Here is a 60,649-nt window from a genome sequence, read left to right as displayed (position 1 = left end):
GGGGATGGTTCCATTTTTAATAAGAGTGAAAATACAGTACTTACACTGACCCATGGATAAGTCGACTCAGGTTTTTGGTCAATTTTTTAACTCAAATTTCTAGACTTATAAATGAGGATATACAGTCAGTGGAAAGTAGAAATAAAGTTGGGTTTCACCAGAATAGTGGCGACATGTGGCCCAAAAATTCCCTTTGGACCACCTCATGGCTTCATGTAGAAGATGAATAACATGTCTAAGAAACAGAGCCCTAAGAGACTTCAGAGGCCAATGGCCAAGAAGTTGAACAGAAATCCCTCAGCACCACCTTCTGGGCTCACCCTTCCATATATATTCTATTTCAATAGCTAGTGTGGTGTAGTGGTTGGACTAGGACTCTGGGAGATCAGAGTTTGAATCCCCGCTTGGCCTCTGGGTGATCCTGAGCAAGCCACTCTTTTGGCCTCAGAGGAACCCATGCCCAATCCCCTTGGAAGAAATTTTTCCATGAAAATCCCATGAAAGAATCACCTTAGGGTTGCCTTGAATGTATTGTTGCTGTTGTTGTGTACCTTCATTTCCTACTTATGGCGACACTCAGAGGAGGTTTACCATTGCCTTCCCCTTAGGCTGAAAGCATGGCACTTGCCCAAGATCACCCAGTGGGTTTCATGGTCAAGATGTGAATCAAACCCTGGTCTCTAGAGTCGTAATCCAACACTCAAACCACTATGCCACGTGTATAATTTTTACTCCTCTCTAAGACTGAAAGGGGTAGTTCCTTTCAGTCTAAAAGGATCTAAAAGGATATGACACAAAAGGAAAAGGAGATGGGAAGGATACTCTTAAGGCTATGAGGCATCTCAGCCTGTACCCCAGTGATGTTCCCTATTTATTTAAGAGGTTCACACACATACACATACACACCCACACAGAGAGACACATCAAAAGAGTTTCTTCTTTTCTAGAGAAAATAACCCAAATCTTTGTTGTTGTTGTTGTTGTTATTGTGCACCTTCAAGTCATTTCCAACTCATGGCGACCCAAAGATGAGCCTATCATAGGTTTTTTTTTGGCAAGATTTGTTGAGCGGAGGTTTGCACTACTTTACAATGCTTTAATATGTTCACCCTCAAATGGTACTTCTGAGAGTGAATGAGTCTGGAAAATCGTGCTCTGAGCAGTGGAGAAATCCAAGGGATGTTGACACGCGTGGTCAAGCATCATCAAAGTGCGGCCAAGATGACAAAGATTATTAGTAAGGAAGAACGCTGAAACTGGGAAAGGCTGCAGCACTTTGCTTTTGCTTGAGCCTACTGGGAACTTCACATTTTCACCCCTTCCTCTTCCCCCTTCTCTGTTGAATGAATTGACTGCAAACATCTTTGGCCTTTTGAATTCAGTTTGTGACAACTGAAGTAAGCGAAGTACAGAGGGGGAAGTGGGAGGAGGAGAAAGAAACTGAGATGACAGAGGATTAATTGGGACCAATTAATTGCCAAATCAGGATAGTTGGAGATTATGTGTGCATCAAGGAAATTCTGTATATAAATGGAGCGAAATGGTTTAATTTTATCCTGTTGTCGGTGGGCCATAAATTGTATGAGAGTTTTATAAAGATTATTTATATTTATTTATTTATTTACTGGATTTATACTCCGTTCTTCAGCCAGAAAGGCTCTCAAAGCAGCTTACAGATAGTTAATTAGACACTTCCATGCCTTCAGGTTTACAATCTAAAAAGACATGGCACAAAGGGAGAAGAAGAGAATGGCAGTGGGAAGGGGAATAAGTCCTTCTCTCTCACTGAGGATTTGTTGCAAGTCTTGCATTTCCAGGAGAGGGCAGTAATGTCAGGCTTTTCCTCAGTTACATCTCTCTCTGTCTCTCTGTGTTTGTGCCTCATTCACACACACCTCCTTCGCACACCCACACTCTCTTCAGAGCATTAAAAATCCCTGATAGATACAAACAGACCACCGCCTGTCTTGTGTGATCAGTGACCAGACCACAACACCATCAGTCCCAAGTATCATCTCTCTCCTTGCTTCTCCAGCCCAGCACAGGCAATGATCGGGCTTCTATTTCACACAAAGGTGTGCATGTCAGCCTTGTCCAACCTTATGGCCCTCCACATTAGTTGTACTCCAACTCCTGCCATCCCTAGCCACCAGCATCTTTCATGGAATCTGTAGCCCAATATATCTGGGAATGTCACTTTCTTCCTTTTCACTGATGTTCTCTCCCTGTTCTGGAGGAGCAGGGGACTTGTGGATTTTCCTGACATAATTTGGTTTTTATGCCCATCATCCCTACTCAGTACGACCTGTTCTTGAGGAATATGGGAGTTGTAGTCCAAAAATATGGGCGTTGTAGTCCAGACCCTGTGATAGTTAAATTAACCTTAGGGTTGCCGTTTGTCGGTAATGACTTGAAAGCACATAACAAGTCCAACAGGTCCTAGACAACCACATGTTTCCTACTGGTCCTTGGGGAATATGAGAGTTGTAGTTCAATAGGTCCTGGAGAGCCTCCTATTTCCTCTCTCTGCTCTAATCTAGGGTTAGCAATTATTAGAGAAAGAAAGAGCAAAAGATAATCACAGGTGTCTGTGCTATAGAATGATGCTGAGATTTATTACCTAGGGGAAGGTCATATGAAAGCACTGTTGTGGGTGTGGTTGTTGTTGTTGTTGTTGTTGTTGTTGTTGTGTGCCTTCAAGTCATTTCTGACTTATGGCACCCCTAAGGTGAACCTATCATAAGGTTTTCTTGGCATGTTTCTTCAGAAGGGGATTGCCATGTATAGTGTCTAGAATAGATCAAGGGAAGTAATAGTGCCACTGTATTCTGCTTTGGTCAGGCCTCATCTGGACTCCACAGTTCAGAAAGGATGTTGAGAAGCTGGAGCATGTCCAAAGGAGGGCAACCAAAATGGTGAAAGATCTGCCTTATGACAAGTGATTTAGGCAGCTGGGTAACTTGAAGAAGAGAAGGTTAAGAGGTGATATGATAACCATGTTTAAATATTTGAAGGGATGTCATATTTGGGGTGAACCAAGCTTGTTTTGTGCTGCTCCAGAGACTAGGAAAGGGAACAATGGATCCAAACTCCAGGAAAAGAGACTCCACCTTAACATTAAGAAGAACTTCCTGATAGTAAGAGCTGGTGAACCGTAGAATACACAGCTTTGGATGGTAGTGGAGTCTCATTCTTAGGAGGTTTTTCAAGAGATTCTGGATGAGCATCTATTGGGGGTGCTTTGACTGTGTATTGCTGTATGGCAGGGGGTTGGACTGGATGACCCTTGGGGTCTCTTTCAGCTCTATGATTCTATTAGGAAGAACTTTCTGATGGAAAGAGCTGTTCGAGAGTGGAACATGCTGCCTCTGAGTGTGATGGAGTCCCCTCTTTTGGAGCTTTTTCAACAGATTCTGGATAGGGGTGCCTTGATTGTGAGTTCCTGCATGGCAGGGGGGTTGGACTGGAAGACCCTTGGGAGGATCTCTTCCAGCTCTATGATTCTGTGGAGAAGGGCTGTGTCTTTCTTTGGCACTCACACCTCGCACAAAGCAACACACTCACACCCCCAAACCCAGAGCCAGTGGCTGCTTGCCTTTCTGGTGCCTGTCTCTCCCCAGCTCCCCCTCGCCTGCCCCTCCTCTCCGCCAGCCACCATTCAGCACCAGGGAGCGCGGACAGCTCCTCCGGCCCAGGCTCCGCACGAGGGGCCCACGCCCACCAGCCCCGCCCGGCGCTGGCTCCAGCTCCCTCCTTCTCTCCTCGGTCCTCTTGCCTCCTGCATCTTGCATCCCTTCCCTGGCTCCGGAGCCCTCCTCCTCCTCTCGCAAACAGCAGCCCTTCTGGGAAGCGGAGGGAAGGGAGGGAGGAAGGAATTAAAGAAGGAAAGAGGAAAAGAAAAAGAAGACAAGGGTAAGGGGCGCCCCGTGGGGACTTCGGATTCTCTAGGAATACAGGGAGAAGGGTCTGGCCAGAAGGAGAGCTGGGGCTTTGTTTGGCAAAAGAGATGAGCAAGTTCTCCTTTCCTTTCCTTTCCTTTTCCTTCCTTCCTTCTTCTGCTACTCCTCCTCCTTCAATTTTTTTGAGGGAAGCTGGGGCTCTGTTTGGTAACAAAGATGCGGAGTTGCGCTTTCTCTCCTTCCTTCCTTCCTTCCTTCCTTCCTTCCTTCCTTCCTTCCTTTCAGTCATTTTCTACTCCCCCTCTTTCAGTTTTTTAAAAGGAAACCTGGGGCTTTGTTTGGCAAAAAAGATGAAGAGTTGTTCTCTATCTCTCTCCTTCCTTCCTTCCTTCCTTCCTTCCTTCCTTCCTTCGTTCATTCATTCATCCTTCTATTCCCCCTCCTTAATTTTTTTTTTTTTTTGAGTGAAGCTGGGCCTTTGTTTGGCAAAAGACATGAGTTGCTCCCTCGCACTTCCTTCCTTCCTTCCTTCCTTCCTTCCTTCCTTCCTTCCTTCTTCTGCTACTCCCTTTTCTCCCTCAATCTTTTCCCTTGCCTAACCACAAGCAATTTTCACACACCCTTAAAGCAGCCCCCGATGGACAGAATGAAAGAATGGGGCGCGGGAGGAAGAGAGAGAGAGAGAGAGAGAGAGAGAGAGAGAGAATTTTTGGGAGGAGGGTTGGGTCCACTGCTTCCTCTAGAGATAGGGAGGAAGTGGGGCAGAACTGGATCCTTTTTCCCCCTCGTGGAGTGTGCTAGGAGGAAGACATTTCTGGCACCTCTCCACTACAGCTCCCATCATCCCCAGCCCCATTCTGGTATATAGATGGATCTCTATGTGTGTTTCCCCTTGTATGCTGAGGGGGATGGGGTGGGATTGGCTTTGACACTTTTCTCTGCCCCGCAACAGCTCCCACCATCCCCAGCCCCCTCCTGAGATATAGAAGGAGATAGATAGATAGATAGATAGATAGATAGATAGATAGATAGATAGATAGATAATCTCCTTTCCTTGAGTGTGCTAGGAGGGGAAAATAATTGAGGCTGGCTTTGAGACTTTCCCCTACCTCCCAGAGGCGTTGGACGACAGCCCCCATCATCCCTGGCCCCTCCTGGGATACAGGTTATTTCCCCCCATCTATAGGAGTAATTACCATCTACAGAAGTATGCTCCATGTTGAGAAGCAGGCTACGAAAGGGGAAAAAAAGAACTGGGGTTGGCTTTGACACTCCCCCCCCCCAAGTGTTGAATGACACCTCCCATCATCCCCAGCCTGCTCCTGGGGGCCAAGGATGATAGGAGCTGTAGTCCAGCAACTCTAGAAGGCAGCTGGGCTGGGAAACAGTATGGTATACAGCATGAGAGGGGGCTCTTTTATCCCACTCAGCCAGTCAGCCCAGCAATGGCAGGTTGGAAGTGAAGCAAGCACTCTTAGGGACTGGCATGGAGTAGTGGAAAGAGATATGATCCACATCCAGAAAGGGACTTGTGCCAATGTGGTTGACTGGGATGCTTACAACTGATTGCCAAGGATCTGGGTATTAGTGCCCCCGCCATTCCATTGCTGTTCAATAGGGCAGGACTAATGATGCCCCCTTGTACAGCAACTTTGACCACCACCATCCCCTTTAAATTCTGCAAAAATCAATATAATCCGTCTAAGACTGAACTAAGAAAGGAAGTGAGCAAGCTGCAGAGAGAGGTGGCCATGGAGGATAAGACTCCTCTGGCTGTGTGTTTGTGTATGTACACATATACATTGTATGTACACTGAATATATGTACAACGTGCAGTATGCACTGAATGTATACATATATAGACACACAGACAGATCTCCCTTCCTCCGCCTGCACAGGGGGGAAGGGGGGAAGTATATTCCTCTTACCATTATTGTACCACAATGTTATATCTGTTGCTGCTACATGCCTTCAAGTCGCTTCCGATTCTAACGTTATTCATTATTAATATGATTTGTATTCTATTACATTTTCATTTTCTAGGCATCTCTCTCTATTTGTTCAGAGCAAGAGATGGGTTTTACTTTTTCTCGTAGGATGCATTGTGGGAGAGGGGTGGAGTTTATGTTTTATATAAAAACAACCAGCTAAAGTGAAAAGAACCATAAAAATCCCCTTCTGGAGAAGGGTCATGGTTAGGAAAGGTGGCTCACTTGTGCCCTTGTCGTGGAAGGGGCAAGGTTGGTTCATTGGGAGCTTTCTTTTGCCACGCTGGAGCTGATGGGAGTTGCTGTATGTGACCCATCAATAATTCAAGGCAAAGCAAGCTGTTGGCTCTTGTGGGTGGGGCAGAACTATATTTTTGTAAAGCACTCAGCAAGGAAGCCTTAGCATACCATCTTTTAGCTTGATCTGTGTTTGGTGGAGGTGGACTTCATTCCCTTCTTAAAATGCTAGAGCTTAGCTTTGCAGTGTAACAATATAATCCTATGTGCCTTGAATGTGCCTTCAAGTCTTTTCCGACTTATGGCAACCCTAAGGCGACCCTGTCCTGGAGTTTTCTTGGCAAGGTTTATTCAGAAGAGGTTTGCCATTGCTTTCCTCTGAGGCTGAGAGCATGTGGCTTGCCCAAGGTCACAGAGTCAGTCTCATGGCTGCACTGGGAATCGAACCCTGATCTCCAGAGTTGTAGTCTGGTACTCAAACCACTATGTAATGCTGCCTCTAACCCTAAAAGTACTTCTGATATTTAAAGGTGCATCCTTCCATGTGGCTTTTGTTTCCTTGAAGGAGGGAGGTACTATTTTTTTAAAAAAATCACACACTTCTTATGTAATTGTACACTCACTACTTTTCATTTGATGTCTGCAACAGCCCTGTGGGGTTGCACAGTTTGAGAGGGAAATTGTGTGAGTGGCTAAAGGGCATCTCCAATGTGTTTCATGGCTGCATGGGGATTTGAATCCAGGTCTTTGGGTCCTCATCTGACACTCTACCCACTACACCATATTGTTCTGGTGCTGTTTCAGCCAACCAACACTACCTATGTGTGCGTAGGATGTTTGTTGTTGCTGTGTGCCTTCAAGTCATTTCCACTTTATGGCAACCCTGAGGTAAACCTATCATATTAGAGTTTTCTTGGCAAGATTTGTTCAGAGAAGGGTTGCCATTGCCCTCCCTTGAGGCTGAGAGTGTGTGCCTTGCCCTAGGACACCCAGTGCATTACATGGCTGAGCTGGGAATCGAACCCTGGTCTCCAGAGTCATAGTCCAACACTCAAACCACTACACCGCACTGGGTTAGCATACAGGGATTCAGAATTCCCAGGCTGGACTAAACCCTTGATATTTCGCTTTCTAGAATCTAAAGCCAAGGCAAAGAAGGTGTGGCCAGAATCAAGTTCTCATCACTCCCAGCAACCCCAGCAGCATGGCCAAGGGTGAGGAATTATGGGAATTGTAGTCCAACAACTCTCGTGCTCTGCAGCCCCAGCAGCATAGCCAATGGTGAGAAATGATGAGGGTTGGAGTCAAACAACAACTGGAGGGGTGCAGATTCCTCCAGGATTAAGTGTGAATATCTCCTTAATTTTCATATACTCACACAAACACACAAGCACACACACAGTCTCTTTCCTCCTCTACTGTCATGAGGGGTAGCAGGAAAAAGGAAGAGAAGGGAGGGAAGTCAGATTCCTAGTCACAATCTGTTATCCTGTAAAGGATGATTAACACGGATTAGTTTAAACTGAGGTGCTCCAGAATTAATTTTCAACTCAATGTTAGAATAATTGTGAATGGTACCCTCAATCCTTGGGATGGGAAGAAGGATGATACTAAGAATGCTGAACAAGATGTCCAGAGTTGTCCTCCTTGGTCACCCTTGTTCTTGCCAAAGCTCCATCATCCCCCTCTGCTGCCTTGGCTGACCTGGGGCTGATGGGGGTTGCAGTCCAACAACACTGGAGCCCACATTTTCTTTAACCTGTCTATAATCTGTAAGAATTCAGCTGGTGAAGCTTTCCCCAACATTATCTCCGGTTGCTAGGGAAAACTTGAGTCTGTGTTGAAGACACAGCTGGCCCAAAACACACTGCAAAAATAATCCAGTTTGAGACCGCTTTAACTACCCGGGTTCAATGCTAGGGAATTCTGGGAATTTCTGGTGCCACAACAAACTACAATTCCAAGGATTCCCTAGCACTGAGCCAGGGCAGTTAAAGCGGTGTCAAACTTGATTATTTCTGCAGTGTATTTTGGACCAGCTGTTTAAAAGTGCAAGTGCAAAGTGCAAAGGAACCCTTTTGTAGAAATTCAACAGGTGAAGCTTCCCCCATGCTTGCCGCCTTTTGCCAGATGTTGTGTGGCTGGTACAACTGGGGTGTGTGACTGGCACCCTAAAACCTAATATCTAATCTAATACCAAAGTAAAGGATAATAACATTACCACAACAAAACTGAAATCAATTAGGATTGTTATTTTCCCCCAAAGTGTATCTGTTTCCTTTGGCTTTGCATCGTGGCATTAAGCAGGGGGAGCTTGTGGAGGCATGTAGAGAAAATGGTGGGGCAAAATCCACCAGAAGATCAACATTTCCCTCTCTTCATTTGTTGTCAGAAAATCTTTCGCAGGCAGCAGAAATCTAACCTGCCCAAATTATTGTGCGATGTGTAAGCTTTTGGAGACAGTGTGATGTAGTGGTTTGAGATTGGACTATGACTCTGGAGACCAGGGTTCAAATCCCTGCTTGGCCATGTAAACGCAATGGATAACCTTGGCAGAGTCACATTCTCTCAGCTTCAGAGGATGGCAGTGGCAACCCACTCTGAAGAAAGCCTGTGACCTTAGTGTCACCATAAGTCAGAAACAACAACAAGTTATGGTAAGGGACTTATGTTCTGGATGTGAATTCCCAGAAGTGACACAGCCAACTATTGGGGGAAGCTGATGTTTGAGTCTTTGCTATGCCAAAGACTTACTCTATGGCCTTAGGCAAGTCACTTAGTCCCTCTTCCTTATCTACAAATGGAAATACTAAACACTAAGCCTTCAGTCCCTGCCCTGAAAGATCAAATTGACCCTATGGCACTGATTATTATTGTTGTTGGTTGGTATCATGTGCCTTCAAGTCTATCATGCTGTTTCCTTGGGCTGAGAGTGTGTGACTCACGCAAGGTCACCCAATGGGTTTACATTGCTGAGCTGAGAATCAAACCCTGGTCCCGAGAGTTGTTGTAATCCCATGTTCAAACCACCATACCATGTTGGCTATGATGCTACTGAAATACATCATATTAAGCCAGTGAAATTGCCTCTAGGATTGGAAAACCAGGGCTACTCTTGGGTTTTGCAAGGTATGTGGCTTCTGATGACTCTTGCATCTGTGCTTGTTGCAACCTCTGCAAAGAAGACAGAGGGAGGAAGGGATGTTTCAAAGCTTGCTTTTGGAAAGGGCCACTTGAAGCACGCTTGGGGTGTGTTGTGTGTGTACGTGTGGATTTCTTCCTCTCGCAAAGCAGCAGCAAGACTAGGCTTGCGTTGGTTGCCATGGTTTTCCTAAGGAGAAGGGCAGAGTTGGTGTGAATGCTGCTACGTCACCAAGCCATCCACCCCAATCCTCATCCAGGCATTTACGCTGCATGTGTGTGTGCATGCGCACATTGCGTGTGTGTGTGTGTGGTCAAGGGGAGGGAGGCAAAATAGCATCTTTGCCACATGACTGTCCTACCCCTCCCTTCCCTGGTCTGCCTGGAGCTTGGGTTGTCAACATCTCTCCACTGTGGCCCTCTCTGCTATTTTTGCCCTGGCATTCAGAGCTGACAGAAAAAAGCCAAAGGGAGCAAAATCTGGGAGCAGCTTCAAGAAGCCTTGTATGAATCAGAGGTGGTTAAACTAAGGGAGGAGAGCTGGGCCCATTCCTCCAGAAGAGAGGGCAAGATCTGACTGGTTTTACTGGGCTTACTTTTTGTTCAGGTTTCTTAACACCACCTATCTTTTACGGCAAACAGGCTTGAATCTGAGCTGAGCATTGCTTATATAGAGCAGGGCTGGGGAATGTATGTCCTTTCAGATGTTCTTGTTGTTCAACTCCCATCGTCCCCCAGCACTGGCTGTGCTGGTGAAGACTGATGTGACTTGTGATCCATCTTCATTGGGAGGGCCATGCATTTCTTCACCAGTGGATGGCTTTCAATGACTAATTGTAAGGCTAGGTTTGGAACAAAGGTTATATCCAGAGCCTCTATGCATGGGCAACAAGTCCTGTTTTTCCATTGTCTCCCCACTAAAAACAAAAATGAAATACAGTCCATGTTGGATGAATGAAAGGAATGGCATTGAGGACAGCCAGTGGGACACATAGAATCATAGAAAAGTTGGAAGGGACCCCAAGGGTCATCCAGTCAAACCCCCTGCAGAATCATCAAAGCACTACAGACAGATGGCCTCTGTTGTCAGCCCTGCATCAGGCAAAAGGAGGCAGGCAGTTCAGGCAACAGATTGGGGTGTCATAGAAAGGGCAGAAAATTGTTTGTTGTTTCAATTCTAATTAGGGTGTTTGAATTTTTATTTTTATTTTGTATTGTCATGGATGGGGAGAAGACTTTCTGTCTTTAGGTGGCCCAAATAATTAACCTGGTTTTAGGTTCTTTGTCCCTTGCCATAAGCAGCAGTGTTTTTGTGGGTTCTTACATTTGTGTTGTGGTGAATCCATTCCGGATTTTAATCAGGACTTGAAAGAAACTATGCATGGTGCCAAATCTGTTTCAAGGGTAGGGCCTTTAAAATGTAGACCCTTGTTTTTTAGAAATTAACCATGGAAGTTGACTGAAGTTGTGCATGTCTACTCAGAAGAAAGATCCTTCAGATCCAGTGGTATTTGGGATGTATCCACACTACAGAAATAAAACATTTTGACACCACTTTAAATGCCACGACTCTATCCTACAGAATCCAGGGATTTGTAGTTTGGGGAGGCACCAGGGCTGTCTGATAGACTAAGCTGAATATGTCACCAAACTACAAATCCCAGGATTCCACAGGATGGAGTCATGGAAGTTAAAGTGGTGCCAAACTGCTTTATTTCTGCAGTGTGGAAGAGCTGTTAGTTCCATAGAAGTGTGCCCAGAAAGACAGCATGGTGCAGAGCTTTGAGTGTTGGACTAGGACACCGGAAGATCAGGGTTCAAATTCCCGCTCACCTGTGGAAACCCACTGGGTGACCTTGGGCAAGTTAAACTCACTCAGCCTCTGAGGAAGGCAATGGCAAACCAACTTTGAAGAAATCTTTCCAAGAAAATCCCATGATAGAGTTGCCATAAGCTGGAGTTGACTTGAAGGCACAACATAACAGCAACAAATGTGACTGTTGCCTAAGGGTTTTGCAGGAAGGCTGTAAGAGAGATCTCTTGTAAGGATTTTTTTAAAATGCAATGGGGAGAAGGGTGGGGACAAGCTTCCTGAGTCTTTTCCAAGGGACAGAGTGGATTAGAGCTGGAGGGGGGGGCAGTTAACGTCAGATAGAGCTCCACTTTTGTCTTCTGAAGCAGAAAATGGTAAGTTGGGGGTTGACAGGAAGGACTTAGCTATAGGCAATGCTGTTATTCTCAAGCTGGGCATCTTTGGGGATTACATATTTAATCATGTTCCCAACCTAATCATATGTATGTGAGGCATATTATGTATAGGAGTTTAAACAGACATTCCTCCCTTCCTCCCTCCCTCTCTACTTCTTTCTCTCTCTCTCTTATACATCACAGATACATGCCAAACCCAGACTCCTGAAAAACAATGCATCAGCAGCAGTGGTAAATTTTGGTAGTGTCCACAACCATACCTGTAAAGGAGGATCCAAAATTGGAGGCAGCTATGTTGAGGCACATCGATGAACCAATTCATCTGTGCCAGGAGCAGATCTTTTGTAATGGTAACAGGTCTTACTATCCCCTTTTAGACTATGCCACTTCCCAGTACCTGCATTACAGTGCGGACAGCTCACATTGCCAGGGATATGGATTTCTTCACCCCAACCTACAGGATAGCAACCAAACTTTCAAAGGAGACAGGAAAGCATGAGGAAGGGGTGACAGATGGCCTCATTGCCCCTTTCTCATCAAAAAGTCCTGAGGCTTCAACCTTGGCTCCACAATGCAATATGTCTTGTGCCACCATGAGGGAAGGGTTAGCAAGAAGTAGATCAGGACCTGCCAGTAGTTAGCAATGGAATGGCAAGAGCTTTTTAACTCCCAATTATCCAACAACTGAAGCAACTATTTTTGTTGTTGTTGTTGTTGTTGTTAACCACCTTCAAGTTGATGGTTGTTAACCATCTTGTTGTTGTTAACCACCTTCAAGTTGATGGCAACTCTGTGGATGAGACATCTCCAAGATTCTCTGTCCTCCACTGCTCTGCTTAGTTCCTGCAAACTCATATCTGTGACCTCCTTAACAGAGTCCATCCATTTAGCATGCAGTCTTCCTCTCTTCCTGCTTCGTTCCACCTTTCCTAGCATTATTGATTTTCCTCTGAGTTGTGTCTTCTCATGATGCATCCAAAGTACGACAGCCTCAGTTTTGCCATCTTGGCTTCCAGGGAGAGTTCCGGCTTGATCTCTTCTAGGACCCATTTCTGTCTCTTCTTGGCTCTCCGTGGAATTCTCATGTATCTATTAATTAAAATAATTATAGCCTACCAAAGTCTACAGATCTCAAACCATTAAACAATTTGAACAATTATAAAATGATTCCAGACAAAACAGTTTGAAGCAAAGCAACAAGATCATGCAATGGACAGGAATCTACACCCAGTATAGTTCAGAAACCAAGCCCTGGTCACTCCACTCCAAAACTTGGGTGTGTTTTAACTGGGAGCCAAACTGAGGCCACTGTCAGTGGCAAGAATAAAGAGCAGGGATATAAAGGGAAACATGGTACCTTAGGTGTTGTGTCTCCATCCTGTGTGGACTTTAAATGACATCACTGGCACTTTGAACGCAGAGTGGAAGTATATTGGGAAAGGGAGCTGTGTGGGGAGCAGTAGTGTCATTCCCCTTCGGGTGTCACCTGGTGTGGTCCACACTCCCCGCATTCCTTAGTGATACCCCTGAATGAAACAAAAATTCCAAAATGGATGGGTGCTCACACTTTGGTCCCCCTAGACTTCATTTTCCAGGTCTAATCTGCAGTGCAGAATTAATCAGTTTGACACTGCTTTAACTGCCATAGCTCATAGAGTTCTGGGATTAGTAGTTTTGTGAGGTATTTAGCCTTCTCTGTCAGAGAGTGCTGGTACCACAACAAACTACAAATCCCAAACTCCCATAGGATTGAACCATGGCCATTAAAGCAGATGCAGCATCACAAGCTGTAAATAGCTAGGCCAAGGGTCAGGGGTCGGGCAAATGAAGTCTAAAACTTTTGTTTGGGTTGGGCTGGATGGCCCTTGTGGTCTCTAAGTTCCAACTATGATTCTAAATGCCTGGAGGATAAAAAGCAGAAATCTGATGAACCAGACCACTGTAGGAAATGGCAGGAAGCCATGATGGAATTTGGGAAGCTTTCATAAAACCCATTTGCACTGTTTGCATTTTTGCATATCCAGTTTGGGCTGGCAACTGTTTGAAACAGCAAGCCCCATTATCCCTTACATTGGCCATACTGCCAAGGCCTGGTGCAGTCCTTAACACCTGTTGCTTCATTGAAGTTGGTTTTATCATTTCAATTGTGGGGGTTTTCTCCACCAACTCTAGCACACTATAACTTGGCAGAAACCCTGACCCTCATTCTCATTCACTTTCTACATTGCCAAAAAGCACTTTGGGATGCCTTTTGGGCAGCCAGCCCAAAATGTTGTCTGTGTTCATCAGTATGAACAGAACAGGCAATGATCTTGTGGTCGAGACAAGTTTTATGGCATGCCATTTGCTCTTCCCACCTGTGTGCTGATGATGTAGAGGCTGGAGAGGGCACACCACTTACTCCTAATTACTTGACTTTACTACTTCCTTGGCAATGTAGATCTTCTGAGCAGGGTTTGGGGGAAGTGCTTTTTGAACTACAGTTCTCAGAATTTCCTAATCAGCACAGGGACTGCGCAGGTTGCCTGGGAGATTCTTGGAGTTGTAGTCCAAAAATATAACTTTCCCCATCACACCCTTCCTTGTTAGTGTTGCTGAGCATTGCTGTGCAGAGCCTATGGACACAGCAGACAGGCAAACCTGTCACAGGGTTTTGTTCAGAGAGGTTTGCTATTGCTTTCCCCTGAGGCTGAGAGTGTGAGACTTGCTGAAGGTCACCCGATGGGATTCATGGCCGATCCAGGATTTGAACCCTGTATCCAGAATCGTAGCCCAACACTCAAGCCACTAAGCCACACGGGCTCTGTACAAACTGTCCAAAATTGTGTCCTACCTGCATAGGATCTTTGGCTCTTCATGTATGCTGAGCCTCACTTCCCCATAGTCTCTTACTGTTGGCCATGCTGGCTGGGACTGATGGAAATAAGAAGCCAAAGTTTCCATGTTGGAAGAAAGGTGAGATATAAAATCAATCAGTCAATCAATCAGTAAAAAGGTTCTCCATCCTAGCTGCCGCTGCTGCTATTGTGTACCTTCAAGTCATTTCAGACTCATGGCGACCCTAAAGCTATCATGAGGTCTTGCTTATGGTGACCCTAAGGCTTTCTTGACAAGCTTTGTTCAGAGGAAATTTGCCACTGCCTTCCCTTGAGGCTGAGAGCATGTGACAATCAGTAAAAAGGTTCTCTACCCTAGTAGTTGTTGTTGTTGTTGTTGTTGTTGTGTGCTTTCTGGTCATTTCAGTCTTATGGTAAGCTATCAAGTCGTTTGGGACTTATGGAAACCCTAAGGCTATCATGGGATTTGCTTGTCAAGATTTGTTCATAGGAAGTTTGCCACTGCCTTCCCTTCAGGCTGAGAGTATGTGACTTGCCCAAGGTCACCTAGTGGGTTTCATGGCTGGGCTCCAGAGTAATAGTCCAACACTCAAACCTAACTTACTGTGAAATATCAGCTTATGAAATTCATTACCATAGTGTTGTGGCAAAGATTCCTGGTTTAGGTTGCCTTATTAAAAGTTAAAAAAAAATAATAATAGAAAGATTAGAAAATTATCAGCAGCTGCTTTTAACCTTGAAAGCTAACTAGAACCTCCATGTTCAGCTGTAGTATAGCTGCAAGAATTGGATGTTTGGTAACCAAACAGTGAAGAGATATTATGTCCTCCATACCTCAACTGTGGACTTCCTGGAAGAATCTGTAACACTGAATGTTGAATAACTTGGAGCTGAGTAGATGTTGATTAATTCATTACAGCTGCTTAAATATGTATAAGCAGAGTTACAGTTTTTTGTTGCTCTTTATCATGGTACATTTTTAGATGCCCTTTTCTACAAAAAGCTCAAGGTATTTTAAAATTAAAATTATGCAGATGTATTTTACACAGCATTAAATAATACCTTCTGTAGCAGAGAAGCAGCCACCTTAGATGGAAGGAATAGGAGTAACTCTTATAAGGTGATGCCTGCCACACAATGATGTCACTGGAGTTGGCATCACCTGGTGCGGTAACTCATGGTGTCAAAAATGTAAATTTCCAAAAGCAAACGTTGATTTTGCCATTTTATATAAGGGACACTATTTCACTATGCCATTGTATTTAAGGGGACTTGAGCACCCACAGATATTGGTATCCACAGGGGTCCTGGAACCAAAACCCAGCAGATATCAAGGGCCCACTGTATTGACATGTACATAGTTTCATAAAGTGAAAATTTGGTAGGATGTGATTTTTAAAAGAAATTACACACACACACACACACACACACACCCTGGGGCCTTTCCTTTTAATTCCCACTGAGTCTCACCCCACATACACCATCTCTTCAACATCTTAAAGGTATGCTGGCAAACACCACAGTTGTTTCTGTCTAAAGGCAGATGTTTGGGGACCTGTAGTATCACCCACTTAGGGTCTCCCCTGGTGCAGCCTGCTTCCTTAGTGACACTTCTACTGCTACTAGCATTTTTAAAAAGTGCTTGTATTGAATCTTCTTAAAAGTGCTTGTATTCAACTTTTTAAAAAGTGCTCCCATTAAAGGTGAATATCTTTTTAGTTAATCCAAAGTAGTCTGTCTAAAGCAGAAGTAGGAATCATGTGGCCCTCTCGCTGTTGATGGACTACAAGTCATAACCTTTAGCCATGATAGTCACTGTTAATGAATGCTGGAAGTTGCAGTTCAACACAATGGTGGCTCCCAAGTCAGTGGGGCAATGGGTTCACACCAGGTTTTAACTCAGGCTTTAAAGCAGATGACTTAATCTCAAAAATAACTTCAGGACCTTGGACAGCTGCGTCCCAAATCTGGAATGGATTCAGTGCCCCTCTAACATGGGGCAGTCACTAGGTGCCACTGGTCCAACAACATGTGAGTGGAGTTGCATAATTCCAAATCTGGTGTAAGGCCTGAATCCTCTGACTAAATCCATTGCATTCAATGAAATGTACGTACATGTTGACTCACAATTTCATCATTAATTCATTGGGTCTAGTTGGGACTAACTACAATGGGATTCAGGCCTTAAAATTCAGGTAGTCGGTGGATTCTTGCAACCCTATTGAAAACATAACAAATGCTTGGTGCCCAAACATTTTCTGGAACAAGCTGGCCCATGATGGATCATGGTGGAGCTGGCCCCTGAGACACAGATATGGGGTTATTGTGTCTTACACAGCTATGAAGGAGGGCTTCTCATCTCCTCCTCCCCATCTCTTTCTTGACACTTCGCCACCCACTGAAGAAGGAACTGGAGCTACTAACCTGGTAAGACATCTGTCTCTTTTGGGTGCAGGGGGAGAAAGGGAAAACAAATCAGCCTAGGCTATTGCCATCCACTACAGTTGTGCCTTTCTTTCTTGCAGCGATATTTTTCTAAAAATGAAAATTTTCCTGCTTTCTCCCTGGTTTGAAAACACTGCCCAGGGTTGGTGAAAAGTTGTGAAAGACAACACCATTGTTGTTTTCATAGGGGCTACAGGCAGTGGCCAGCTGTATAACAAGAAAATACCAGTATGCAAAGGATCTTGTAGCACCTTTGAGACTGACTGTGGGAAAGAAGTAGTAGCATATGCTTTTGCAGACTTGGTCTACTTCCTCAGATGCATGTGGAATGTCTTATCTGAATGCAAAGACGTAGGCATGTTAGTCTGGAATATCGGTCTGCAAAGGGATCTTATAGCACCTTTGAGACTAATCATACAAAAAAAGTTGTAGCATAAGCTGTTGCAGAGTAGTGCTGCATCTACACAGCAGAATTAATGCAGTTTGACACCGCTTCAACTGCCATGGCTCAATGCTATGGAATCCTGGAACTGTCATTTTGTGAGACATTTAATCTTCTCTATCAGAGAGTTCTGGTGCCAAAACCCCCATGATTCCACAGCATGGAACCATGGTAGTTAAAGCAGTGTCAAACTGCATTAATTCTGCAGTGTGACAGCAGCATAGCTCTACTTCCTCAGATGTAAGACATAGTCTATAAAAGTTTGTGTTACAACTTCTTTTGCACAGTAAGTCTGAAAGGTGCTACAAGATCTCTTTGCATACTGATATTTCAGACTAACACAAGTATGTCTTTTTTTTTACCCTCAAGGAAATACCAGTTACTCAAAGGAAAGGAAAGATGGTGCTGTTGTAGCCCTCACATGCTACTTGTGAGCTACCAGTAGCCATCTGTGGGTGCCGGATGCTGGAGTAGATTGAGCTTTGGTCTTTTCTGACAGTGTTCTTCTTCCCTCTATAGACAGTCCAAGGGTATGTCTGTACTGCCCAGTTGTATCAGTTTGATACCACTTTTAGGTGTTATGGGTCTATGCTATGGAATACTGGGATCTGTAGCTTTGAAATACTAAGAATTCCCTCCAGACAAACACACATTTTCTCTAGCAGAAAATCCTTAGTATCATGCTAAAAACCTCTGGATTCCAAAGCATCGAGCCTGGACAGTTAAAATGGTATCACACTACAATACTCATTTACTGTAGATAACAGAATGAATGTGGGACTAGTAAGTAAGGGAATGAGTGTGAGAGTGACGTTACTTTGCTGGCAAAGCTCTGGTGCCACAACAAACTACCATTCTCAAAATTCCATAGCATTGAGCCATGGCAGTCAAAGTGGTGTCAAACTGGATTATTTCTGCAGTGTGGATGCAGCCTTTGATTTCCCCCCACAAACTGGCAGCATTGCAAAGAAACGTTGAGCAAACTGGAGGAAAAGAGATGGGGGGGGGGTACATTGACAGGAAATCTAGGGACAAGTTGGAAATTGGCCCTGAGGTTTGGAAGGCATTGCTAGAACTTCCGAGGAGAGGAGTGTCACTGTGCATTCATCCAAGAAAGAAGAGAGAGAGAGAGAGAGAGAGAAGGGGGGGGAGTGAAGGAGAAAAAAGGGGGTGAGTTCAGGACAACCTGCTGAATACACAGGGAATCTAGAAATCTGTAATTTTTGGGGAAAAATCAGATTCAGTAATGAGGCAGATTAATAAATAAATAATAGCGATTAAGCAAATGATTCGCCTGCTTTGCTCTGCTGAGCTTTTCATCCACTCCCTGCTACCACCCCTGCATGAAATGTAAGATTTTAAGGGGAAAAGCAGGGATTGGAATGCTGAAATTGAAGAGCAGCTTTCACATGCAGCTGAATGAAGAACCAGAGTCCTGTACTGTGCTCTCCAGAATCCACATGTGAGGAGACAATTTTCAAATATACCAATTTTTTTTAAAACTAAATTTCCCTGCAAATGGAAAAGCAGCACATCAGGGAGGAGACCGGATGAGATTTCTTCTTCTTCTTGATTGAATAGTTCTCTACTTATGGGGCAACCTTAGGTTTGACAACTGGGAGCATTTTCAAAAAGTGGGATTTATACCTGCAACTTTAAGTGGCACAATCCTTCCTGCCATCTCATGACTTTCCCACTTCTTTCTGGTGCAAGTATAGGCTTTGAGGTGACTGAGTACAGGTTATAAACCATATTAAAGGCTTTCCTCTCTCTTCTGCTTTCCCCTTTTGTCCTCAGCTTACTTCTATTGCAGCAAATTGAATTCAAAAAGGCGGAGAAGAGTGGAGGGGTGGATTCTTTTCCCTTCCCAGTAAGCTCAGGCAAAAGCAGACTCCTGCAACCTCACCTAACTTGTGTGTTCTTCCTCACTCATAACATTTCCCCTTTTGACCACACTTGTTGCTTGGCCATATGTATACCAGTTTTCATATGTGAAATGTTGAGGGGGGGGGGTATGCTGTACCTTTTAAGGATGGAAAACTTCTTTCAGCCTGAGAGCCAAAGTCAATTTCCAAGATGTTTGATGGAAGGTGTATTCTAGTCATCATAGGATTAATAATGCCAGCATTTTTATGTAAAGGTTATATGTAAACCTTCACTGTCAATACTAAGACACGGGAGATATATTTCAAACTTTAGAATGAGTGGAAAAGCCATATTAAAGCTGAAAAGCTGCTCCATAAAGGTATCATGGGGAAAGGAGACTGATCTTCTAGGAAAGCCCAGAGGGCCAGCTTTGGCTTCTGGCAAGGGGTGGGGGGTGGGGGTCAGATTCACATATGGAAACTGAGGGTCTCCATTCCTGCCATACATACTCTTTCCTCTTTTTTGGAAAAAAAGAGATTTTAAAGCAGCTAGTCACAGATATGCAGGCTTGATGCTAAATGGGATGTTCAAAGGATGCTATAAGAAAGACAGTAGCTAGTAGAGATTTCTCTTTCTGCTTGTGATACAACTTACACCGGGATCAGATTAATGGTTCCTCCTGACTTATAACCTTGTAGGTCTATGATCCATGTGGGTGTGAGTGTCCCCTGGCCTTAACAATATTCCAGGTGGGGCCTGACTATTCTGCTCTGGTCAGGCCCCGCCTGGAATATTGTGTCCAGTTCTGGGCACCACAATTCAAAAAGGACATTGAGAAACTGGAGTGTGTCCAGAGGAGGGCAACTAAAATGGTGAAAGGTCTGGAAACCTTGCCCTGTGAGGAACGACTCAAGGAGCTGGGGATGTTTAGCCTGGAGAAGAGAAGGTTAAGAGGTGATATGATAGCCCTGTTTAAATATTTGAAAGGATGTCATATTGAGGAGGGAGCAAGCTTGTTTTCTCCTGCTCCAGAGAACAGGACCCGGAACAATGGATGCAAGCTACAGGAGAAGAGATTCCACCTCAACATTAGGAGGAACTTCCTGACAGTAAGGGCTGTTCGACAGTGGAACACACTCCCTCGGAGTGTAGTGGAGTCTCCCTCCTTGGAGGTCTTTAAGCAGAGGCTAGATTGCCATCTGCTGGGGATGCTTTGATTTGGATTTCCTGCATGGCAGAATGGGGTTGGACTGGATGGCCCATGCGGTCTCTTCCAACTCTATGATTCTATGATTCTATGATTTCAATTCGTGTGGCCCTAATTCCATGCAGTCTGAAGGAATGGGTGGCACAGAAAGAGAGGAGGAAGGGAGGAGGGAGAACATGCTCTACAATCTTACAAGTTCTGTCCATCATTGGATGCTGTATTGAATTAGTATTGAATTCTGAACTGCAGCTGATCATCACCATGGGAGTTCCTCTTGCCATGTTTCCTGATACAGTCCTAAAAAGGGAGGGAGATGTTGATTCATATTAACAAACAAATTCCATCTCTATCTGAAGTAGGTCTTTTGTATATCCGATTTCGTTCAAGACCAAGCCAGTTCTAAATAATTTGCATTATCATAGCTCACCACTATATTGTTTCTGGGGAAAGCTTTCACCTTACCATTGTCTGCTGTGAGAACAGTAGTTAAAATCAGAGATAACAGGGAACCATGAGGAGAATGGCAGTTGATGTCACCGTTCCTATTAAATAAATCATGGTGCTTCCACTGGTCTGAATCCTGGCTTCAGTTCAATGCTGCTGTGCCCACCATTGGCAGTGATCCCTGATCACTTTTTACTGAGAAGAGGCTCAGCCCTCATCTTGGGGCACAGTCTCAAAGGTCAGAACAGTTACTTTTATTTTGGACTGTAGCTTCCAGAATCCCCCCAGGCACCATGAGCATTGCCTGGGCAGAAACCTGGCCACGTATGCTTCCTTTCATTTTGCCATGAGAAGAAGGTGAGATATTAACATAATACATAAGTAATGAAGGGACTAAGTGGTAACTTAAGGATGATATTATTTATTTAAAGTATTTATTATCCTTGGGCAAAAGCTTTCTGGACAACATTGTTCTTCTTTCCACATACACGCTTATGAGGCTGACCTTCCATAGATGTTAAAAAGACACAGAGACACTTGGCCACAGAGTTACGGATGTGGCTATGAGGAAAGCACGGACTTTTCCATTCACTTATTCAAAGCTTATAGCTAATGAGGAAAACACCAGCCTTTTGTCTCCAGCAGGCTAAAAATTATACAGGCAGCTTAGTTATTTCAGGTGTTGCTTTTCACAACAGAGTCTTCAAGATGGCATCCACAACCATGGGCATCAGAATAAGGGGGCTTGAACCCCCTCTAAAACAAGATTGGGGGAGTGTCTTAACACCACCCCCCCCTCCCCATGATCTGACAACATTGAGCCACCAAGACTCTTTCATAGTTGATCCTGCTCAGGAATTATCTAGAAGTGTACTAAATGATCATGTACTAATAAATATTAATACACTAGTAATTGTCATTTAATCGTCCTAGGAATAATAGGAAGCCTGCAATCCATAGTTGGGAGTTTCTTGGGAGTAAGCTGCATTAAATAAATGGAGGACATTTCTGAGTATAAATTGTTGTTGTTAGAGTCTTCTTATTTAAAGAAATTTAACTGAACGCGAAAGGGGAAAGCATTCCCCTCAACTGTCCTGATTTGGCAGAGGCAATCCTGATTAATCCTCTGCCATCCCACTTTTTCAGCATCTTTTAAAATGTCCCAGTTTCTTTCTCCTCACCTGTTCCCACTCCTCCCTTGTCCTCAGCTTACTTCAGTTGCTGCAAAATGACTCCAAAGTATAACAGCACTTTGCATTCAATAATCTTAGCAGAGGGGAGACAAGAGGAGGAGTGGAGTCTTCCACCTCCCAGTAGGCTCAGGCAGACGCAAACTGCTGCAACGTCTCTTAGCTTATTTGTTCTTCCTCATTAATAACTTTTGCCATCTTGACCACATCCTGATGTTTTTTGGCCAAACATGTTCTGGTTTTCATATGTGAAATGTTGAGGAGATAGCAAAGTAATTTGTCCTCCTCCTGCAAGTATTGGTGAGTAGGCAAAATTATTAACAACCTGCCTGTCATTGTTGACCCCCATGCAAACCTTTAGAAAAGGTTGGAGGTCCCTATCTACAGCAGAACTAGACTAAAATATTTTCCTGTCTAAGCAAAGGTTTCTCTCCTCATTCCACAGACAAGAACCAAATGGACAGGTGGTTTAAAATTTCCTCAGCAGAAGTAAATGCATACCAACTAGCAGGTTAGTTTAGAATAGGGATGGAAAATCTTAGCCCCAGTGGTTTAAATCTGTTCCTTTGGGATTCCCAGGCAGCCATGTCCAGTGATGTTGATTCAAATCAATTGGCTCAAACTCAAGTCACTTTTAATGATGACTTACACTCAACTCTGCAGTAAATGATGCATTGACTTGACTCAGCTAGTGACTTATGTATTCTTAGTGACTGATTTGCTGTCCTAACTTATTCCAGGACTATTATATAATGGAAAACGGTTTTCCTCCTTTGAACAACATTCATTTTCCACTTTTGCCTTTCAGTGATGGAAGCAGAAGTTTAGATTTGCTGTAAAGAAAGCCCCTGCTTCCTGTAGGCCTCTGCCTCAAGCCCATTGCCTAACGTATTTGCTGTTCCTGTCTGAGAAACGTGTCCCATGCTATGGAGACAAGCCTTGCCTCTTGATCCTAGGAAAATAGAGCAATAATGCTCCCCAATGTGCAGTGGGCAGAGGCTGCTGAATAGATCTCAACTCCCAACTCAAACTCATTCCCTAATGCATTTGCTTTTCCCCTCAGAGAAACATGTCCTATGCTTTGAGCTTGAGATGGGGTTAAGGTCTACTCAACATCATGTCTGCAATGCGCATTTCTAATCCTTTTAAAAATCTTTAGAAGGATCCACCTGTAGTCTCCACACCACCCAACCTCACCTCTGGTTTTTTTTTCTGCTGAAGCTGGTTCCCTTACTTGAGACTAGACTTGAGACTTGACTTGAAATTACCTTCAGCGACTGGAGACTCGACTTGAGACTTGAAGGTGGAGACTTGAGACCTTGAGAAAAAAAAAGACTTGGCTACATCACTAGCCATATCCTCTTTCCCAGAACACGATTCATTTGGTAGCTCCCAGCTTTTGCATTTGATGTTTGGTATTGTGTGCCTTCAAGTTGTTTCTGACTTATGGTGACCCTATCATGGGGTTTTCTTGGCAAGATTTGTTCAGAGGAGGGCTGAGAGCAAGCGACTAGCCTAAGGTCACTTAATGGGCTTCATGGCTGAGCCAGGAATTGAACCCTGGTCTCCAGAGTCCAACACTCAAACCACTATGCCACTCTGGCCCCACACTAAAATGTTGAAAAGCCTACCCTAGGACCTAGTAGGTAGCAGTAAGATATCAAAGCTAAAAACCTACTGTTATTTTTTGCCTCTCTCCTTTTGCCTTGGGCCTCCTCCACCACTGGAATATGGTTCCTGGAAACATCCCTAAAACCAAATTTGTCCCTTGGATTCTCCACTCTTGGCTTAGTGACTAACAGGTTGGCTCGGCTATCACAACACACTCTTGTCCTTTAGCACCTATTTCTTCTCCCTCCCTCTCAGCATCCACTGCTTGAGGTGTCTGCCTCTGCCTGCCTATCGGTAAGGCTGGTCCTTGATCCATTTACATTTCCAGAAGATCTTTCATCTAGGCATTGACCTGACTTAAGTCAGCTTTGAGAGGGTTTCTTCAGGTGCCTTCAGACTATTCACAGTTTAAGGCAGAAAGCAGCCCTCTCTTTTTCACCCTGTCCCCCTCCCACCCCATATACATCTCTTCCTCTGCCCAGCAGCGGAGTGGTGTTAAATCCTGCTTCTGAAACAATGTCTCAAGGATTTGGGTTGTGGAGAAGCACATAAGCTCTGCCAATCCCATCTGCGAGCTGTCAAGGAGCAGTAAAGTGGGGGGAGAGGCAGAACAAATGTGCCAGGTGGGTGATGGACTTATGGGCTTATTATGGGAGGATGCAAAAGACGAGTGTGGGAGGGGTGTTGAAAAGACGAGTGAAAGCAGAGTGGAGAACCTTTTAACTACTCTTTCCTTCTATCTTTCTCCATCTCCCCTCCCCTGCCCCTGTTTCTTCTGTCTCTGCACCATTTCTCTTCCTTCCCATTCCTCTGTCAAACTGAAACAATATTTACAGGAAAGCCATGCCCATTCAGCTGCTGGGTCTGTGAACAACGCCATGTGCCACTGTCAAAATAAACCCACACAAATGCATTTTAAGTCACCCTGCCCAATTCTCTCTTAATACTGAGATCAAATAAAGAGTGCCATTTAACTCTTTAACCCTTAAATCATCTTCTTCCCACATCTCTGATGAGCTGAATACTTTCTCCCCTCTACACACAAAAAGGGTTTCTGTTTCTCCATCCACCATGCACACATCAGCCATCCCCTTGAGGTTATATACTACGTGCATTAAATTGCATATATCTCTTGCTGGGCTCAGTGGCCCAGTTCATATATAAGAAGCTTTGTGCTCATATTATGTGCCTCCCCTCTCCTCTCTTTCCATTCTCCTTTGTGACATGTATGATTTCAGTCTTTAAAGCTCTAAGTGGCTTATGGACAAGTAACCTGAAGGAGCTCCTTTCTCCTTATTTACTTACATCTACCTGAAGATCTTCATCTCAGACTTTCCTTGGGGTTTCCCCACATCACCAAATGGATGGCTGGATATGAAATGGCCTCTTCTAGATTAGTACCCCATCTGCAGAATGCCCACTTTGGAGAAGCTCACCTGGCACTAGCATTGTGGTCTTTTTTGGTGGCAGGTGAAGACCTCTGGATTCACAAGCTAAATATGAATCAACAAGGATGATAAGAGGTATGGAGAACAAAACGTATGAGGAAAGGTTGAAGGAGCTGGGCACATTCAGCATGGTGAAGAGAAGACTGAGGGATGACGTGATGGCACTTTTAAAATAATTAAAGGGGTGTCACAGAGAAGAGGGTGCAATTTTGTTCTCTGCTGCTCCAGCAGATAAAACCAGGTTGCATGGGTTTAAGTGAAAAGAGAGTTAGATTTCAATTGAACATTAAAAGAAACTTCTTTACAATAAGAGTGGTTTGGCAATCAAACAAATTCCCTACACTGCAATGTAGAAATAATGCAGTTTGACACCACTTTAACTGACATGGCTCCATGCTCTGGAATTCTGGGATCTGTAGTTTGTTTTGGGACCAGAGCTCTCTGACAGAGAAGGCTAAATATCTCATCTCACAAAACTACAAAACAGATTTCCATAGTATTGAACTATGACAACTAAAGCATTGCCACACTGTATTATTTCTGCAGTGCCTACTGGGGATGCTCTAGTCTAGCTGGAGTTCCTACATGGAGTCAGTGTTGGATTTGATGGCCTTTAGGGGACCTTCCAACTCTATGATTCTGTTATTCTCACAGTATAATGTAGTGGCAAAAAAGGCTAAAAATGGCACCCCAGATTTCATGAACAGAAATACAGCATCTAGATCAAGAGAAATAACATCCCCACTATATTCTTCTTTGTTCAGGCTTCAGCTGCAGTACTGTGACCAGTTTGGGGCACTAGTTTTCCAACGCTATCAACAAGATGGAAGATATTCAGAAAAGGGTGACAAATATGACAAAATATCTGGAAGCCAAGCCCTATGGGGGATGGTTGAGGGACCTGGGGATGTTTAATCTGGAGGAGGAATGAATGAGTGAGGCAGTGTGACAGTTGGCTTCAAATATTTGAAGTGTTGTCATGTGGAAGGTGGGCCAGGCCTGTTTCCTGCTACTCCAGAGAATAAGATCTCAAGCAACAGATTCAAATTATAAGAAAGGGGATTTGGATTAAACATTAGGAAAAGCTGTCTGGTAAGAGCTCTCTGGCAGTGGAACAGGCTGTGTAAGTAGCTCCAACCTTGAGTGGAGGGTTTTAAACAGTGGTTGATGACCATCTGTCAGGGATGCATTTGCTGTGTTTCTCCAGTGACAGGTGTTTGGATTAGATGACAGTTGTGGTTCCTTCCAATGCTACAGTTCTGTGATTCTATGATTCTCCCAGCATCCTTTATAGAGCTTTTAGATCAAATTACGGTTCTTCTTTGCTGATGATTTGATTTTGGTTTTGTATGCTGTAGTGTTTTCACTTTTGCTGCAAGTTTTATTGTGGCGCTTTCTTCAGTTACTGTTTCTTGCTTGTGTTTCATACATTTTTAAAAAGTTTTTGCAGCACTCAGGAATCCCCCCCCCCCCCAGTTGAGAGATTTACAAATCATTCAACACATCCATCAGTTCTAAGGATTTCTAAGCCACAGGTTCTCGTTTCTTCCAAGCTGAAGAACCAATGCATGCTCTGCCTATAAACCAAGATTGCAAATGATCACAGTTTGAAAATCTAAGCCCTACACCACTGTGGCTCTCAGTTAAATGAAAAGGTGCAAGGGTGGAGGCCCAGAGTCTCGAGTTCAAATGATGCCGCCACAAAGAGAGCAATGCCCAAGGCAAGTCAGCTTGTGCAGGATGATCTCTTTTTCTTGTCTCCATCCTCTCCCTTTCTCTTCCTCTGTGTCAGTGTTTGCTCCTGGAGCCCAAGGCAGTTCCAGCCAATTTGTCAGGAGATAAATGGGACTGTCCAAGCAAGAGAAACATTCTGTCAATCTGATTTGTAGAGACTGTGGCCAAGTGTGGCAGATAATCCAAAACTGGTGTTCCCTTGGGCTTGCTCGTCCTTTGCACCCAGCACTTTCCTTCCCTGTTAATTATTTAGAGTGGATACCATTACCACTCAAAAGGTCCACAGGGATCGAGAGAGGCTGCCGTTTTGAGTACTTTGTAGAAAGATGGGGCGTGCTAAGGAGTTAAAGCCCTGGGAAGCCAGCCACCACTGTTCCTTAGAAGGAAATGGAGGCTAATGAGTAAAAGGTGAAAAGGAGCTGTCTTCAGAACTCCTGAATCCTCTGGAAGAAAAGAAGAATAGGAGTGAGACAAGAGAACAAAAGACACAGAGCAATGGATTCAAACTACAAGAAAAGAGATTCCACTCAACATTAGGAAGAACTTCCCGACGATAAAAGCTGTTCGACACTGGAACATGCTCCTTCGGGATGTAGTGGAGTCTCTTTCTTTGGCGGTTTTTAAATAGAGGCTGGATGGCCATCTGTTGGGGTGTGTGTATGTGTGCTTTGCTTGTGTATTCCAGCATAGCAAGAGAGGGAGACTTGATGGTCCTTGAGATTTCCAACTGAATGATTCCATTATTCTATAATGAATTGAGCAGTTTTACAATGTTCGTATTCACCTGGGGGCTGCCATGGCATATGATCTATGCAGGTCTGTTGTGCAGTGGTCAGCGGTGGAGTGACTGAGGATTCTGGGAGTGGAGAGGGTGTGATTTGGGGAGTGTGGTCTTCTCCAGTAAGGAGATCATAGTGCAACAGCACCACTGCCCAGCTTGGTCTGCCCAGCTGCTCTCAAGATCCTGAAATCCAAAGCAGCGTGCCTGCATTACGTGCCTTCCCTGACTGTGTTGTTATTATTATAGGGAAACTCCCCAAGGGACTGCCGGCCCCTCCTTCCTCCACCCAAGCCAAGCTGTTGCCATTCTGTCCATCAAGCATCAGGGGAGATGCTTGGTCCAATCAGCAGCTGATGCTTTGTAATGGGCGCAAGGGAGCCCTGGCAGCTGCTCTCTTCTTCATCATCTTCTCCATCTCCCCCCTCCTCATCCTCCTCTTCTTCCTCACCCTTGGTGAAGCTATTGCAACATGCTTGTTGCAACAGAAGAGGAGACATGAGGCCAGGAGGGTAGTAGTGGTTTTAGTTCAAAGGGGATGTGCACACATGAAAGAGAGAGAAAGAGAAGCAGGGAGGGAGAATCCACCCTACAGAGGGACATCAAATAGCCCTGTAGCATCTTTAAGCCAAACAGATTTATTTCAGCATGAGCTTTTGTGGATTACGATCCACTTCCTCAGATCTGTGGCATATCATCTGTCAGGTGTGTCTGTGCCGTATTGCGCAGGTGTGTGGGTGAGATCTGAGCAAAAGCGGTTTTGAGATGTGCCAATGAGTCTGTGAGTCTCCAAGCAGCTGCCAAAGTCATCTTTGAATTACAGAAGCTGACCCGCATGGCTCTCTCTTTGGAAACTTGCCAGTAACTACACATCTCTGAGGATGGTGAACCAAGGATTTTGGTTCCTGCTTTCAAACAAAGCACATTCTTTCCAGGGTACTCCCCCAGCATAGCCAAATTTCACACAAAAAGATAACTCTGCCAGAAAACGAGGGACAACCAGTCCAGAAAAACAGGTGGCTGTAGATACGTTATCCAGGTTTTTTATTTTATCCATGCAAGCCAGGGTTGTTTTTAATAAAAACAAAATCCAGCTCCCATCCCACCACTGTGTTCATTCATGAGATATATTTGTAAATTATAGTCACTGTGCCTCTGATCTCGGCATTTTGACTTGCTAAAAGGCACAATAATCATTACCAGCCTCTGCCACGCAGTTTTAAAAAGACACACAGAAACTTACTGAAACTTGGCACTACTTTTTTCAGCTCTGCAAAGGATGGCATCATAAAATGCCTCCGTTTTCAGGATACTTCTGTGTAAATTCTGCAGCAGTTTGTGTAATTCTGCAGTAATGCATGTACATTCTGCAAAATCAGAATAAAATGTCCAACCTGGAAGGATGATCGTTTAAATAAAGTTTGAACTATCACCCACAAAGAGGACTGGTTTTCACTGAGTGGATGGACTACAAGAAGGGAGATCAGGGCATGCACAGGATTCCATAGGAGGCTGAGAGGGGAACAGCTGGCAGATAGAAGCAGGATGCATCTACACTGTAGAAATAATCCAGTTTGATGCCACTTTAAGTGCTGTAGCTCTGTCCTGTGGAATCCTGGAATTTGTAGTTTTACAAGGCCTTCTCTACCAAACAGTGCCGATGCCTTGTAAAGCTGTAAACTCCAGGATTCCATAGGAAGGCGCTACAACATTCAAAGTGGTGTCAGCCTGCATTATTTGTACAGTGCAGATGCATCCTTAGGCAGTCTTTTCCACGTTGAGCAGCTCTTACCATCAGGATTTTCCCCCTAATGTTTTGGTGGAATCTCTTGCACTTTGAATCTTATGATTCAGGTCTTATACTCAGGAGCAGGAGAAAACAAGCTACTCCATCTTCTATTTGACATCCCTTTAACTATTTAAAGATGGCTATCATATCACCTCTCAACCTTCTCTTATTCAAGCAAAACCTACCCACTACCAGCTCTTTAAGCTGTTCCAGAACTATTACCATCTTGGTGCGCTTTCATACTACAACAGTTATAATGCAGTGCTTCCATCCCATTGCTTCCTGGGTCTTGTAGTTTAGTGAAGCACTAGAGTGCTCTGGTTGTGAAATATAAATGACCGTCTCTAAGCCACCAATCCTTCAACCATAGCAGTTTAAAATGGAACAGTGGTGCTATAATTATGAAATGTGAATAGGCTTTGTCCTCCTCTGAACACATTCCAGCTTGGCACTCCCCAACTGGACACTGTATTCTGACCAAAGCAGAATAGAATGGTACTATTACTTCCCTCCATCTGGACACTATACAATTTAGTTCAGATAGATGCTTGGCTGTGTCTCGGTTCCTTTTACTAATGCTTGTAAAACAGAAGCCCTTTGCCCTGCCTTTTTGAAAATTGGCAGGGCTGATGCCCTGGAGGGCTGGTCTATGTGGAAGTAATAGAATACCTGACATTTTTCAAGCTACTTGGCTGGAGAAGAATCAAATTGTAAGCAACAGAAGAGTGGCTAAAAGACCAAAAACAAACCACAAACTAATCAGAGACAAGCCACATTAATGACACTTTAAAAGTGAGACTGAATGGGGGGAAGGGATGAATACATTTTTTGTAGTTTTTTGTGGATCTTTCAGGCTATGTGGCCATGTTCTAGAAGAGTTTCTTCCTGACGTTTCGCCAGCATCTGTGGCTGGCATCTTTGTTTTTACTATTTCAAGAGAGTGTGTGAGGTTTTATAGGTGTCTAACCTGGTGGCATCTTCCATCCATGTCAATTAGAGCTGACAAGAGTTATGATCTTAAAGTGTTTATTTGTAGGCTGCAAGAGATCCTTTGGAAAACCACAGTAGTTTAGTTAGGTCAAGGTTGGGCAGCCTGTGGCCTTCAGATGTTGTTGGACTGCAACTCCCATCAGCTATCAAGAGCAAGAGTGACAGATCACATGAGCTCCAATCCAACAATTTCTGGAGGGCTACACAACTTTAGAAGCTAGTAGAAAAACCAAGACATCAGTAACAGATCTGCCAAGTGTGTTTTCAACTTTAGAGCTGTTTGTTGTGGTAGTATGCACCAGTATTTTGTTTTTTAAAAACCTGACTGGTACCCTGTTAGGTATTTGTGTCGTTGCAAAGTGGCTTACGATCAAATAAGTGAATTGCAATGTGGTGAAACAGTTGTATTCTGAGAGGGGGGAGCAGAGACGTAGCTACATCTCTGGGATTATTGTGTAAACAGAGCCAGCAGAATGGCTGTTGGGCATGCGGTTCCGATGCACATTGTGTCCCAGTGCACTTTATTTTATTTTATTTTATTTTATTTATAACCCAAATTGGGACTCAAAGCTGTTTACAACGATTAAAAACATTGTTAAAAATCCAAAAAATACAAAAGTTAATAAAAAACAATTGTGCAATTAGAAAACAATTAAGTCCAAAAATATGTCCTGATGCATAATGGGACACTATGGGCATCAAGACACATTGCACATCGCGACATCTTGCATTATGCCCCTTTGAGCATCATGGCAATTCACTAGCATGGCTGAGTGTCATGTCAGTGACAGAGCTCCGTCATTGTTAAAGTTATGCATTGTAACCTCTAATGCAGGATCTGAGGCAGAGTCTTTCCTAAAACAGCAGCCATCACAATTGTGACCAGAATACCATTGGTGTCTTGCACATGCGTACGTTTCCTTATGGATGTGGTTGGATATTTTTGCTTGCATTCTGGTCAAAGGGTGGCAAAATGGACATGTGCACACAGTGCCATTGTGCATTTGGCTGTGTATTTAGTTGATGCACAATGGCATTTGGTTGTGTATTTAGTTGATCATCCCATTGCATGTTCAGGTGTACATCCAATTGTGCAATATTGCCATTCAGCACATGGGTTGCATAGTACCATCAACTCACAAATCCTTAGGCAGAGATTGGGAAAACCACAATATAGGACGAGGGAAGGGAATAGAGACCATCAATTTCTGTTAAATTTTATCTTTTAAAAAATGTACATACAGGTATGCCTCATTTAACAATGTAGATGTGTTCCTGGGTATTACGTCTTTAATAGAAAATTTGGTACCAGAGCCAGAAATATGGAAAGAAAAGAGAGGGAACAAACATAGAAAGAATAGAAAGAATACAGTTCCTGTACCACAAAAAAGAAAAGCAGTTCAAAATGTTCAAGCAAAATTTTCATTCAAAACTAATAAAATTTACATATGAAATGAAACAACCAGGCCAGCTGAGCCTTGAAGTTAATAAAATTATTTTAACTTTCTAGAGATCACTTGAATGCTTCTTGGAAAATGCATCCACCTTTTATTTCCTCAGTCTCCACTGGAGCTGGTGAGGCAACTTTATCTGCTTTCCTCTCTTCTCTGTTTTGCTGCTCACAAATGTTCAGTTAAGGATTCTGGAGGCTGCTGCTATTTATCTTGCCTAATATAGCCAGGCATACGCAGCTAGAGTAGAATCAGCTAGAGTAGCTCCCATTCTATCTTAGCGTAGGTATTTATTGCGTTGTTTAATACAGACATGCTTCTGCAGCTCAGCACCAAAAGTCTATGTTTCTTCCAAATCTTCCAAATGCCAATGCTGCTAAAAACCTTCTAGCTTAACAGAGAATGAAGAGGAAATGTGGGCTTGTGAAAGACTTTGTCAAAAGGAGCTTCTTAGCCAGAGGCTTTGTTATATGGGATATGCCTGCATATAGAAATGGAAATCCAAATCTTTGCTTGAAATGAGTTAAACTGGACGGGTTTCATTGCTCTGCTTTCTGCTTCCTCTTCCAGGGTCCACAATGAATGCGGCACGGAGGTCAGCGCGGGTGGATTCAGAGGTGACAGACTCCGAAATGGAGCCATCCCTCAATGCCACCGAAATGCCCACCAAGGAGAATGTTTTTTCTGACATGAAAGACAAATTCATGAACAAACTGGGGAAACTGCCAAGTACGTAGAGCTGTGTGCGTTTCTTTCCCCCTCCCATCCCAGATTTCAGATTGCAGAGAGGGTACAATTCAAACAAATTGAGAAGGCACCAGCTATTATACAAATGATGTCTGAAATTAATTGGAGTCACACAGTCTGGCATTTCTTGTCCTGCTTTAGGCTTGGTTGGAATTTTTAAAAATGAGACAATGCGCAGGGCTACATCCCATAAACTGTACAAGCCCTTCAAAACCAAATTGGAGAACGTATTATCACAAAAGGTCAGCTTTCTTTCTTTTAAAACTTAACTCCTGTTTTCAAAGGAGCAGTGTGTCTAGTGTAGCCTCAGTATGTAGTGAAGTCAGTCTTAAAAGGTGCTAGAAAATCCTTTGCACACTGGTTTTCCAGACTAACACAGCTATATCTTTGAATAGTGCTAAATGTATTTGTGTGTAAATGCATTGGCAACTCTGTATTTATCCCTGGTGGTGGTGGTGGTTGTCATTGTTGTTTTTAAATTGCATTTGCCTCAGTCCAAATGTCAGGATATAGCAGATTTCAGAAAAACTTGCATTCATAAACTAAAAGGGTACATCATTAGATTATAAATTTGGGTCCTGAAACCTCAAGCCTTAGACAGTCCTGACCTGGCAACCCTATGGGTGGGAGGTATACTGTATACCACCAGAACTTGCTTTCTATAAGCTTTGGTGAAACTTACAAGTTGGACAGGTGAGACTTTGGTCTCTTTCTGTAGTTTTTGGGACTGGGAGAAGATTCAGTAGAGAGACTTCCCCAGCCACATAACAGTTGCAAAGATGTTTAGGCTATTCTGTCTGTACCTTGCACAGCTTATCTGAGGAGTGCTACTGAGGCAGAGAATGTAAGCAGAGAGTAAAGGAAGCTAAACTAACCTATATAGGCCTCTAAGCAGCTTAGAATACATAGATAGAGCGTGCATCATACCAATGGTAAAGGACAAATTAGAACTCAGCAACTGCACTCCTCACCAGTCCTTTGGAAACACAATTCACTACATTTCCCCAGAGAGCCTCCTTCCTCATGATACACAGAACTAGGACATTTTAAAAGCAGCTGAAAAAGTGGGATGACAGAGGATTAATCAGGACTGCCCATGCCAAATAGGGACAGTATACAATTCAGATAACAAAGATGTGGCTTCTCTAAGCTCCTAGAGGAAGGAAAAGGTGGGTGCACTCCATTTAAGAACTGAGCTGAGACTAGCTGCATCTCCATGGTCTGATCTGACTCCTTTTCCACTTCCTGCAACATGCATCATCATCATCAGGGGCCCCTCCTATGGCTTGATAGCTGTAGGGCAGCAGAAGAATGCAGAAATGTGTCTGCAGAGCTGCATGTAAATATAGGACCTCTGCCCCAGTCTCTGCATCATTGTCTTACATCAGAAAGAGCTGCACCTAAAATTGAGTGAATGCCTTCTGCAAACAGCCTACAGGTGCCTGAACTCTCCTAGTATAAGTGTCAGCTCAACTACCACCTTAACATATACTCTTATATTGCTGCTGTTCTACTTTAACTGATCTGGCTGCCTCCTGTTGCATTCTGGGATTTGCAGTTTATTATTTGTTTATTTATTTATTTATGGTATTTTTACCCCGCCCTTCAGCCCTAAAGGCTCTCAGGGAAGGGGCATTTCGAATTCTTTGCCAGAGAGCTCTTAGGCCTCACTGAACTACAAACCACAGAATGCAACAGGAGGCAACCAAAGCAGTAAAAGTGGAATAGCAGAACTATACGAGAGTAGTGTGGGAATCTCCTAGTACGTGCACTTATGGAGGCCTTTATTTATTTATTTATTCATTCATTTATTTCATTTATATCCTGCCTTTCTTCCAATACCGGGATGCAAGGTGGCTTACAACATATTTAAAAGCCTATTTTACAACCAATGTGATGGGTATATTTAAAAACCATGTAAAAACATATAAATAACTATAAAAAACTATAAATATGTAAACAATTTTTAAAAGTTAAAAACATGAAAATGCAGCAAATGACTACATACACACCATAAAACAGCACAGCCCATCCCAGATGGCATATCTGATGGCATAAAAATGTTTTAACCTGCTAGTGGAAGGAGAGCATGAAGGAAGCCAACTTGGCCGTTCTAGGGAGGGAGTTCTCTATTATATTTATTTATATTAATAAAGCATGATGATGATGATGATGATGATGATGATGATGATGATGATGATGACGACCTATAAAAGCCTGTATAGGGCTTTTATAGGTCATCACCAGCACTTTGAATTGTATCTAGAAACAAACCAATAACCAGTGAAGCTATTGCAACAAGAGAGCTGTGTGCTCATCCAATCCTTGCCTGCTTTCCAAGGCTGCTGTAAAGATCTTCAGAGAGGCAGGAAATATAAATCATCATCATCATCATCATCATCATCATCATCATCATCATCATCACCGTATTATTATTATTACCCCGGAACTGGCATGATTTCAGTGGTTAGGGGTAAGCATAATATTCATAATGACCATGGTGGCAATGAATAAACAGTGGCTCTACCCAAGAATCTGCTGCATCTTCTGTCTCTTCTTTTGGCTGTGCTCTGCTCCAGTACCACCCTGGGCTTTGGCCACGATCCTCATCGTTGCTGGCGTCCTGTTCCTCTGCTGCTGCTTCTGCGCCTGTAAAAAATGCTGTGGCAAGAAGAAGAAAGGAAAGAAAGGGAAAGACAAAGTGAAGGCTCAGATCAATATGAAGGAGGTGAAGGAGCTGGGCAAAAGCTACATCGATAAGGTGAGCAGCAACACCTGAGGGGCTGTTTCTGCACTTGTCTTTGTGTCTCCAGAATACTGGTCAACCTATATTTTTAATGGTGTCTTTCTAGAAGATCACTTTCCAGAAGGAATTCTCTGATATGAGAAGTAGAGTGAGGGCTTTGCTGAATCTCAGATGTCCTCAGAAGGACAAGTCTTCTTCCAAAGCTCAGCACTGTTAGGGACAGTCACTGTCATTTCCCTGAGGTACCTCACAACAGATAGTACAATTTTTGCTCACTTTGGAAGTAAAACTTTGCTGAGGATGGAGAAGGCAAGCTGTCAGCTAATATGTGTAGGAGCTGATAGAAAAAGAGACAAAACCTCAAACAGTGAACTTCTCCACTTCTCCCATTCTACAATATTCATGAACATTGTCTCTTCAGGCAAGATTCCTCTTGAATTTAATTTTTAATCATGCTTACTGAGGAAGCCTGGTGCATGGATTCACCTCTCCTCTTGTTTCTTTGGGTAACACATCACAGGCTAAGTAACAGAATTTTAGCACTGTGTGCTATACTTTGGGTACAGTATTATAAGAATTGCTTTTGTTATTTCCCATGCAAGTGCTGAAGAAGACTTCATATGTCAAAGCATATTCAGTACACCAACTTCAGTTCTGTGTTTTACTCATGCTGCATGGTGGTAATGTTATATATGTTTTATTTTAACTTTCAGCCTTCACTCTGTATTCAATAATTTTGCAGTTATTGTACTTTCATAATCCCTGTTCTTGTTGGGTTGGACTGTTGCTGCTGTTTCCTTCCAAGCAGGTTCTATGACATTTTGGGGTATGTGAATAGGAACAGGAACATGACCTAGGGAAGCATGAAACTACAGTTGTCCCTCTCGATTCGCGGGGGATCCGTTCCCGACACCCTCACAAATCCAGAAACAAGCAGATATTCGAGTCCCCATTGGTTACAATGGTGGCACACTCCCTTGCCATTTTGTCCCTCCCTGCTTGCCATCCGCAAAGTAGTGAGACGTGGACTCCAAGTCTGTGAATGGGGAGGGATGAGTGTACTCCATTTCCTGCTGCTGCTGCTGGTCTGATCAGGATCAGAGAACCTTTAGCAACTCCTTTGTCTAAAGTTTTCAGGAATGGCAGAAGATTCCCAATCATGGATCTCTCACATCATGCCTATTTTGATCAAATGGAACAAGATGAAAGAATATTTGTTATATGGCCTCAAGGAGAAAAAATATATATGCTAGTGTATGTGACCCCTCAAGGTCTCCTCGGGGGCTAATCCAACTGCCTTGTGAGGCAGCTTGTGAGGTTGGATGGGATGAGCTCTTGCACTGAGCTGCTGATTCTGAGATGTTCTAAGTATCTCTTTTATTAGGTGTTGGCTTTATCTAGTCATCAGTATGGGACAAGGAGCAGGCAGATGTGTTAAACTGCATCCCCTTGCTAGGCTCAGCTTTATCTGGATCTGGTAGATGGGTATGTGGACAGCAGGAAAAGTTGAGTTTGGGTATCATTTGGAGTTTGGAATGGAGAGCTAAAAAGAAGTACTATACACTGAATTCTGTCTCTGTGCTTGCTTCTGTGTCTTCATAAACTCTCATTGACTTATATGTTACATGCCTATACTTCTAAAGAGGAGGAGCAAATTCTTCTGTCTTTGATCCTAATGTCCCCACCACCACCACCATTGGCTGTCTTGGCCACTTTTTCCCCTTTCCTTCTAGGTTCAGCCTGAAGTAGAAGATTTGGACCCATCACTGTTGCAGGATTCCAAAGAGGAGAAGCCCCAGGAGAAGCTGGGGAAACTCCAGTACTCACTTGACTATGACTTCCAAAGCACACAGGTGGGAATGGTCAATACTTGCCCCCTTTTTAGATTAGAGTAGACGAGGTTAACCACTCATAAAATGATAAAAGAGAGGAAATGCAGCACCCAAAAAAAATACCAAAAGAAGGCATCAATTCACATTATCTACATTTTTTAGCGTGAGTTTTAAATTCAGTGCTCTAATTTAAATAGAAATATAAATTTAAGGTAGGGTGATCTAAGGCAGTGCTACTCAAAGTGGTGGTCCCTGGACCAGGGCTGGTCTCTGAGCCATTGGCTGCTGATCCCTGGAGAACTTTTAGGAAAGAAAGAAACAATTGCTGTCGATGGGCACAAATATGGGAAAATATTGGGGTGGGGGGACATCAGATCGCTTGAGAAGGATTGTTCTGAGGTACAGAACTTATTCTGTAGATAAGGTTCAGCACCTTAGACAGTGCCTTTAAAATCCAAGCTACAATCTGGAGTAGATTTATCACACCAGTAGTATGGAAGCCATCAGTCACCGCTAACTACAGTATAAGGCAATTTCGTAGCTTCTAATGCTTGCTTATGTTCCAATCTTCCCCAGCTGGTAGTAGGCATTATACAAGCTGCTGACCTCCCAGCGCTGGACATTGGAGGCACCTCTGACCCTTATGTCAAAGTCTTCCTGCTCCCAGAGAAAAAGAAAAAGTTTGAGACCAAAGTCCATCGCAAAACCCTCAACCCCACGTTCAATGAGTCCTTCACATTTAAGGTAAGGTGCCCTTTCTTTCTCTTCCTCCAAAGCTCCAGAGATAACTAACACTTTGCATTTTTTCTTCTTCTCAAGTATCACCTTCATTTTTAGCTTTAATCTTTCTCCATCCTTTGTGGATCCCCTTACCTCCATCTCGCACCTCAGTCATTGTTATTCATTATTCTGTTTATTTCTATCCTTCCTTTTTTCCAGCCCTGAATTACAAGGTGACTTACAAAATTTAAAACAGATGCAGATTAAAAAAAAAAAAAAGCTCACATCACTAAAATATACAGAAGTTAAAACAGACTATTAGTAGAATTAAAAACAACTTAAAACATATCTGATAAAAAAGCAACAAATGCATGTGATACATATAATAATGAAAATCTCTGCAACAAAACAAAAAAGGCTTCACTTGCTGCCAGTATGATACCATGAAGGAGGCCAGTCTAGATGTTCTAGGAAGGGAGTTCCAAAGCCTTGGCGCAGTCACCAAGAAGGCCTTCTCCCATGGTCTCAACAAGATATCACTATGGATGGTATAACAGAGAGAAGAGCTTCCTCTTAAGATCTCCAAACCTGACAAGATTATCTGGAAGAATGTGAACCTTCAGATAACTAGGACCTGAGCAATAGCATCTCAACTAACCCTTCACCAACAACCCTCTCAACCAAGAGTGCCTGCTCTTCAATCCATTATTTCTTGTGTTTGACCTTTAGGTTCCCTACTCAGAGCTGGGTGGCAAGACCCTTGTCATGGCGGTCTATGATTTTGATCGCTTCTCCAAGCATGATGCCATCGGTGAGATCCGTATTCCCATGAACACGGTAGATCTGGCACATGTGATTGAGGAGTGGCGGGACCTACAGTCAGCTGAGAAGGAAGAGGTGGGTGCAAGTGCTAAATGTTGGTGCACAGGCAAGAGCATCTACCTTTTCTCTGTAAATATTACCTCATACTGCTATGTGGCTGAGATTAGGTTTGAAAGACCCAACAGCAGATGTGGGAAACAATAATTGGATCCTGTTTGCACCTGTTCTGCAATGGTGGGTGCCAGTTCTGTGGGTGACAAAAAATGCATACTGGAGGGTTCTGACACATGCTTCACCTTCTCTGAATATGGAGATCATCTCCACAACTTTCCCTATCAGTCTGGGCTGGCTCTGTCATTAGACAGAAACAGTGGTCTCTGCAGATGTTAGAGTACAGAAGTGCAATTGTATGGAGACCAGGAATACATATTCCCACCCACACACCCAGGGCTTCTCTCATCCAGTATACCAAAATATCTTCCTCTTTCTCCCCTCTAAAGTGGCAACTGGAAGTGATGTCATGTCATTTTTTGGAGGGGAAAAACTATTAGGGGTGCTGTGGGGTGGGTAGGACTATTTATTTATTTACATCCCCCTTTTCTCCCAGCACAGGACCCAAGGTGGGGTGTGTGTGTGTGTGCGCGCGCGCGCGTGTTGAGCATTTTCATGTGAAAAACTGCTGTTTCTTTTTGAAACTGAGATTTGGAGACTTTGGGGGACAGACAAGAGGCTTTGGAGGTGGGGTCCAAGGGCTTGATGGATGGCCACAGTAACCCATTTTCACTGTCCTCCATAGATCTGCTAAGATAGACTCCTAACATTTGTCCCCCAGCAGCTGACTGACTTCTTTGAGGTACAGGACGGATGTTGTTTCACTCCTAGTGTGTAAGATTCAGCTGCTGTCACGATCTACTTCTGCACATGGAACCAGGAATGCTGTCTTTTTGTTCTCAGGCTGTGAAATGTCCACTGGCAACTTTCATGAAAGTGGGTGGGGAATCTGCTCTTGGGTATTCTCTGAATTCAAAGGAGCTATCCAAGGTGCTGGATCTATTTGGGGGACTGAATTCAGCACCTTGGGTAGCTCCGTTCAGGCTAAGACCCAGGATGGAATCACCTCATTTCTGACATGGATGCCACCAGCTTCTACCAAATATCTCTGGCTGATCCTGACTCCAGCTCATATTCTGTTCTGTCTTCCTGCAGCATGAAAAGCTGGGAGATGTCTGCTTTTCACTCCGGTATGTCCCTACAGCCGGGAAGCTAACCGTGATTGTGTTGGAAGCCAAAAACCTCAAAAAGATGGATGTGGGAGGCCTTTCAGGTGAGAGTGCACCTCTAAAATACATAAAGAGCCAGAAAACTGGGACCTAAATGCTCTCTATGGGCATTTTATTGTTTCTGCCATCCTCCTCCCAAGCTCTGATTTCCTCATTCTCAGGGTGCATATTCCATTAATACTTACTGTACATTATTCCTGTCACTAAAATTTTTTGCAAAAAGCATGCTATGCAAAGTCATATGATCATCAGAGCCCCTGTTAAGGCCAGGTGTTGCAAAAAGCAAGAGAGGAAAGAGAAAGGGAAGAGTAAAACAAGCAAACAAACAAAGAGACTTGATCTTAAAGTCCTTATGTCCCACCATGTTGAGAGAGAAGAGTCAGCCAGTATCAGCTAGGCCCTTCCATGTTGTTGGAACAGTGAATCCACCCTGGGCTTTAAAGGAAGTATCCAAAGTGCTGCAACTATTTTTGGAATTAAAGTACAGATGAAAACCATAGTGGCATCAAGATCCAAAATGACCTCAACAGATGTGAGAAGTGGACGAAAACAAACGAAATGAATTTCAACAGAGATAAATGCAAGGTGCTACATTTAGGCAGAGAAAATCAGATACTGAAATACAGACTGACATCTGGCCTGAGAGTAGTCCACGGATTCAAGAATTCATGGCTTGAAAATATTTTTAAAATATATAAATTTTCAAAGGCAAACCTTGATTTTGTCATTTTACATAAGGGATACCATTTTACTATGCCATTGTGTTTAATGGGACTTGAACATCCACTGATTTTGATATCAACAGGGAATCGTAGAAACAAACCCCAGTGGATACCAAGGGCCCAGTGTACATGTGAAAATGATCTAGGGATCTTAGGAGACTACAAGTCAACTTGCTTCTAAATCACCTTGCGATGTGGTAGCAAAAATAATAATGCAATTCTATGCAAAATCAACAAAAGTATAAGGTCCAGATCAAGGCAAGTAATAATACCAATTTATCATCAGATCTCATCTGGAATACTCAAAGTCAGTTCTGGGCATTACTGCTTAAGGATATCAACAAGCTGGAATGTGTCCAGAGGATAGCAAACAAGATGATAACCAGGCTCTGTTAGGAAAAACTAAAGGAGTTGGGTATGCTTAGCTTGGAGAAGAAAAGATTGAGAATTTTCTGAAAGACTGTCACATGCAAGATGGAATGAGCTTTATTTTAATCTGCTCCAGAGAATGAGGCCTAAACCAATGGCTTCAGATTTCAAGAACGGAGATGCTGTCTGAACATTTAGGGAGAACTTTCTGATAGTAAGAGCAGTTTGGAAGTGGAATAGACTACTGGAGAAGGTGGACTCTTCTTTGTTGGAGGCCAGTGACCTAGGGTTAAAGGGCCATCAGTCAGGGAAGCTTTAGCTGTGGATTTCTTATCTTGGCAAGTGATTGGACTAGAATATCCTTGAGACCCCATTCCAGCACTACAATTCTGTGATTCCTCTCCTCTGGTTTTATGTAATCCTAGAGTATCTAGCAAGATGGAGCACTAGAGAGCTCTGGATAAGAATTCTAGATAGTTCTTCCTAAACCACAAATCCCAAGTTACACCGGATGTTGCCACTGTGGTTAAATTTAAAAATAGTGGTGTAATTGTATAGCATGAAATGGTTCCACGAAGTGCTGTCTGAAAGCACTTTACTCCCCATTCTCTTCTCCTGCTTTCTCACCTAGTATAATATTGTTTCCATGACTCTAACGTTTCTTTCCCCCACATCTCTCTCTCAATCTCTGCTCCCCCAACTCCCATTCCAGATCCCTATGTTAAAATCCATCTCATGCAGGGAGGGAAACGTATCAAGAAGAAGAAAACAACCATCAAGAAGAATACACTCAATCCTTATTACAATGAGTCCTTCAGCTTTGAGGTGCCTTTCGAACAGATCCAGGTAAGCTTCTTTTGCTAGCCACCCATTTCTCTTGAAGGATGCTTATTCTGATCCAGAATATGGTGAGAATATACCCAAATTACTTCCATCTTGCCAAAAGTTGGATTTGAATGTTCAAAAAACTTGGATTTAAAAGAAATGGTTTTTGCAGAGGCATTGACTATTTGATAATTTGAAGGTTAATTTGTGTATTATTTTGACCCCAGCGAGCAGAACAAATGATTGATATTCATTGATTTTATTTTATTTGTATCCCATCTTTCGTTCAGAATTGGGATCTAAGGCAGGCACACATAACATATTTTAAGTACCAATAAAAAGTACTAATAAAAATACAAAGGATAAATAATTAAAATTCAATTAAACTATTTATTTATTTATTTATTTATTTATTTATTTATTTATTTTAGTTATATGCCACCTTTCTCCCAGGACAGGACCCAAGGCTGCACCCAGAACAATTTTAGTTATAATTTTGAGAGCTAGCATAGTGTAGTGGTTTCAGTGCTGGACTACAACTCTGGAGACCAAGGGTGACCTTGGGCAAGTCACATTCTCTCAGCCTCAGAGGAAACCTCTTCTGAGCAAATCTTGCCAAAAAAGCACTATGATGGGTTCACAGTAGGGTTGTCATGAGTAAAAAATGACATGAAAGCACACAAAAAGAAGTTATAATTTTATAGTCACAGAGGTGAAAATAATCTTAGAATAGGGAGTTCCATAATGATAGATCTTGTTGCACATTATGTGTGTGTGTGTGTGTGTGTGTGTGTGTGTTCATAGGGTTTTCTTAGGCAAGGAGGTGATTTTACCAGTTCCTTCCTCTGAAATATAGCCTATAGCACCTGGTATTCGTTGGTGAGCTCCCATCCAAGTACTAGGCAGGGCTGACAATGCTTAGCTTGCAATATCAGATCTGGTGACTTTACAGTGTCTAGCCCTCCGTACATAGTACAGTACCACACATCCCCCCCATATATGTTCCACATTTAAACAGTTCATGAGCTTTCTGTCAGGCCTGCCATCAAGCTATAGAGCATTACATCCTTCCACATTTTGGCTTATGTAAGAAATGTAAGTCTTTGTAGATTTGCAAAATGACACTCAGTAAAAGCTGTTACATAACAAATCAATTTCTCTTTTTCGCCCCTCTTTTTTGGGAGGGGGTCTGTGATAATGGTTTTGGAAAACATTTCCTATATTCCAAACTCATGCCCATGAACAGAAATATGCCAATTTCACTGGTTGGTTTTTTTGTTTTGTTTTGGTATCCTTAATAAGCCTCTGTGAGGAGAAAGAAGTCGGTTCTGCAAATCCCCATAGAATTGGCAAGTTCTGGGACATGAATTAGCCTTTCCTTCAGGATCAGAATACCCATGATCCCAATCTTTTGAAGAGCGCCTGTCTTTGAGGAACTAGAAGGATAGATGCCCATGGATGTTTGGTGTCCCAAGTTCAGCACAGTTCATTACTTAAATTTTTCCCATCTTAAATTGGACATTAAAGACCAAACTGTTTGGTGGCAGTCTGGGGCCTGATGCTATTGCAAAGTAGTGAGGAGAGGGTATAGTTTTCAGCAGAAAAACTGTTAGCTTGGCCTGAGTTTTAAAGACCTTTTCATATCCACCATTATTTCTGTACAACACACCCGCCTGCAATATAAGCAGAGGCTGGATGGCCATCTGTTGGGGATGCTTTAATTGAGATTTCCTGCATGGCAAGGGGTTGGACTTGATGGCCCTTGTGGTCTCTTCCAACTCTATGATTCTATGAATATAGCAAACATGCATTGGGAATCCAGGAAAGGGAAAGCAAATCTGAAAGTAGGAGTTGTAGGATGGCTCAGAAATGGTGAAAGGGAGAAGGGTTAAGCCCCAGCCTCCCACTTATTGCTTCCTCTGAGATCATAATCCTGTCTCTTCTCCCTTTACAGAAAGTCCAAGTTGTTTTGACAGTCCTGGATTATGACAAGCTGGGCAAGAACGAAGCCATTGGAAAGGTCTTTGTGGGCTGTAATGCCACAGGCGCAGAGCTTCGCCACTGGTCTGATATGTTGGCCAACCCTCGGCGACCCATTGCCCAGTGGCACACCCTGCAGCCCGAAGAAGAGGTGGACGCAGCGGTTGGCATAAAGACCTCTTGATGCCCCTTTCCTGTCGGCCGAATTGTCCGGCAACAGTTCTGTCTCCTGTCCAGAGCGCATGGGAGTGTGTGGGTGAGGCACCCCTGAAAATGTGTGTGTGGAGAGGGGAGCCTGTGAGCCTGTCTCTTCTCTCAGAGCCATTACCTGTTGAAAAAAAAATCTTCCAAGATTTAAAAAAAAATCCTGTTTTTTATCCACTGTGTGAAAAAGGAAGGGAGCTTACATAGTAGTTGGAGACAGGTGAGAGGTTTACTACAGGTTTAGTGTGAAGCTGACAATGCAAATTTTGCAGGTTTAGGTATTTTGGTTTCAGACATGAGTCGTTCTCCTTACTGTTTGACCAAAAAGAAACCCTTTAAATTATTGGATAATATGTTACCATTGCCACAGGCCTCAAATAAACCTACTGTTTATCCCTTTTAACCTTTGCTTATACATTAGTGTAGATTTGCGACAGGTGTCTTTAAATGAAACCATTTCGTATACATTTAGGATAATGTTCTGCGGTGCCATGTTTGAAAACTAGACCTCCTGTGAAATCTGTTGTAAACAATGTCAGCAGATGTATTTACAACCGGTTTGCTAAAACATTGCAATGTTTCCTCTAATTACATTAACTATATAACCTTGGGCATTGTGTTATGATATTGCTCTCGAAAGTACGGTGCAAAGTTAAAAACTATACCGGAAATGTTTTAAAACGTGTTTAGAATAAATGTTTTAAAACGTAGTTAGGAAATGAAGATTTTTTGCAACTTGAAAATGGCTTTTCTTTCTGACCAAGATGCAATTTATATCCACTTACCTGGTTTGGTATTACATTCAAAGTAGACATATATAGAATTATATCATACAATAACTTTAAAGCTTTGGTCTTTGTGTGGCAAAACACTTAAAATTTGGGTTTTGTTAGCAAAACCAAAACACTGTTGACTTAGGGTAAGACTTCAAAATATATTGGGCATGAGCTTAATATACAGAACTCTAGTAAGTGTGTGGTAGTATATCCAAATTATTTTACATTGCAAAATGTTCACATACCTATCTGGCATATAAAAACTAGCCATCATTTGCAGAACTACTGTAGATGTGTTTAGCTGCTCAACTAAATCTTAGTACACATTTGGAACTGAGTTTCTCCTGCAAGATCGCCACAATTTTTTTCAGTTTTGATCTTAAAGTGTAGAAGAGTGTTAAACGTCCATCAGCCAATGTCTTAAACTGTTCATATCTAGCTTATCCTACTTTCTAGTGATCTAAGTTAGACTTTTATAAAAGTTTGAACATAGCCATTGACCAGTTTTACAACATTCGCTTTACAACGTATTTATTAAATGGTTGATATGGATATTATAGAAAATTTGCTATAAGCTTTATGTAGACCAGTTAACTACCGATTTCCTAGTGTTTTACTACCCAACTTGTAATAATTTTGCTATGTTAAAAAACAAGTTTACATTTTTGCTACAAGCTTAAGACTGGTTTATTATTACAACTGCAACGAGTTTGATGTTTGTTAGCAAGCAGTTTGAAACATTTTATAAATGACAGAGCATTTATCCAGATGTTTACTCTAGGATTTACAGCTGGTTTACAACTGTTTTACACAGGCTGAAAAATGTTTACAATCCATTAACCTTTGCTGTGGAAACGTTACAAGACAAACGGGTTTTACAACACATATTTTGTAACTCTATAAGTAATTCTCTACATGACTCACTAATATGCCGAATGTTTATTTAGTAAGTACATTTACAACAGGAACAATGTCGTTTTAAAGGATTTCCAACCATTTAACTTCAGCAGAGCTGAAATTAAGGTGGAGAATTTATTTGAAAACTTAAATATTTGAATTCCAGTTCCAATTGTAGTCAGATCTCAAAAATTAAATGCAAAACATGAATTCTGGATACTATTCTGAGAAAGTTTTTGGGTCGGAGCCAAACAGCTATGCGGACCAAGGGATTCTCAGAGTTGTAATCCCAAAAGTAAATTTAGACTGCATCCACACTGGAGAAATAACCCAGTTCGGCACCAGTGTGACTGCCCTGGCTCAAGACTATGGGATTCTGGGAGTTGGAGTTTGTTGTGGGGCCCAGAGCGGAGCTCCGCTCCACTCTGGGCCCACAACAAACTCCAACTCCCAGAATTCCATAGTCTTGAGCCAGGGCAATTACACCAGTGCCAAACCAGGTTATTTCTCCAATGTGGCTAAAGCCATAGATCTGTTTCATACTTTCACAGTGGTTCAAATTAGAATCATAGATATTAATATGGATTTTTTCCTCATTCACAATACGTTTACAATAGCTTTTGTATCTGACATAAAGCTGAAGTTCACCCAAGTGTTCAATCCATGGAACTCGGAGAAATAGGCCATTAGATTGCAGAAATAGTTCTTATTCTTGTGATTTTCAGACGAGGTCCAGTTTTCAAAGAAAGGTGCCATCCATATTTGGGACAAGATAGCGATCCAAAGCTAGAATTATACCTTTTCTTAATGCATTTACCTCCTCCCTGATCACACCATAACTATGGAATTATAATTCTAGAGTCCCATTCTTTTGGAACGATGTCTTAATTCTCATCATCACCTTCCTCATCTTCATCAATAGCTACAGCAGAGCCTTTGATACAATAAGAACTTGACAAGTCAGCTCTTATATATGTTCCATTGGTTCAGTTGGTCTACTCTCTTTGGGGTTACCAACTACATTCAAGCCTTTTCCTCTTTGCTGAGGCACAACAGTATTATGTTTTTGAAATCTTTTTTGAGAATGGGAAGTTTCAGGATCTTCCAATATACTCCTTTATATGTCTGCTCAGAAGTAAGCCCCACTGAATTCAATGGCACTCAGTCCCAGGTATGTAGCTAATAGGGTCACAGGTTTCATTGCCTCCTATTCTAGTTTTAAAATTGCTCTGGAGTAGTAGGATATCTAGCTAATATTCTCCCATCTTGACTGTAAAGGCACAGTCATCCATTTTACCACCATTTCCCCAGATAGGGTTGCCAGATTGAAAACTGGAGATGCTTCTGTTCCTTTTATGGTTGTGTAGAGGAGGGAATTTCAGTAGATGTTGCTTGTCACATAACATCTTCTACATAACTATTAAAGGGATGGGAGTTGTTGCCAGTTTCCAATCTGGCAACCCAACAAGATGACGTCTGCCTTTTATTTTTATTTATTTATTTATTTATTTTGAGGGAGAACCAAAATATAAAAGTCATGTGAAAATATGGGAGAGTTATAAGTGGAAGAAAGTATTGTCTGGACTAGATACATCCATGCCCATATAATAAGTGGCAAGTACAATAAAAGATTTGTCTGGTACTAGACTATAACTCTGCTGGTATGAGAGAAGCCACTGAGACGCCTTGAAAAGATGTTGCTCTAGTGAGAGGGAACAGATCTATATAACCTATAGTCTGCTAAACCACTTACTCTAGAGTAAAATCAGTTATCCAGAGAAAGGTGTAGAGGCACAGTGTAACTAGTGTCTTGGAAAATTTGCCAGAGTGCTTGGAAAAAGGGAGACCAGAAAGCCTGCCTACCAACTCATTCACAATTTACACAGGGTTTACATGCATCCTGGGGGAGTTTCCAAAGCTATGTCTTTAGCTCTCCAAGCTAATTTTTTGCATTATTTTTCCTCAAATTTTACAGAGGCAAGAGTTGCGCAGTGGCGGTCCAGGAAAATAAAAAAAGGGTTAGTCTAAGACATGGCTTTTACCCACTGTCAAATTACATGTATTCTATGCTCCACTAGTCTAGCTGTGAAGGAATTGTTATGTTTACTCCAAATGCAAAAGCCATACCATCTTACAATTTAAAGAAATTTTTGGTTTTAAATGGAAATGTAACTCCAAGTAGTGTTATCAGAATGCAGCTGAGTTTATCATAAAGGTGGGAATCTTGTCCTCCCAGAGGTTTAGGCTTACAATTTTTATCAGCCCACACACTGTAGCCAATGGTACGGGATTGTGAACACTATAGTCCTAAACATCTGGAGGTCCAAAGGTTCCCTTTGGTTTACAAAGACAACTTGGATTTTCAACCTCTTAGGGACTTGAGTATATCTAGGGATGGTCAGGTCACCACCCAGAGATAGGTATCAAATTGAAAACCAATTCCCTCAAAATAAGAAATATTATTCCTCTCCCACAAGTGAATACCCTCGTCTTCAAAAAGAAGGTTCCCAGAAAGTAGTTATTACCTCCTGCCCTGTTTTTTTTTAATGTAAATGGATCCCATTGATTTCATCCACATATCAGTAAGCCCATATTAATACCTCAAGCTATGCAGTATCAGTTCCTAATGAATCCAATGTAAGGTTTGTAACCACTGCAGTTTTGTTACTAGTAGCTTCCCGGGGAGATGTAGATATCAATCTCCTTCCACACTGTGGAGCAGGATTCGAAGATGAAACCAAAAAGACGAAAAAGAAAACCAATAGACTAATGAAAAGACTCGGCCCAGGTTAGTTGGCCATCTGAGGGACATGGTGGCCATTTTGATGTGTTTTGCAGTTACAGTGTTGATAGAATTGCGCATCCACCTCCATCCCATTTCAGTTTAGACTATCCCCTGCTCTGTTGACTTCCTCCGATTAATGTTGTGTCCAACAAACCACCACATCTCTTTTATTTTCTGTTATTAATGTCAAAGGGAAGAAAAGCATTCAAGATGATGATTACTGCTGAGCCAAAAGGCGATACTGTTTTATGTGTCACAAAAATGGTTGTTCGTTTCAGGTAATTGAAATGCCATCTCATTTTCTGCCACCACCACTACCGCCCACCCAGTCCTTGAATAGTGATGAGTAGACCAAGAGGGTGCTCATATAAGATGGATAACATTGAATTGTCGGTCAGTGTTGTGTTGTATTTCCATCCAGTGTAGCCTGCAAATTCACCTTTCTCACAACTCCCCTCCCTTGCTAACATCTATCCTCTGCTTTTTGGCATCAGCAAGCATGGAGATGCCTAGGTCAGCATGTCCACAGCAGTGAAAGCAGGCCACCTCAAAGTTTTATTGTCATGATTGAAGGGATTGTGTAAAGTGCAGAAGGCTTTGTAACTTTGGTGTGTGTTGTTTCTATACCTGACAGTCCTCTGAACCACCCTTTTTAGCGGTACTGTCCTTTGAAAGCCGCTTCCATTCCCCTTTGGAAACCAGTTTTAATATTGATGTATTTGACCAAGCAGTACTCTTGTCTGTTAATAAATAAGAGATCTCTATATTTCAAATGTCTTGCTTCTCATTGTCTTTGCTTACCACTGTAGTACACTGTGGGGTTATACAGTATTAGTTTTTATGCGTGTGTTACAAGGAGAGACATGAAAAATAGTTCAGCTCTTTAGCTGTGATGGAGTCAGTTCATGGCAGGTAACAACTCCCATGTCAGTGGAGCAGAGAATCTGGCCCAGGTTTTAATTCAAGCTTTAAAGGAGCTATTCAAGGTTCTGGTTGGAGGATATGGTTCAGCACCTTGGATAACTCCTTTAAATTAAAAAATGAAGCAGATTCACCATTCCACTCACATGGAAGCCACCAGCTTCCACTGGAATTGGTTCTGGTTTTCTTTAAAAGAAAAATAACTAACTGCACTGATCTCCTTCAAACAATGATGAGGAACATGTGGGTCCCCAGAAGTTGCGGATCATCCTTTGCCATTGGTTATGGAGGCAAGGGGGCTGATGAGACATATAGTCCAACAACATGTGGAAAGACCCAAGTTCCCACTCTTTACTTTAGAGTTGCTCTCAGACACAAGTAGGAGGCTATGCAGTTTGCTGCTTATACAGTCATTCTAGACATGATTATGTACAAAGACCTCCTAGCTACTAATAATCCCAGCCTGGAGCAGGAATGCATGTGAAGCAAGTTAGAGCCACCTGTCAAAGCCGCCTACTCCAAACCCAGGGGATGGACCTGCCGATCCAGCACAGCACAGGCTGCTGCATTAAATATCTTTTGGCCTGGGCAAATCCTTTCCAATCCTAGAGTAAAAAGGGGTTTTATGTTATGAGGATAAAGAGCGCTTTTCATTCCTGGAGATTTAATTTGTTTGAAACAATTAAAGGGAGGAACAAAGAGCAAAAAGCATCAGAATGAACAAGGGAAAGGGAAGCACATGCTGTGGTGGTGGGGGGATGAAATGATGAGCAAGGGATGTGGAGAGTCAATGTGGACAGATGAAATATATGAGATTATAGCTGTACAAAGTTAATAAATAGAGCCTGTGTCATGTAATGGTTGGGGTGGGCAACTTGCAGCCTTCCTAAGGTTGTTGGACTAGAGCTCTGCCTCAACGCAGTTGATGTTGAGAAATAATGAGAGTTTCACTCCAACATCTGAAGTTTTTTAGACCCGTGGGGTTACACTCCCAAGTTATGGAATAGCCTGCCAGACGAGATCCAACATATTGTCAGTCTTGACTGCTTCAAAACGGCGGTCAAGACTATCTCTTCTGGCAGGCTTTTCCAGACTAGCCTCTCTGTGGCCTCCCATCAATTGCCCTTCAGTTGTCCCTGCTTAGTTTATAAATAAAATGTAATTTTATTGTGGATGGGAGGGTTTATGGGTTATGCTGTTTTATGTGTTTTAATGTTGTTTTATTATTTTTAGCCACTTTGATCTGCTTGGAGAGGCAGGATATTACTACTACTACTACTACACTGGACAAACCTGGAATCAAATCCCTGTTCAGCTACAAAGTGTATTGGCAACCTTGGACACTTTAGTATCTCAACCAGTCTTTTGTCCACAAGGGAGTTGCTTGAGGGGGGTATATGATCATCCTGAGCTTTTGGAGGAAAAGGTGGGATAAACATTAAATAAATGATTATCAACTATAAACATTTCTATCATATAACTTTTAAAAACCCGCTTCTCACTATAAATGTGTCTTGCACTTTTCACTCATGCAACCAGCAGATTTAAGTGAAGGTTTTCCTAGAGTTTTGCTTATCATGCATGGTCCAAAACACACTATAGAAATAATCCAGTTTGACACCGCTTTAATTGCCTTGGTTCAGTACTAGGTTGTGGCACCAAAACTCTCTGACAGAAAATGCTAAATGTCTCACAAAACTACAGTTCCCAGAATTCCCTAGCACTGAGCCAGGGCAGTTAAAGTGGTCTCAAACCGGATTATTTCTGTAGTGTGTTTTGGACCCATGTTACCAGAAAGTTGATCATCCTGTTGCAGTGCATGTTTTATGGAATTAGGGTCACCAGAGTGAAAACTAGAGAGGGCTCTTCTACCTTTAATTCTCTTTTCTACACAACCTTCTGCATGTCTTGAACCTGAAATTCCCTCCTCTACAAAGTTATTAAAAGCTCTCCAGTTTTCATCCTAGCAATCATATGGTGATTTGCACTGGAATGGGGAACTGGTGGACAAAATGGAGCTGGGGAATCCCTGGACTCTGGTGGAGTAGTAATGGTCAGATTTAAAAGGAGTACAATAGCTAAACAGGGTAAAAACTGACAAGGAATTGTTACCATCAATATGGTTTGTTGTCATGGGGACATTAAAAAGATCTAATTATGAGCATTGGTTTTGTTGTCCACATGGCCATCCATGCACTATTGCTTACAAGTCACATATATGTTCCAGTTCACCCTTGTTGCATATTGAGCATTCTTGTTCGCCCTTACATTTTATTTGTTTTTAAATGGCATGGGTTGTTATGGCTACCTGCTTTTAAAAACACACAGACATTGTAACCCCATTTAATAGTGCCAGCGGGGGACACACAATTTGCCAGGACTTAGGTCTGTACACAGTTCAGAAATAAGTGGCCTGTTCTGCTTCCCTACCTCTAAGAGAAGCCTGATCTGCAGCTATTTGCTATTTTAATGCGCGAGCCAACTGGCAGTTTTATACTGAAGAACGGCCTATAAATATACTAAATTAATAAAAAATCAGCAGGTGGTTAATGTTTATCTCCATTTTGCAGAAAGCTTCCCCTGCCGATGTCGGCAGTGTCAAGCTGTTGCTGAAAGCGCAGGAGCCAGACAATATTTGAAATATATAATAAAATAAATAAAAATTCTGTATCACTTGGCAACTGTATCCCTTGACACAGGGACCAGGGTACTTCTAAGAGGGGCACTCTTGTTAACCACTGTTGCTAGTAGGGCAAATGGCTGGTACAATTAGTGGTTTGAACGTTGGACTATGACTCTGGAGGCTGGAGTTCGAATCCTCCCTCAGCCATGCAAAAAGGATCCCACTTAGTGACCTTGGGCAAGTCACACTCTCTCAGCCTCAGAGGATGGCAATGGCAAACCCTCTCTGAAGAAACTTGCCAAGAAAACTCCATGATATGATCGCCTTAAGGTCCCCATTAAGTTCGAAAGGACCTGAAGACACACACACAACAACAACAACAACAACAACAACAACAAGCTTTTAGAGAACCAGGTTGCTGCCACACTGCAGAATTAATGCAGTTTGACACTGCTTCAACTGCCATGGCTCCATCTTATCATGGAATTCTGGGATTTGTAGTTTGTTGTGGCATGAGAGCTCTCTAACAGAGATGGCTGAGTCTCACAAAACTCCAAATCCCAGAATGCCATAGAATGGAGCCATGGCAGTTAAAGCATTATCAAACTGCATTAATTCTGCAGCGTAGATGCAGCCACAGTGTGGCATAGTGGTTTGAGTGCTGAACTATAACTCTGGAGACCAGGGTTCAAATCCCTGATTGATCATGAAACCCACTGAGCAATTTATCACACTGGGGCTAATTTCAGCATTAAAGAGAGATTAAAGTGCATTTAAAGCACCCCATAAAGTGAAATTGGTGAGACTTCCGTGAATGATTATCACACACAATTGCGCAAATAAAGTGTCATCGAAAATGCATTGTCGCTGGAATCCCCAAAGTAAAAAGATGTGCATTAATGCTTCTTTGTGACTTTAGTGGCAGGTTTCGTGCAACGTCGTGTGGAATCATTTCGCGTAATTATGCCATTTTTCTGATATATTCATGGGATAAACTGATCTCCTTCGTGTGGTAAACCCCTGAGTGACACTGGCTAAGTCACACTCTCTCAGCCTCAGAGGATGGGCAAACCTCCAACTTAAGAAATCTTGCCAAGGAAACCTTATGAAAGGTTGTTTTTTGTGGGTTTTTCGGGCCATGTGGCCATGTTTTTGAAGAGATTATTTCTTCAGAGAAATGTCAGGGATAAATTCTTCTAGAACATGGCCACATAGCCCAAAAAACCCACAAAAATCTATGGATGCCGGCCATGAAAGCCTTCGACTTCACTTATGATAGGTTTATCATATTATTATAGCTTTAGGATGGCCGTAAGTCAGAAATGACTTGAAGGTGCACAACAACAACAACAAATGGTTAGTGGGACATGAGCTGCCGCCAGGGGCAAGCATTGTTGTTGTGTGCCTCCAACTCGTTTCTGACTTATGGCGACCCTAGGGCTTTTATTGGCAAGTTTGGTTCAGAGGAGGTTCCCCTAAGGAGGCTGGGAGAGTGTGACTTGCCCAGCATTGGCAATGCAGCCAAGGATAACTTTAATGAGGCTGTAATTTGTCACTTTTGAGTGGCCTGCTTTGTTGCAAATTTGGGCGGAGCGCAGCAAGCAACTGGGAAAATCTAGGCCTGGCGCGCCGCCCTAGGCCCCGTTGCCATGGTGACCGCGTCTCGAAGTTAGTCCTCCATTTTCTTTCTTCGCTGCTGGCCCTTTTCTGTCTCCGCGACTGATTGAGCGAGGGAGCTGTCCCTCACCCTTGAAGAGGGCGGGTCTTCGCCAGGGTGGGTATCCCAGTAGAAGTGGAGTAAGGGGTGATACAGGCTGGGATTTGTTTGTAACAGGGGCTTCATTTTGGGAGGAGGGTGGCTGGCAGTCCAAAAGGGAGTGGGAAAGGAGGAAGCTATGTGCCATATAAGGATAAATTAGTCCACATAAGACAGACAGTGTGGTGTAGTGGTTACAGTTGGTCCCCAAATTGTGCCCTTTAAGAGATTTTTGGACTTCAGCTCCCAGAAGCCTCAGCCATGTTGGCCAATAGTGTGGGATTCTGGGAGCTGAAGTCTAAAGTCCCTTAAAGAGCACAGTTTGGGGACCACTGAGGACTCTGGAGACCAGGGTTCGAATCCTGGCTTGGCCATAGAAACTCACTGAGTGGCCTCGAACAAGTCGCACTCTCTCAGCCTCAGAGGATGGCCACATGGCAAACCCACCCTTTGAAGAACTTTCCCAAGAAGACCCAATGATAGGGTCACCTTAGGGTAGCTGTGAGTCAGAAATGACTTGGAGGCACACAACAACAACAACCACAACTCCAAATTGGGGGGCAAAGCTGAAGCAAGGTGAATCTTCCCTGGGGTAAAGTAAGGAAGAATCTAGCATTGAAACATCTGCGGGTGCATCTGCACTGTAGAAATAATGCAGTTTGACAACACTTTAAGTACAGGAGCTCCATCCTATGGAGCCCTGGGATTTGTAGTGTTGCAAGGTCTTTGGCCTCCTCTGCCAAAGAGGGCTTCACAAAAGAACAGATCCTAGGATTCTGTAGGATGAAGCCATGGCAGTTACAGCGCTTTGAGTCCCAGTTTTGGGAGAGAAAACAGAATACAAATACAGTAATAATAATAATACAGCGATGTCAAGTGGCATTACTTCTACAGTTCAGATGCGCCCTGCATGTCTGGTTGCATCTATACTGGAGAACTAATGTTGTTTGACACTGCTTTTAACTGCCATGGCTTCATCCCAAGAAATCCTGGGATTTGTAGCCTCCATCAGAAAGCTCTGCTACCACAACAAACTAGAAATTCCAGGCTTCCATGGCAGCAGTGTCAAACTGCATTACTTTTGCAGTGTGACAGTGCTCTGTGTAAGAAAGGGGATTAGCACAGGGGTGGAGATCATACGGTCTTCCAGGTGTCATTGAACTGTAGGTCCCATCAGACCTAGCCACTGGTGAGGGCTGCTGGGAGTTGCAGTCAAACAGCATCTGGACAATGACTGACTACCACTCCTGGATTAGCAGAGAAGTGTACATACAATTGTTGGTATAAACTGAAGTAGTAGAATTTGTGTAACTGTTGAAATGGAGGATCTGGAGATTCCTAGACAGGTGTTCTCTTAGGTAAAAAAAGATATTTTTAATTGGCATTTTTTCCACATACACATGGGTCCTTCACCCCCTAACCCCAGTGAATGTGGCAGGACTACCGTACTTTGTTTGGGAGTAACAAGCGTTTGGCTTTAGATCAGAAAAACTAGAGTAGTGAGTAGCTATAAATCTGTTGGTGAATTTGAAGTAATTTCATTGACAGAAGTAGAGGTGTATTGTTATCTAGACTTGAAGGTGCTCTAGAATATTTTGGGCTCCCACACAAAGAAACCTGTAGTATGTCTGCATTCCCCACTCCTAATAAAAACATAGATTGCAACAACAACATTCTATAAAAGTGTGCTGTCAAGTTAGTCCCACGTAGTTCAACAGAGCTTTGCTCCCAAATGTGAGGATATAGGATTACATCCCATTTGTTTGTCTAGTCTAGCATTGCTTATTCCAGCTGACATCAGCTGTACAGGGACACAGAACGAAGTCTTTGACATTACATACTTTTTTTAAACTGAAGAGTGAGCCTACGTTCTTCTTTACTCAGCGCATGTGGTGATGTGCCACTTTGCATTGAAAAGCAACTGTTTTGAATTTTATTGAAATGTTTAAATGGTTTTTATCAGTGAGCTGCCTTGGGTCCCTCCTGAGAGAAGGGCAGCATACAAATGAAAATATCTATAATGGACCATTTATAATGTATGGTACAAATGAAAGGACAAATTAATTTTGACTGCTGCTCTGAAAACATTGTTGCTGTTGCTGTGTACCTTCAAGTTGATTCCAAATTATGGCAGCCCTAAGACAAATGGTTTGTTTGCGAGATTTTTTCAGAGGAGATTTGCCATCACTTTCATCTGAGGCTGAGAGACTGTGACTTGCCTAAGGTAACCCAGTAGATTTCCATGGCTGAGATTCGAACCCTAGTCTCCCAGAATCCTAGTCCAGCACTCAAACTGCTACACTCAAGCCACTACCCCATGTTGATAACATTACAACAGCATCAAACACTGTGTCGTCTCCTTCTCCAACTCCTTTTCTTACTTCTTGTTCTTTCCCAAAAACATGGGATCCAGCTATAGATCTCATGTATTAACATCCCCCATTTTCTTGAGACTGCTAAAGGAATCGGTAGAGGAACTTAGGAAGTTGCTTTACAGCAGGTTAGACTGTTAGTCAATTTAGCTCTGTATGGGCTGGCAGGTCTCCAGGTTTCAGACACAGTTTTCCTCAAGGACTGCCTGACAGTGTCAGACAATGAACCAGGTTTTGCGTGTCAAACACATAGGAAGCTCCTTTATACTGAGCCAGACTATTGATCTATCTCTAGTCCAGCACTTTTATACTAACCAATGAAAGCTTTCAAGGTTTCAGGCAGGCTTCTTTCCCAGTTCTACCTGGAGAGGTGTCCACAGAGCTACTCCCTTCTTCACTTAGTTCTATGTGGAAGCTGAATACAGGCTTAATAATGCCAATAGAGATGAGAGGAATATAGCCAGAGACTGTCTTTTTATGTACTCTAGTCTTGATAGTACTTTTTTTCTGTCACTGAACTGAGATCCCTTTAAATTACAAACCCCAAATTAAAATTCTGCCAACAGAGGTAGCTGCAACTGGGGAATTCTACAAGATTGCCATGAGGAGACTAAACCATGCAAACATGATTCAATTATTTGACTGAATAAACTATTTAGGGTTACTGAGCTTAGGCACAAACCTCATTTGTGTTTAAAAAGTCCAAAACCAGTTTATTTGGGTGAGTGATATTCATGCTGAGTTAGACACTCTTGCTCCGAGTCCAAATTAGTGCAGTAACATAGCAAGAGTAGAAATGGAGCTTATGGAATATATTGGTAAATAATCAGCAGCAATGGGAGGTTTGGGATTGGAGCTGACATATAACAATAGCCCTGCACAGATCTCTGGTGTCCTTCAATAGTAGGCCACAGCCATGGATTTAGTGGCTTCTAGTGGCTCCTGTGAGAGCCAGCATGGCTTAGTGGTTTGGGTGTTGAACTCTGGAGACCAGAGTTCAAATCTCTGCTTAGCCATGGAAACCCACTGGGTGACCTTGGGCAAGTCACACGCTCTCAGCCTCAGAGGAAGGCAGCGCCCACCTGTCTCTGAACAAATCCTGCCTATAAACCCCCATGATAGGTTCACCTTACGGCTGCCATATGCCAGATGTGACTTGAAGGGACATAACAACGCCATACGTCAGAAATGACTTGAAGGGACACAACAAACAATGGCTTCCACATCATTTGAGCAATGAATCTGTGTTTTAGTTTTAACTTTAAAGGAGGTATCCAAGGTGCTTAACCAATTTTGTGGATGGTCTTCAACAAGTTGGATAGCTTCAAAGTTTGGACTAAAACAATTTTTGGATAAAACGTTCAATAATAGTATTGACTTTTAATTAGAGTAATAATATATTATTTTTTGAAATTTATTCAATAAGAAATTCAGTGATATTATTGAAATTTTGAAGCAATGATGTGTGGAAAGAAGAGGAATGGAAAGCAAGGTATGGATTAAGGATTTAAAAGAGCCCTTGAGATCATAGCAGAAGAGTGAGTGAGGCTTTGGGACGTCCCACTGGAGATGTGTTCACCACTATGTTTGTTTTCTATGCAGCCATGACAGCAGCAGGTAGTGGCAACGGTTTTGGCACCACAGCTTGGTGGGGATTTTCTCCAGCACTTGACCTACAAGCCACATGTATGTACCACTTCTTCCGCCAATTTCTTTCCCACTCTTTTAGCTTGTCTCATTTATGGTGAAAGTACTTTCTTGTCCCACAGATTCTGCAAGGAATTTAAAACAGCTTCTTCTATCCTAATGTATTCTGTCGAGAGATACCTTTGGGTGCAGGAAGCATCTGTAAAATCCACAGATCCTATCCTAACTAGTGAGGCTGAACTTCTGTGTAGATCCCATATTTTACCTGAAGCCAGAAGGCCATTGTTTTCCCTGTTTAGGGGTCTTTGATTTAAACAAGAAAACTTTCAGACAGTGCTAAAGTGTACCTAGAGTACTCCCTTCTGTTATTGCATTGGACTCTGGTGCAGTATTTGATTCCCTGAGAATAACTTTTATTCGAAGTAAAATAACAGTCCAACTCTGGATTTCCAGTTCCTAAGAGTGCAGAGCTATGTTTGAAAATGTCCAGGCTGGCAAAAGACTCTGGCAGGAATCCTATTGGGGGACTTAGGTCTATGTATGTGGACTTATGCCTGTGAGAATTAGAATTGGGTGGTTCTGTAATATCCATACCAAATAAAGGGCTGCTTTTACATTACTGTGTAGGGGAGCCCGCAAAGTGACCATTGCACATCATTCCTGTTGTGTATTTGGACACTGGATTTGGGGGGGGGGGCAATGCACACCAAAACATTGTTGCTGGTATCCTGTTATGCATCTTCACGAACAACGTTTCTAAGCACCACTGCTATATACAGTTATATAATGAATACCACGATATTGGATTCTGGCTTGTAAGTGTCACATCTGTGACTCTCGTTGTGGCTTCTAAGTTCTTCTGCTTCAAGTATATCTCTAGGCAGACAGAGTTCCAGGTATGGAAATGCACTTACCACATTTTAGACACATGTGCCATCTTCTTTCACAGATCTTGTTCAGGGACAATCTCTTTTATTCTGCTTTGCAGCAGAAAATTAGTTTTGCACTAAGCAAATTGGCCAACTCTCTCTTTAGTCTCAAAATGACCTGTAAGCCCTGGCCCTTCTTGGAGTTAAAACACACACCCTTTAAAATGGGAAATTAAAGCACTGAAAATAAATCTTTAAGCTGACCATGTGGGTGCTTCAGAAATGAAGTACACAGCCTACTTCTAGCATGGCAGAGAGGGGGCAATTTCAAATGGGTATGTAAGTCCACTGAGGAGTGAAAGCCAAGGAAGAACAGAATTTGCCCTTCAGCCATAAAGCTGATTCCAAAGGTAAATCTTGTTCCTTCTTTATATATCTTTAACCATCTCTATATCATCACCATCATCATCATCAAATGGCTCTCAAAGTAGATTTCAGTTAATACCCACATATAGTACAATATAATTAGAAGTTCCATAGAATCATAGAATTGGAAGATACCGCAAGGGCCATCCAGTCCAACCCCCTGCCATGCAGGAAATTTAAATCAAAGCATCCCTGACAGATGGCCATCCAGCCTCTGTTTAATGACCTCTAAGGAAGGAGACTAACATTCCTCTGGTCAGGAGATCAATTCAGGGTAAAAGATGTCATCCAAAAGAAATAGCCATCCTACTGAACCTTGGGATCTTTTAGCAGTTTTTCTTCTCCTGATGTTATCTTCCTTGCAATACATTAAAAATGATGTGAAACTATATAATAAAAAGTTTCTGAGGAAAACATGCAAATTATGTTGGTTTCAATACTATATCAACAGTATGTTTTTCTGACTCCCACTGAAGCTTTTGCAGGTGTTTTCGTTTGGTTTTGGGGTTTGTTTGTTTCTTTAGCATGAAAAGTTTCCCAGTGGAAAAACAGAATTTGCCTATAGTATGGTTCATGAGCAACCATTTCACTTACTCAACAGGTCTGGAGACATCTGTGGAATGTGTGCAGCCATCCCAGGATGGTATTCCTGAGCTGAACATCCTGCTTGTGGGATCAATAGATGGCCGTCACATCCTCAAAACAATGAGTCAAGTGCGCCGGTGGCCACGGAGAAAAATCAATGTGTGTAAACCTCTTCTTCTGGCCTTGATTTTCAGATTGTCTTGAGCCATGTCTACACTTTGATGTATTTTTGTTATGTATTTTGTATTTTCTTGTCATTGGGCACCAGTATATTTACTTCAATGTGAGTACTATTTTGCACAAAATGAGTGATCCTTTGGCATGCCTTTGCATGCTTATTGCTTTCCTAAAGAAATTTTATGGATGGGAATCTTATACCCTAAAAGTTGTTTGTGTGGCCTCTGGAAAAAGTGGTGATGGGAAGAATGGCTACTTGAGAAAGAGTCCATGTGTGCTTACTGTTTTAAACAAAGTAGAGCCCCCCTAGACAGCCATTTTAAAGTTAAATGATTTTCAGAAAGCAAAAAGTGAATGTCCAATCACTACTCTTTCATTTTTCTCTATACTCCCCTGCCTCCCAATTTTGGCAAATGTGGGAAATTGTCTCTCAAACTACAAATCTGGCCTTTCACTGCTTCAGATCTTAACATTGAATTGGGGTGATGTACATTTCTTTCATATCAAGATAGCAAAATGAGGCAAATTGCAAAAATCTGTGAAAAGGCTGTGAAATCGGCCTGTACTGTATACATTTCCAACTTTGAAGGCTACATTCAATCAGGGGACTTTCTTACCAATACCATATAATAAGGCCAGCACTCAGAAAAGAGTAAACTACTGAACCAGTTGGCTGTGTGTTTGAGCCAAACATTGTATGATGGGATAGACTTATTGTAAAGCACTTGCAGGTTTTAAAACATCTATAAACATTTAATGAGGAGCAGAATCAGTCAGGAATAGGCTTGTTTTTGTTTTGGAGTCTGTCTACGTCTCCATAAGGGTCCCTTCCTAAGATCTAAGAGCAAAGGGATTGGGTTACT

At 42.7% G+C, this 60,649-nt stretch overlaps 2 protein-coding genes across 13 annotated transcripts in view; both read left to right on the top strand.

Moving 5' to 3' along the window:
• Nucleotides 1–3,666: 3,666 nt before the first annotated feature.
• On the top strand, nt 3,667–46,018 carry LOC149303649 (synaptotagmin-1-like). Of its 2 annotated transcripts, none has more exons than XM_089479979.1 (9): nt 3,667–3,912; nt 32,276–32,434; nt 35,032–35,213; nt 36,932–37,051; nt 37,607–37,774; nt 38,480–38,647; nt 39,779–39,896; nt 41,656–41,789; nt 43,723–46,018. In XM_089479979.1, the coding sequence occupies exons 2-9, from the start codon at nt 32,284–32,286 to the stop codon at nt 43,930–43,932; spliced, it is 1,251 nt and encodes a 416-aa protein (XP_089336105.1). In that variant the 5' UTR covers nt 3,667–3,912; nt 32,276–32,283; the 3' UTR covers nt 43,933–46,018. The 2 variants fall into 2 exon arrangements, with proteins under 2 accessions (XP_089336105.1, XP_089336104.1); XM_089479978.1 differs by lacking the exon at nt 3,667–3,912 and adding an exon at nt 16,718–16,737.
• Nucleotides 46,019–51,335: 5,317 nt separating this feature from the next.
• Nucleotides 51,336–60,649, top strand: part of DNAAF3 (dynein axonemal assembly factor 3) — a 21,193-nt gene continuing 11,879 nt past the window's right edge. Inside the window, exons 1-3 of one of the 11 annotated variants that reach the window (XM_089480356.1) lie at nt 51,336–51,418; nt 57,685–57,768; nt 59,626–59,768. In XM_089480356.1, coding sequence (XP_089336482.1) covers nt 51,382–51,418; nt 57,685–57,768; nt 59,626–59,768 — 264 coding nt within the window. In that variant the 5' untranslated portion in view covers nt 51,336–51,381. The other 10 variants (XM_089480362.1, XM_089480363.1, XM_089480355.1 and 7 more) reach the window with 10 other exon arrangements.

The sequence above is a fragment of the Sceloporus occidentalis genome, unplaced genomic scaffold (genome assembly GCF_023333645.1).
Source record: "Sceloporus occidentalis isolate IW3139 unplaced genomic scaffold, rSceOcc1.0.p SCAF_14, whole genome shotgun sequence".
In the NCBI taxonomy this organism is placed as follows: domain Eukaryota; kingdom Metazoa; phylum Chordata; class Lepidosauria; order Squamata; family Phrynosomatidae; genus Sceloporus; species Sceloporus occidentalis.
This window is presented reverse-complemented; position numbering and strand designations above follow the sequence as displayed.

Coding starts and splice junctions, on each gene's coding strand:
- LOC149303649 (XM_089479979.1), top strand. CDS start 32,284: ATGAATGCGGCACGGAGGTCAGCGCGGGTGGATTCAGAGGTGACAGAC. Junction 37,775..38,479: donor ATGAGTCCTTCACATTTAAG/GTAAGGTGCCCT, acceptor TTTGACCTTTAG/GTTCCCTACTCAGAGCTGGG. Junction 39,897..41,655: donor GGATGTGGGAGGCCTTTCAG/GTGAGAGTGCAC, acceptor CTCCCATTCCAG/ATCCCTATGTTAAAATCCAT.